This window comes from Arachis hypogaea, chromosome 16 (genome assembly GCF_003086295.3).
Source record: "Arachis hypogaea cultivar Tifrunner chromosome 16, arahy.Tifrunner.gnm2.J5K5, whole genome shotgun sequence".
In the NCBI taxonomy this organism is placed as follows: domain Eukaryota; kingdom Viridiplantae; phylum Streptophyta; class Magnoliopsida; order Fabales; family Fabaceae; genus Arachis; species Arachis hypogaea.
Genome location: NC_092051.1, coordinates 54,093,329 through 54,165,417, shown reverse-complemented (window position 1 = coordinate 54,165,417; position 72,089 = coordinate 54,093,329). Strand labels below are relative to the sequence as shown.

Here is a 72,089-nt window from a genome sequence, read left to right as displayed (position 1 = left end):
TATTTCTATATCAAACTCTTGCAGAAGCAATACCCATCTGATGAGCCTGGGTTTTGAATCCTGCTTTGTGACTAGATATTTAAGAGCAGCATGGTCAGTATACACAATCACTTTTGATCCTACTAAGTATGATCTGAACTTGTCAATGGCGTAAACCACTGCAAGTAGTTCTTTTTCTGTGGTTGTGTAATTTTTCTGGGCATCATTTAGAACGCGACTGGCATAATAAATGACATGCAGAAGCTTGTCATGCCTCTGTCCCAATACTGCACCAATGGCATGATCACTAGCATCACACATTAACTCAAATGGCAATGTCCAGTCTGGTGCAGAAATGACTGGTGCTGTGACCAGCTTAGCTTTCAGCGTTTCAAACGCCTGCAGGCATGCTGTGTCAAACACAAATGGCGTGTCAGCAGCTAGCAGATTGCTTAGAGGTTTTGCGATTTTTGAAAAATCCTTTATAAACCTCCTATAGAATCCTGCATGCCCCAGAAAGCTTCTGATTGCCTTAACATTGGCAGGTGGTGGTAATTTTTCAATTACCTCTATTTTTGCTTGATCCACCTCTATTCCCTTGTTTGAGATTTTATGCCCAAGAACAATTCCTTCAGTCACCATGAAGTGACACTTTTCCCAGTTTAAAACTAGGTTGGTTTCTTGGCATCTTTTCAGAACAAGTTTCAGGTGATCAAGACAGGAGCTGAATGAGTCTCCATATACTGAGAAGTCATCCATGAAGACTTCCAGAAATTTTTCCACCATATCAGAGAAAATTGAGAGCATGCATCTCTGGAAGGTTGCAGGTGCATTGTATAGCCCAAAGGGCATCCTTCTATAAGCAAACACTCCGGATGGACATGTGAATGCTGTTTTCTCTTGATCCTGGGGATCTACTGCAATCTGGTTATAGCCTGAGTAGCCATCCAAAAAGCAGTAATAATCATGACCTGCTAGTCTCTCTAGCATCTGGTCTATGAATGGTAAAGGAAAATGATCCTTTCTGGTGGCTGTATTGAGCCTTCTGTAGTCAATACACATGCGCCACCCTGTAACTGTTCTTGTAGGAACCAGTTCATTTTTTTCATTATGAATCACTGTCATGCCTCCCTTTTTTGGGACGACTTGAACAGGGCTCACCCAGGGGCTATCAGAAATGGGATAAATAATCCCAGCCTCTAGTAATTTGGTGACCTCTTTCTGCACCACTTCCTTCATGGCTAGATTTAGCCGCCTCTGTGTTTGAACCACTGGTTTGGCATTATCCTCCAGTAGGATTTTGTGCATGCATCTAGCTGGGCTTATGCCCTTAAGGTCACCTATGGACCACCCAAGAGCTGTCTTGTGTGTCCTTAGCACTTGAATAAGTGCTTCCTCTTCCTGTGAATTTAAAGCAGAGCTTATGATCACTGGAAAGGTGTCACCTTCTCCTAGAAATGCATATTTCAAGGATGGTGGTAGTGGCTTGAGCTCTAGTTTAGGAGGTTTTTCCTCTTTCAGAAGAAAGTTCAGAGGCTCTTTCATGTCCCCTGAATCCTCCAAATCAGGCTGAACATCTTTAAAGATGTCTTCCAACTCTGATTCGAGACTCTCAGCCATGTTGATCTTTTCTACCAAAGAGTCAATAAGGTCAACTTTCATGCAGTCTGTTGATGTGTCTGGATGCTGCATGGCTTTGACAGCGTTCAACTTGAACTCGTTATCGTTGACTCTCAGGGTTATTTCCCCCTGTTGGACGTCAATGAAGGATCGTCCAGTTGCTAGGAAGGGTCTTCCTAGAATGAGAGTGGCACTCTTGTGCTCCTCTATTTCCAGCACAACAAAGTCAGTGGGAAAGGCGAATGGCCCAACTCTGACAATCATGTCCTCAATCACGCCTGATGGGTATTTAGTGGAACCATCAGCAAGTTGGAGACATATCCGGGTTGGTTTAACTTCTTCAGTTAAGCCAAGCTTCCTGATAGTGGATGCAGGTATTAGGTTGATGCTTGCCCCAAGATCGCATAAAGCTGTCTTGGTGCAATCACCTTCTAATATGCATGGTATCAGAAAACTCCCAGGGTCTTTAAGCTTTTCAGGAAAGCTTTTCAGAATGACTGCACTGCATTCTTCAGTGAGGAGAACTCTTTCTGTTTCTCTCCACTCCTTTTTATGACTCAAGATCTCTTTCATGAACTTGGCATAAGAAGGTATTTGCTCAAGTGCCTATGCAAATGGAATCTTTATTTCAAGCGTCCTTAGATAATCTGCAAAGCGAGCAAATTGCTTATCCTGCTCCTCTTTCCGGAGTTTTTGAGGATAAGGTATCTTGGCTTTATATTCCTCAACCTTAGTGGTTAAAGAAGCCTTTTTAGAGGGGTTGTTGTCAGCACTTGTGTGTGTCTGATCCCTCACTGGCAATTGAATGCCAGAGTCAGAAGCTGGAGTGACGTTAGACGCCAGCTCACTGTCTGTTCCTGGCACCTGAACGCCAGAAATGTGCCCCTGTTGGGCGTTCAACGCTGGATTCTGCCCCATTTGGGCGTTCAACGCCAGATTCTTGCCCATTTCTGGCGTTGAACGCCAATCCTGCCTTGTTTCTGGCGCTGAACGCCAGTTTTGGGCATGGTCTGGGCGTTCAGCGCCAGCCTTCCACCCATTTTCTGGCGTTTTAGTGCCAGAATTATTTTTCCCTGGGCTCTTACTGTCCTCAGGGGAATCTTTGGTGGGTTGCTCATTTCTTGAATTTTTGATGCTTTGAGGTGGGGTATTTAATGTTTTCCCACTTCTTAATTGAACTGCTTGGCATTCTTCTACTATTTGCTTTGATAGCTGCTGCTTTGTTTGCTTAAACTGTTCTTCCATATGTATATTAGCTATCCTTGTCTCCTGTAACCTGTCTTTGAATTCAGTTAGCTGCTTTGTTAGAAAATCTAATTGCTGATTGAATTCAGCAGCTTGTTTTACAGTACTGAATTCAGCAGTTACTGTTTTAACCTCTTCATTCATGGAAGGGTTGCTGCTTAGATACAGATGCTGATTCCTGGCAACTGTATCAATGAGCTCTTGAGCTTCTTCAATTGTCTTTCTCATATGGATAGATCCACCAGCTGAGTTATCTAAAGACATCTGAGCTCCTTCTGCAAGCCCATAGTAGAAGATGTCTAATTGAACCCACTCTGAAAACATTTCAGAGGGGCATTTTCGTAGCATCTCTCTGTATCTCTCCCAGGCATCATAAAGAGATTCATTATCTCCTTGTTTAAAGCCTTGGATGTCCAGCCTTAGCTGTGTCATCCTTTTTGGAGAGAAATATTGATTCAGGAATTTTTCTGTCAGCTGTTTCCATGTTCTTATGCTGGCCTTAGGTTGGTTATTTAACCACCTCTTAGCTTGATCTTTTACAGCAAATGGAAATAGTAATAGTCTGTAGACATCCTGATCTATTTCCTTATCATGTACTGTGTCAGCAATTTGTAAAAATTGTGCCAGAAACTCTGTAGGTTCTTCCTGTGGAAGACCGGAATACTGGCAACTTTGCTGCACCATGATAATGAGCTGAGGATTCAACTCAAAGCTACTAACTCCAATGGAGGGTATGCATATGCTACTCCCATACGAAGCAGTAGAGGGGTTAGAATATGACCCCAAAGTCCTCCTGGACTGTCCATCTCCACTTATGTCCATGATGGATATATGGATATAACTTGGACTGATTTATCTTTTTATTTATTTTATTTTATAAGAAGTAAATACTTAAATAAAATAAAATAACTAAAAAGAATTTGAATTTTGAAATAAAAAAAATTTTTTTTTTCGTAAAAAAATTAAAAATAATTAGTTAAAAAAAAAGGAAATTTTTGAAAAAGAAGGAAGATATTTTCGAAAATTAGAGAGAGAGAGTTAGTTAGGTAGTTTTGAAAAAGTTAAGAAACAAACAAAAAGTTAGTTAGTTAGTTGAAACAAATTTTGAAAAGATAAGAAGTTAGGAAGTTAGAAGAGATATTTTGAAAAGATATTTTTGAATTTAGTGAGGAGAGAGAAAAACAATAAGATAGTACAAGATTTAAAATTTTTAGATCTAATGCCTCTTGTTTTTGAAAATTTTGGAGGGAAAACACCAAGGAACACCAAACTTAAAAATTTTAAGATCAAGACACAAGGAAACTCAAGAACACTTTGAAGACTCACAAGAACACAAGAACATGAAGGAAGAACACCAAACTTAAAATTTTTAGAAAACCAAACCAAAATTTTCGAAAATCAAAGGGAAATCAACAAGAAAACACCAAACTTAAAGTTTGGCACAAGATTTAATAGAAAAAAAAATATTTTTGAAAAAGAAGGTTTTGAAAAGAGTATAAAAGATTCTAACCCAATTACCAAGAACACAGATTAACGCTCTAGCCAAATGAGTTATGGGACCTTCAAAAATTTTAAGAAAGATTATTTTTGAAAACACCAAACTTAAAGTTTGGCACAGGATTTAATAGAAAAATTATTTTTGAAAAAGGTTTTTTTTTTAAAAAAAAATATGATAGCCAATTATCATGAACATAAACACCACGTTCTAAATAACTGAGCTATAAGTGTAAAGTATTTTAACGAGGGATAAATAATAAAAGACTCTAAACCAAAAAAAAAGAAAGATTTTTCCTAATCTAAGCAACAAAATAATCCGTCAGTTGTTCAAACACGAACAATCCCCGGCAAGTGCACGAATTGTGAATCACACTTTTCACAACTCGTACCACTAACCAGCAAGTGCACTGGGTCGTCCAAGTAATACCTTACGTGAGTAAGGGTCGAATCCCACGGAGATTGTTGGTTTGAAGTAATCTATGGTTATCTTGTAAATCTTAGTCAGGAAGTCAACTATGTTTATCAATTGAATTGTGAGTAACCAGTAGAGCATAAATTAAAAGTTACTTGTTGTGCAGTAATGGAGAATATGTTGGAGTTTTGGAGATGCTTTGTCTTCTGAATCTCTGCTTTCCTCTGTCTTCTTGTTCACGCACGCACGTCCCCCTATAGCAAGCTGTGTGTTGGTGGATCACCGTTGTCAATGGCTACCTTCCATCCTTCTAGTGAAAACTACGCTCACGTGCTCTGTCACAGCACGGCTAATCACCGGTTGGTTCTCGATCCGGTTGGAATAGGATTTACTATCCTTTTGCGTCTGTCACTAACGCCCAGCCTTCAGGAGTTTGAAGCTCGTCACAGTCATTCAATCCTTGAATCCTACTCGGAATACCACAGACAAGGTTTAGACTTTCTGGATTCTCATGAATGCTGCCATCAGTTCTAGCTTATACCACGAAGATTCTGATTAAGGAATCTAAGAGATACTCATTCAATCGTATATAGAACGGAGGTGGTTGTCAGGCACGCGTTCATGGTTTGAGGAAGGTGATGAATGTCACGGATCATCACCTCCATCACAGTTAAGCACGAATGAACATCTTAGATAGGAACAAGCGTGTTTGAATGGAAAACAGAAATACTTGCATTAATTCATCGAGACACAGCAGAGCTCCTCACCCCCAACAATGGGGTTTAGAGACTCATGCCGTCAGAGAATACAAAGTTTAGATCTGAAATGTCATGAGATACAAAATAAGTCTCTAAAAGTTGTTTAAATACTAAACCAGTAGCCTAGGGTTACAAAATATGAATGGACTATGATGGATGATGCAGAGATCCACTTCTGGGGCCCACTTGGTGTGCTGGGGCCCACTTGGTGTGTGCAGGGGCTGAGACTTTAAGCAATTCACGTGCAGAGGCCATTTGTGGAGTTGAACGCCAGTTTTTGTGCCAGTTTGGGCGTTCAACTCCAGTTTTTGATCCTTTTCTGGCGCTGGACGCCAGAATTGGGCAGAGGACTGGCGTTGAACGCCAGTTTACGTCGTCTATCCTTGTGCAAAGTATGGACTATTATATATTGCTGGAAAGCCCTGGATGTCTACTTTCCAATGCAATTGGAAGCATGCCATTTCGAGTTCTGTAGCTCCAGAAAATCCAATTTGAGTGCAGGGAGGTCAGAATCCAACAGCATTAGCAGTCCTTTTTCAGCCTGAATCAGATTTTTGCTCAGCTCCTTCAATTTCAGCCAGAAAAATACCTGAAATTACAGAAAAACACACAACTCATAGTAAAGTCCAGAAATATGAATTTTTCCTAAAAACTACTAGAAATAGACTAAAAACTAACTAAAACATACTCTAAACTATATGAAATTATCCCCAAAAAGCGTATAAAATATCCGCTCATCACCAGCATTACCAGCCGGATATGGCTTTCCTGTTGGCTATACCTCTGTGTACAGGAAATAATCCCTCTGCCACCACAGGGTCCCCTGCACGCAGGAAATAACACATCTGCCACTGCAGGGATGTATGCCGAAACACCTTCTGTATACAGGAAATAACCCCTCTGCCACTACAGAAATGGAACAGGTGGTCACGGTACTCTGTAGCAGGAAATAACCCCTCTGCCTTACAGAAATAAAATATGGATCTGTACCGCAGGAAAGCGTTTCTCAGTGGTTGCACCTTTATCTATCTGACTGCCTCAATGCAGCAGATGAACATATAGATATCTCTGAGGTTGCCTTAATGCAACAAATGACCTCTCAATAGGTCCTCTGCTCTTTATCATATTACTTTCTTCGCTTTGTCTCTTTATTCTGCTCTGTTTGTTCTTTTCTCTGCACTTCTTTACTTTATTCTGCTTTCTCTGTTTAACGTATGTATTTAAAGCTTATGTAAATTTCGGTATGATTAGTTAGCCTGCCCCAAGTATAGGTTCATTAAGTCTATACTGAAACAGTTTAACTTTTCATATAATACCTAACCCTATTCGCAATTCAAGGACTAACTATGTTGCCCTAGTTCGTTCACTAGTCTCTGTCTATTTTTCTGTCATTAAAACTTTACAGACTCTTTCTTCGATTTTTATCTTTTCTTCAACTTTTATCTTTTATTTATCTTTGCCTCACTAATATGTTTTTACCACTCCCTAAGTATTTTATGATGGTAATTATGAGATTCTGCGCTTAAAGTTGTCTTTCTAAAGCTTTTACAGAAAACTTCCTTTTCCGTATTATTTTATTATTTTTATTAAAATATTATTTTTAATTAAATATTATTATTTAATATTTTATTATTTTTTATTATTTTATCATTAAATTTTCGAAAATTAACTTACTTTTACTTTTAACCTTTAAAATTCACTTTTTACCACCCGTAACTTTTAATATTTCTACCTTTACCACCCTAACTTTCAGAAATTACCAAATAACCCCCAGACACCAAATTAATTACTTCCTTGCCCTTTTATGAATCAAAAAGGTGTTCTTCATTGTTCTTCATCACACTCAAAGTGTTCTTCATGTTCTTCATAAATTCTTCAGATTCCTTCTCTATTTTTACCCGTTTTTCAGTCTTTTCAGCAACCGATTTTTACTATAACTCATAATAAATTAGCAGCCACTAAAACCCCATCTTTTCTACATGAATTCAACACAAATTGGACCTCAATTTAAGCTTAGGGTTTCGTTTTTCCAGCTGCCCAAGAACATGAACTTTAAAGCTTGAATTTCATCAAATTTCATCAAAATTTCACCAAATTTTCACCAAGAATCAATCATAGATGCAACCAATTATTAGCACAGCCAAATAATACAACATTCACACAACTCAAACACAAATAATGAAGATTAATTTCGTGACACCCTACCTGGTTTTGCTGCTCCTAATTCGATTAAACTTTCAGGTGGTCCTTAAGCACTTTTTCTTCCTAAATCACATCAAGAAAACACATATTTAAGCATGTTTCCTTGAAACCGAATCAAAAGAGAGATGGTGCAGCCAACTCACCTTGATCCCAGCCTTGATAAGTCATATGATCACGTAGAGAAAGAAGAGAGGATCATTTTGGTCGGATTGGAATTTTGATTTGAGTTTTAGTTCAGCAGAAATCAAGCTTTGAAGATTTGGAACTAAGAACTTTTCTCTCTTTTTCTCTCTACCTATTTTCGGCCACAAAGTGAAAATGAGCCAGCCTTGGGGTTTTGGAGGGTGTAGGGTGAGTTGTGATTGGTTGGCTTGGAGGTGGATTAAAATAATATTAAAATATCTCAGGTGTATAACTACTAAAACTAGATGTATCGGAACACTTGCAAAAACATCTCTAAAAATTATTTTCTGAGCTACTAGCATAAATGACACTAGTAACATATTTATTATGAGAATAAAACATGTATGATGAGGCCTTAGCATTGCTAAAGTCATCAGAGAGTGCTGGTGTTAAGCTGCACCAGTAAACCGTAAATCCGATTAAACCGATTTTCTGTTTTTAACTAAAACAGACCAGGTAACCTTATAATATCATTCAAGCATCTTATAATAATAATTTAATGATAATATTATACTATTATCTCTCTTCTATCATGAATCGAGTCCGGTACGTCAAACTAAGACTATTTACGAAAAACTGAATCAAAACTCCTAACCGATACTAATCAAAAACTAGGTTCTTTGTGACCGCGTTATTGAGCTTGCCTTAACTAAGGTCCTGAGTTAAAGATAATATAATGACAATGAGGATTAAGATACTTGTTGATATAGAAGAGGTGTTCTCTTTACTGATCTTCTGGCGAAATCCTTGCCTTCGGAAAAGATCTCGCGTACTCGAAAATCAGGGTTGTTACATTGGGCGCAGTGACATTGTGCAAAAGGATAGAGAAATCCTATTCCGACGCTAGTGAGAACCGACAAATGATTAGCCGTACGGTAGCTGTACCTGGTATTTTTCATCCGAGACGAGAAATCTGATAGTTGATTAGCCGTGCAGAAATCGTACCTGGTATTTTTCATCCGAGAGGATCATATAGCTTTCCATAGAAGGGAGCACGCATGATAGGAAGAAGACAATAGGAAAGCAGAGGTTCAGAGGCAACAAAGCATCTCCAAACGCTTATCTAAAATTCCTACCAATGAATTACATAAGTATCTTTATCTTATTTTTTGTTTTATTTATCTTTTAATTATCAAAACCTCATAACCATTTGAATTCGCCTGACTAAGATTTACAGGATGACCATAGCTTGCTTCAAGCCGACAATCTCCGTGGGATCGACCCTTACTCATGTAAGATATTACTTGGACGACCTAGTGCACTTGCTGGTTAGTTTTGCGGAGTTGTGAAAAGTGTGATCACAGTTTCGTGCACCACTCATGAGAAGAGATGAAGAATGGTCCCTGATTATACCACACACTTTCCTAAATCCAAGTAGTGGGCAGATTAAATGTCACAATATCCAACTCAACACCCCGATTTATTCAAGTGTACGAAAGGAGTTCAAGTATGGTTTTATGATTCCTCTTCCAAGGTTCACATAAAACCCAAATACATTAATCTCTTTTCCAAGATAATTGAATGCTAGAATGAAGAACAAAATCCTTTCTAGTAAATCAAAGAGAGATGAAGAGAAGAAGAAGAAAAAAACAATCAATCCATCAAATAGCAATAGAGCTCTCTTTCCCAATGGAAAGAGTTAGTAATTCATAACAAAAAATATTTACAAGTAAGAAAATGGAAGAGGAGAAGAGAATGGTGGGAAGGAGGGTCCGAAGACTCACTCCCCCAAATGTGTCCAGAATGATAGATTATCCCCCCGGCATACCTAATTCCATGAGGGGGGGGAGGGGTGTATTCGGCCAAGAAGGGGAAGAGAGGGTTGTGTTGTGTGAAAATGAAGAAGAATGGAGGGCTTTATATAGGGAAGGGAGGGGGGGTAAGGTTCGGCCATAAGGGTGGGTTTTGGGTGGGAAATTGATTTTGAATTTTGAAGGTAGGTGGGGTGTATGAGGTAGGTTTATGGGGAAGAGTGGATGGATGTGAGTGATGAAGTGGTTATAGGGAAGAGAGATTGAGGTGATTGGTGAAGAGTTTTGGGGAAGATTGTTTATGGGATTGTGTGAAAAAGGGGTGAGAAGAAGTGAGTGGAGGTAGGTGGGGATCCTGTGGGGTCCACAGATAATAAGGTGATCCTGTGGGGTCCACAGATCCTGAGGTGTTCAAGGATTTACAACCTTGCACCAAATTAGGCATGCAAAATGCCCTTGCACACAACTCTGGGCGTTCAGCGCCAGATTGGTGCTTGTTCTGGGCATTGAACGCCCATTTGTTGCCCATTTCTGGCGTTGAACGCCAGAACCATGCTTGTTCTGGGCGTTCAGCGCCAGCTCTTCTCCAGGGTGCAATTCTGGCATTCAAACGCCCAGATGCTGCCCATTTTGGGCGTTCAGCGCCTGAACCATGCTCTGTTCTGGCGTTGAACGCCAGCCAGATGCTTCTTACTGGCGTTTAAACGCCAGTAAGGTCTTCCTCCAGGGTGTGATTTTTCTTTTGCTGTTTTTGATTCCGTTTTCAATTTTTATATTTATTTTGTGACTCCACATGATCATGAACCTAATAAAACATGAAAGAACAAGAAAAATAAAATTAGATAAATAAAATTGGGTTACCTCCCAACAAGCTCTTCTTTAATGTCAATAGCTTGACAGTGGGCTCTCATGGAGCCTCACAGATGTTCAGAGCATTGTTGAGACTTCCCAACACCAAACTTAGAGTTTGACTGTGGGGGCTCTGGTTGACTCTGTTTTGAGAGAAGTTTACTGTGCCTCTTTTCCATGTTTACAGAAGGGTAACCTTGAGTTGTAAACACAAGGGAGTCCTCATTCAATAGAAGGACTAATTCACCTATGTCAACATCAATCACAGCTCTTGCTGTGGCTAGGAAAGGTCTTCCAAGGATGATGGATTCATCCTGATCCTTCCCAGTATCAAGGATTATGAAATCAGCAAGGATGTAAAGGCCTTTAACCTTTACTAACACGTCCTCTACTTGTCCATAAGCCTGTTTTCTTGAATTGTCTGCCATCTCTAATGAGATTTTAGTAGCTTGCACCCCAAAGATTCCCAGTTTCTCTATTACAGAGAGGGGCATGAGGTTTATCCCTGAACCAAGGTCACACAAAGCCTTTTCAAAGATCATGTTGCCTATGGTACAAGGTATTACGAACTTTCCAGGATCCTGTTTCTTCTGAGACAATGTCAGTTGATCCAGATCACTTAGTTCATTAGTAAACAAGGGAGGTTCATCTTCCCAAGTCTCAATACCAAATAATTTGGCATTCAGCTTCATGATTGCACCAAGGTACTTGGTAACTTGCTCTTCAGTAACATCCTCATTCTCTTCAGAAGATGAATACTCGTCAGAGCTCATGAAGGGCATAAGGAGGTTCAATGGAATCTCTATGGTCTCTAGATGAGTCTCAGATTCCTTTGGTTCCTCAAAGGAAAACTCCTTATTGATCACTGGACGTCCCAGGAGGTCTTCCTCACTGGGATTTACGTCCTCCCCTTCCTCTCCAGGTTCGGCCGTGTTGACTATGTCAATGGCCTTGCACTCTCCTTTTGGATTTTCTTCTGTATTGCTTGGGAGAGTACTAGGAGGGATTTCAGTGATCCTTTTACTCAGCTGGCCCACTTGTGCCTCCAAATTTCTAATGGAGGACCTTGTTTCATTCATGAAACTTACAATGGCCTTAGATAGATCAGAGACTAAGTTTGATAAATTAGAGGTATTTTGTTCAGAGTTCTATGTCTGTTGCTGAGTGGATGATGGAAAAGGTTTACTATTGTTAAACCTATTTCTTCCACCATTATTAAAGCCTTGTTGAGGCTTTTGTTGATCCTTCCATGAGAGATTTGGGTGATTTCTCCATGAGGGGTTATAGGTGTTTCCATAAGGTTCACCCATGTAATTCACCTCTGCTATTGCAGGGTTTTCAGAATCATAAGCTTCTTCTTCAGAAGATGCCTCTTGAGTACTGTTGGATGCAGCTTGCATTCCATTCAGACTCTGAGAAATCATATTGACTTGCTGAGTCAATATTTTATTCTGAGCCAATATGGCATTCAGAGTATCAATTTCAAGAACTCCCTTCTTCTGAGGCATCCCATTGCTCACAGGATTCCTCTCAGAAGTGTACATGAACTGGTTATTAGCAACCATGTCAATGAGTTCTTGAGCTTCTGCAGGCGTTTTCTTTTGGTGAATGGATCCACCTGCAGAAGTATCCAATGACATCTTAGCTAATTCAGACAGACCATCATAGAATATATCCAGGATGGTCCATTCTGAAAGCATGTCAGAAGGACACTTTTTGGTCAGTCCTTTGTATCTCTCCCAAGCTTCATAGAGGGATTCACCTTCTTTCTGTCTGAAGGTCTGAACATCCACTCTAAGCTAACTCAGCTTTTGAGGAGGAAAGAACTTGGCTACGAAAGCCTTGACCAGCTTATCCCAAGAGTTCAGGCTATCTTTGGGTTGAGAGTCCAACCGTACTCTAGCTTTGTCTCTTACAGCAAAAGGGAAAAGCATGAGCCTGTAGACTTCAGGATCTACTCCATTAGTCTTAACAGTATCACATATCTGCAAGAATTCAGTTAAGAACTGAAAAGGATCTTCAGATGGAAGTCCATGAAACTTGCAGTTCTGCTGCATCAGAGAAACTAATTGAGGTTTCAGCTCAAAATTGTTTGCTCCAATGGAAGGAATGGAGATGCTTCTTCCATGTAAATTGGAATTTGGTGCAGTAAAGTCACCAAGCATCCTCCTTGCATTATTATTATTTTCGGCTGCCATATCCTCTTCTTGTTCGAAAATTTCTAAAAGGTGCTTGCTGGATTGTTGTAATTTAGCTTCTTTTAGTTTCCTCTTCAGAGTCCTTTCAGGTACTGGATCTGCTTCTACAAGAATGTTCTTGTCCTTGCTCTTGCTCATATGAAAAAGAGGGACAGAAAAATAATAATAATAGGGGTCCTTTTTACCACAGTATAGAGGTCCCTGTGTGAGTAGAAGAAAAGAAGAAGAAAAAATTCGAACACAGATGGGAAAGGGGGTTCGAATTTGGGTGAGATGAAGTGTTAGTAGATGAATAAATAAATAGAAGAAAATAAGAGAGAGAGAGAATTTTCGAAAATAATTTTTGAAAATAGATTTAGTGATTTTCGAAAATAGTTTTTGAAAAAGGTTAGTAATTTTCGAGAATTAAAATAAAAAATTAAAATAATTAGTTAATTAAAAAGAAATTTTGAAAAAGAGGGAAGATATTTTCGAAAATTAGAGAGAGAGAGAGAGAGTTAGTTAGGTAGTTTTGAAAAAGATAAGAAACAAACAAAAAGTTAGTTAGTTAGTTGAAACAAATTTTGAAAATCAATTTTTGAAAAGATAAGAAGATAAGAAGTTAGAAAAGATATTTTAAAATCAAATTTTTTAAAAAAGATAAGATAAGGAGATATTTTTGAAAAGATATGATTGAAATTAGTTTTGAAAAAGATTTGATTTTTAAAATCACAATTAATGACTTGATTCACAAGAAATCACAAGATATGATTCTAGAACTCAAAGTTTAAATCTTTCTTAACAAGCAAGTAACAAACTTGAAATTTTTGAATCAAAACATTAGTTAATGATGTTATTTTCGAAAATTAGGAGATAAAGATAAGAAAAATATTTTTGAAAAATATTTTTAAAATTTTGGAAAATAAATAAGAAAAATGAAAAAGATTTGATTTTTGAAAAAGATTTTGAAAAAGATAAGATTTTTAAATTGAAAATTTGATTTGACTCATAAAAACAACTAGATTTTAAAAATTTTTGAAAAAGTCAAATCTAATTTTCGAAATTTTAAGAGAGAAAAAGGGGAAGATATTTTTTTGATTTTTTGAATTTTTTTGATGAGAAAGAAAAACATGAAAATGATGCAATGCATGAATATTTTTAGATCAAAACAATGAATGCATGCAAGAATGCTATGAATGTTAAGATGAATACCAAGAACACTTTGAAGATCAAGATGAACATCAAGAACTTATTTTTGAAAAATTTTTAATGCAAAGAAAACATGCAAGACAACAAACTTAAAATTTTTTCATGTATAGACACTATGAATGCAAGAATGCATAAGAAAAGACACAAAACATGAAAATATCATGATCAAACAAGAAGACTTACCAAGAACAACTTGAAGATCATGAAGAACACTATGAATGCATGAATTTTTCGAAAAATGCAAGATGAATATGCAATTGACACCAAACTTTCAACTTGACTCAAGACTCAAACAAGAAACACAAAATTTTTTTGATTTTTATGATTTTCTAATTTTTTTGGATTTTTGTATATTTTTTTTCGAAAAAACATATAGGAAAAAGAAAATAAGGATTTTAAAATTTTTTAATATGAATTCCAGGAATCTTGTATTCTTAGTCTAAAGCTCCAATCCGAGGGTTAGGCATGGCTTAATAGCCAGCCAAGCTTTAGTATGTAACTCAGACATACCACGGCTGACATTCCAATTAACTTGTCTCTATGCTGATGGTTGGAAGCCCCTATCCAAAAGAATTAGACATGGCTTTACAGCCAGCCAGGCTTCAACATGCTTCATGAAACTCTAGAATTCATTCTTAAAAATTCTGAAGAAAAATATATTTTTGAAAAGATTTATTTTTTTTCGAAAACAGATGAGAAATTTTTGAAAGGTTTTTGAAAAATTTTTGAAAATAAAAAAAAAGAAAATTACCTAATCTGAGCAACAAGATGAACTGTCAGTTGTTCAAACTCGAACAATCCCCGGCAACGGCGCCAAAAACTTGGTGCACGAAATTGTGATCTCAAGCAACAACGCCAGAAAATCTGTACGCACGTCTTAATAAATCATTTTTCATTCACAACTTCAATACAACTAACCAGCAAGTGCACTGGGTCGTCCAAGTAATAAACCTTACGTGAGTAAGGGTCGATCCCATGGAGATTGTTGGTATGAACCAAGCTATGGTCAACTTGTAAATCTCAGTCAGGCGGATATAAAATAGTTATGGAGTTTTCGAACATAAATAATAAATAGATAGAAAATAAGGATAGAAAAACTTATGTAATTCATTGGTTAGAATTTCAGATAAGTGTATAGAGATGCATTCGTTCCTTTGAACCTCTGCTTTCCTGCTGTCTTCATCCAATCAGTCTTACTCCTTTCCATGGCTGGCTTTATATAAGGACATCACCGTTGTCAATGGCTACTTTTTATCCTCTCTGGAAAATGGTCCGATGCGCTGTCACTGCATGGCTAATCGTCTGGAGGCATCACCCTTGTCAATGGCTGCATCCCATCCTCTTGTGAAAATGGTCCAAATGCTCTGTCACAGCACGGCTAATCATATGAGGTTCTCGATCATACTGGAATAGGATTCACCCTCCTTTTGCGTCTGTCACTACGCCCAGCACTCGCGAGTTTGAAGTTCGTCACAGTCATTCAATCCCAGAGTCCTACTCGAAATACCACAGACAAGGTTTAGACTTTTCGGACTCTCATGAATGCCGCCATCAATCTAGCTTATACCACGAAGATTCTGATTAAGAGATCCAAGAGATACTCATTCAATCTAAGGTAGAACGGAAGTGGTTGTCAGGCACGCGTTCATAGGGAATGATGATGATTGTCACGTTCATCACATTCAGGTTGAAGTGCGAATGAATATCTTAGAAGCGGAATAAGTTGAATTGAATAGAAAAACAGTAGTACTTTGCATTAATCTTTGAGGAACAACAGAGCTCCACACCTTAATCTATGGAGTGTAGAAACTCTACCGTATGAAAATACATAAGTGATAATGGTTCAGGCATGGCCGAATGGCCAGCCCCCATGAAAGTCTAAGATAGCATAAAACTTATCAAAGATCTCTAATACAATAGTAAAAAGTCCTATTTATAATAAACTAGTTACTAGGGTTTACAAAAGTAAGTAATTGATGCATAAATCCACTTCCGGGGCCCACTTGGTGTGTGCATGGGCTGAGCTTGAATGTTACACGTGTAGAGGTCAATCTTGAAGTTGAACGCCAGTTTGTAACGTATTTCTGGCGTTCAACTCTGGCTTGTGACGTGTTTTTGGCGTTTAACTCCAGACAACAGCATAGAACTGGCGTTCAATGCCCTTTTACGTCATCTAAACTCGGCCAAAGTATGGACTATTATATATTGTTGGAAAGCCCTGGATGTCTAATTTCCAACGCAATTAGAAGCGTGCCATTTTGAGTTCTGTAGCTCCAGAAAATCCACTTTGAGTGCAGGGAGGTCAGAATCCAACAGCATCAGCAGTCCTTCTTCAACCTCTGAATCTGATTTTTGCTCAAGTCCCTCAATTTCAGCCAGAAAATACCTGAAATCATAAAAAAACACACAAACTCATAGTAAAGTCCATAAATGTGAATTTAACATAAAAACTAATGAAAATATCCCTAAAAGTAACTAGATTCTACTAAAAACATACTAAAAACAATGCCAAAAAGCGTATAAATTATCCGCTCATCACATATCAATATGCATTGTTAGAAATGGATGGTCAATTTAGAACTCTTTGTGTGTTAGAGAGTAAGAAAGGGTTGGATGTTGGTTGGCAATTTGAATCAAGGTGCATAGGAGATGGAAGTTCAAACATTGAAATCCAAAAGTGGAGTGAAGCTCAATTCTATGGAATTAGGATAAGGATTTGGAGTTCTAAGGAGAATTCAAGAAGTTTGTCACCTAAGTCACCCAATTGGAAGCATGAAGATCAAGAAGAAAGGGGGTTGACAAACAAAGTATGGGACCCTGGAATATACATAGATAATCATCAACTTTGGGGTCTTGGTACTTGCTTGAGTTCTCTTGGAAGCTTGACGCGCTTAGTTTGGGATCCCGGAGGACATTGGATATACAAACATTAGTGGGGATTCAAGGAAGAGTTCAAGCATAAGCCACTATAGCAAAGCCCCCACCAAATGTCCAACTTAAGGACTTTAAATAAAAGTGCTAGGTGGGAGACACCCCATGGTAAACTCTTTCCATTCTCTTGTATATATAATCAATGAATGAATTGAGTTGCCATTGTTAGGTAGTTTTCTTCTTTTCATACTTTTGCATATCTTGCTTTGATTGCTAAGTTGCTTGTTAGGCTCGTGCTTTGATTAGAATAGTTGTTTTTGAATTGCATTTTGCTTGAAGTGCAAGTTTTGTTTGTTTTGTCTTTGAAAATTTTTCAAAAAACTAAAAGAATTTTGTTAAATTTAAAATTTGGCTGCTTTAGAGTGTTTATAAGTTAAGAGAGTGCCCTGTTTCTGTTTTCTATGTTTAAAAAAAAAGGGTGCGCCACACGTGGGCGTGGCCAACGCGCATGCATCGTATGCTATGTTGGGACTCCTGGTACAAAAACTAGGGAGTTGCGCTGGAGTGGTGCTGCGTTTGTGCAAAGAGCACGATTAACGCCAACGCGTACGTGATAAACTACTATTTTATGGTTTATTTTGTGCTAAATTGAGTGGTTTTTATCAATTCTTTACATACTTCTTCATATAATTTTCATGGTTTTACAATTCCTTCCAATCTTGTTATATGATTGAAAACTTGCTTCCTAAGCTTTTAAATTTCCAATTTTTTATTCCCCTTTATACCATTCGATGCCGTGATCTGTGTGTTAAGTGTTTTCAGGATTTTTAGGGCAGGAATGGCTTAGAGGATGGAAAGGAAGCTTGCAAAAATGGAAGGAACACAAGAAACAAAGGAGATAACCAGCGAGGATAGATGCGCGCAGGTACATGACGCGTGCACGTGAATTGAAGCTTTGCACAGTGACGCGTGCGCGTACATGACGCGTACGCGTGACACGCGAAAAGGACCATCGATGCGTACGCGTGACATACGCCACGTGCAAAAATCGCAGAAGATGCTGGGGGCAATTTTGGGCTGAGTTTGGACCCAGTTTTCGGCCCAGAAACATAGACTAGAGCCAGGGGACAACAGAGACTCGACACACATTCACATTACGCACAGTTTTTAGTTTTTAGTTTTGAATCTTAGAGAGAAAATCACTACTTCCTCTAGGGTTCTTCACATTCATAGATTTCCAGTTTTATGCTTTTGATTTGGATATTGAGAAGAGTTACTACCTTAATTGAAGTCTTTATCATTCTAGTTTGTTTCCTTATTTCCTTACTCTTTTATCTTCTATTAACCCTATTCAGATGTTACATATGGATATCTTTAATTTTGGAATTTATTAATGCAAAGAAGTATTTTTACCTTTAATTAGTTTTCAGTTATTATTTTATTTAATCTATTATGTCTTCTTTTTATTCCCTTTATATGTCTGTGAACGTGGTATTCATGTCAATGGAGTAGACTCCTAACTTGATTTTGGAGTCGATTAATAGGAGAACCTTGAGTTGGAACACTCAGTGTTAATTTTAATTGGAAGTTGTTGGCTTGCTCTCTAGTCTCTAACTCTAATCCTTCCTTAAGGAGAGGATTAGGACTCGAGGTTCAGAGTTGGTTAGTTAGTTACTTGACTTTCCTTTATCAAGTAAGGGATGACTAAGTAGAACAACAACCTCTTACTATTACACTTGGGAAAATTCAACAATGATAGAACTTCCAATTAATCTTCTCTGGGTCAAGGCTTTTTATCTTGTTAATTTTCATTGCTATAATTTATAATTATTTATTTTTCTATTCTCCAACTCTAAAATTTCTCGGAAAACTCCTAACCAATAACTCGCACTATTTTGTCAACTCGTTGGGAGAAAACCTAGGATTTCTACTCCCAGTATTTTTATTCTCAATTTGTGATAATTCTTTCTAAATTAATAAGCAGAATTTTTGTCGGTTAAGAACTGTACTTGCAACGCTATTTCCACTATAAATTCTTGATCGGCAATTTTCTGCCACGTCAATTTTTGGCGCCGTTGCCGGGGAGTTGCAACAGTGTGCTAAATTATTGGTTAGTGTAAATATTTTTAATTTATATATTTACATATTTTATTTTATTTTATTACCATGAGCTGTATGTTTCTTTTATTAAATGACGCGTTCACTACCTGATCCGAGCTTAGCCGCGTTTGATCCTGAAATTGAAAGAACTATTTCACGTATTAGGCAAGCTCAGCGTCGGTTAGCCTCTGAGGATGGTGAAGTGGTTACTACCAATTTATGAGTCTTATCTGAGGACGAATCTGAAGAGCCATTTGAGGAAAAAACAAGCTCCTCTTCTACTAATTCGGTTGATTTACGTGCAGGTAACATGGCGGAGCCCAGAAGGATTACTCTCCAGGAAGCAGGAGCTCCAGACTTTACACTGCAACCGTATCAAGCGCATCACCCAAATCTGGCTACAGATTTTGAACTGAGGACTGCGCTAATCAACCTACTGCCCAAGTTTCATGGCTTACCTGCTCAAGAGCCTATCCAGCACTTTAGGGATTGTTAGATAGCCTGCTCAACTACTAGGCATCATGGTGCAGATGAAACTACTATTTGGCTGTATGCCTTCACATTTTCTCTTGAGGGAAAGGCAAGAGAGTAGTTCTACACTCAACCTAAAGCAGTCGTTACCAATTGGGATATGCTGAGAAGGGAGTTCCTAGACAAATATTTTCCAGCTGAAGTTACAGACAGACTGAGGAAAGATATTTCCTACATTATCCAAGGAGAATCAGAAACCCTTTACGAGTACTGGGAATGCTTTAGGAATCTCCTAGATTCATGTCTCCACCACAAGATTGACCAGTTGGTGTTGATAAGTTATTTCACACAAGGCATGAAGCCTCAGAACAAAACCACATTAGATGCTGCAAGTAATGGCTCTTTGAAGAAGTACACGACGGCGATAGAAGCGTGGCAGCAGATCGCCGATCTAGCTGAGTCTACTCAGAATTCTAGGCAGAGGACCAACCATCCCAAGGCTGTTGCGGAGGTTTCCTCTAGTAGTGAGACTGCTGCTCTCACACAGATTCTGGGAGAGATGACCAATATACTGAAGCAGCTACAGCTGAATCAACAACAACCTCAGCCTTCCCCACAACAACAGAATCAACATCTGGTTCCTCTGAGAGTGTGCGGAATATGTGCCTGTTATACTCATTAAACTGATGAGTGTCTGCAACTCCAACAAGAAGACAACACCTTGGCAGCTACTCATAACTTCTATGACTGACCGAATCAAGGATACTATCAACAAGGCGGCAATTATAATCAAGGTGGGAACTATAACCAAGGTTGGCAAGACAACTCCAACAAGGGTTGGAGAGATAACTCCAACCAAGGATGGAGGGACAACTATAATAGAGTAGGCAGAGACAACCAGGAAAATCAGAGGTGGAATAATAATAACAATCAGCAAAACTGATATCAACAGAATCCTCCCTATCAACAGTAGAACCAAAACCAGCCTTACAGAGCACCTCACCTAAGGCAGTCCCAAGTGCCTCAGAACAACCAACAGCAGACCCCTCAAATTACTTACCCCCCTTCCTCTTCTAATGACGAGATTCTCCGCTCTCTTGCACAGGGACAATAAGACATTCAGACTACACTTAACTCTACCATAAACAGTCTGAATACCACTTTAAAAGCTCTCGTCTCCCGGATGGATTCATTATTTACTCCCAACAATCAATTTTCAAGCTCTAGTGCAATTTCTTCTCAACCTTTAACCAATCCCAAAGGTGGAATTAATGCCATCACTTTGAGGTCTAGAACCACACTGGAAGAGAGGAGTCATGAGGACCCAAGCTCAAAGGAAAGCATTCAAGTTGAAGATATTGTTGAGGTATAAGATGTTAAAGAGGAGGAGGATGTATAGGACATGGTTGAAGAAGAAGCAGCTCAACCAAGGAATGGAGAACCAAAGGAAGCTGAAGCTACACGAGACACCATTCCTATCCCCTTTCCACACCTTGCAAGGAAGTCCAGAAAGCAGATGGAGCTCGACCCCAAGATGGTGGAGATCTTCAAAAAGGTTGAGGTAACCATTCCCCTTTTTGATGCCATTCGCCAGGTACCTAGATATGCAAAGTTTCTAAAAGATTTATGCATGCATAAAGATAAATTACATGATTTAGAAACTATTCCTCTATGTAGTTCCATTTCTGCTTTAATGGGTGATATACCGAAAAAATGTAGTGATCCGGGTCCATGCATGGTTACCTGTAACATTGAGGGTGTAACATTTTATGACTGCATGTGTGATTTAGGAGCGTGCGTGAGTATTATGCCATTGTCGATATATGATGCTTTGAGGCTCCCTCCCATAAAAAGGTTGGCAGCTCGTTTTGTTTTGGCAGATAAAAGCATAATCACGGTTGTTGGAATTGCTGAGGACGTGCTGGTGAGCATTAAGGGGCTCACATTTCCCATTGACTTCTACATCTTGGAGACCCGTAATGACTCAGGAAGATTGTCATCCATCCTTCTTGGAAGGTCATTTCTGAAGACTTCAAAGTTCAAGTTGGATGCCTTCTCATGAACTTACTCTTTTTGAGATAGATGGCCAAGCAGTGAGCTTCAACCTGGATGAAGCTATGAAGCACCCACCGGAAGATCACTCCATCTTCTAGTACGACATTATTGATGAGACTGTGGCTGAGGTCCACCAGGAAGGAGTAGAAGAGATGACCATGGAGCAAGGTACAAGTGTGGGGAAACCCTCTGAACCTACTGAAGATAACTTGCCCCTACCAATGGCTCCAGAAGATCAATTTCCTAGCCATGAGCAGAAAATAGAGCTGAAGCCCCTTCCACCCCACCTCAAGTATGCTTACCTTGAGGATAATCAGAAGCTCCCAGTTATCATTGCAAGGGAACTCACTTCCCAACAGGAGGAGCAGTTGATTAGTGTACTGAGAAGACACAAGAAGCTATTGGGTGGAGCTTGGCAGATATAGTAGGCATCAGCCCTCAAGTCTGTGAGCATCGTATATTTTTAGAAGAGGGAGCAAAGCCTGTCCGTCAACCCCAAAGGTGACTGAATCCCACCATCTTGAAAGTTGTCAAGAAGGAAGTGACCAGATTGCTTGAAGCAGATATCATCTATCCAATCTCGGATAGTGAATGGGTTAGCCCCATGCAAGTGGTGCCCAAGAAGTCTGGAGTCACAACAGTGAAGAATGAGCATGGGGAACTCATAGCAACTAGAGTGCAGAATTCCTGGAGGGTGTGCATTGATTACAGGCGCCTCAACCAGGCTACCCGCAAAGATCACTATCCATTGCCTTTCATCGATCAGATGCTTGATCTCTTGTCAGGTAAATCACACTACTGTTTCTTAGATGGTTACACTGGCTATTTTCAAATTCATATACCTCCTGAAGATCAGGAGAAAACTACTTTTACATGTCCCTTTAGAATGTATGCATACAAGAGGATGCCTTTTGGCTTATGTAATGCACCGGCTACGTTCCAAAGATGCATGATAAGCATTTTCTCATATCTTCTTGAAGACTGTATGGATATTTTCATGGATGATTTTAGTGTGCATGGTGATTCTTTCAACCTTTGCTTGGATAGTTTAGCTAGAGTATTAGATAGGTGTGTTAGTTCAAATCTTGTATTGAATTTTGAAAAATGTCATTTTATGGTTAAACAAGGTATTGTTCTAGGACATGTTGTTTCTACTACTGGTATTTCAAAGGTAGATGTCAGTTTCGGTTTACCTTATCCCTCCTCCATGAGAGAAGTCCATTCGTTTCTTGGTCACGCAGGTTTCTACCGGCGGTTTATCAAGGACTTCAGAAAGGTAGCACTGTCTTTATGCCGACTACTACAGAAGGATGTTGAGTTCGAGCTGAGTGAGGACTGCATGGAAGCATTTGATTAGCTGAAGATCGCCTTGACTCAAGCTCCAATTATGAGAGGGCCAGACTGGAGCCAGCCATTTGAGATTATGTGTGATGCCTCCAACTATGTGATGACTTGCATCATGTACCCTTTTTTCTTGCATAAAAAGGACTATAAAAGGGCATAATCTCATTAGATCATCGTAATTCATGCATTAATTGATGAACATAATAGTACATTGCTTTGAAATGCGTTTGTGCTGAATTTTAGGTGAAAAAGACATCAAAAAGGGGAAGAGAACAACAAACAAGATGGGCGTGTGAAACGGGCGTGCCACTTAAAGCAAACGCCACAAAATTGCACTGGCATGGCATGCCAGGAGCTGGGTGTGGCTCGCCAGTACTAAAGTCCAGAGAGGATCCCCCAAGCATATACATGGGCGTGGCACGCCAGTACAAATTTTCAGAGAGAAACAATAAAGGCCACCAAAGGGGGCGTGGCACGACAGGAGCTGGGCGTGGCACGCCAAACCCATCACTTGAACCATGGGCGTGCCACTTGGTATCGAAGGCGTGGCACGCCAGCTTTAAAATCACTTGGGCGTGCCACTTAAGGAACCTGGCGTGGCACGCCAAGCTAAAAAGGACACAAATGAATGGGCGTGCCACTTGAGCAGCTTGGCGTGGCACGCTGGTACAAAATTCCAGAGAGGAAGTTGAAGGCTAAAAAAGGGCTGGGCATGCCACTTGAGCAGTAAGGCGTGGCACGCCAAGCTTCCACCCTTACTTGGTGACGGCAAGAATTGTTGTCGGTAAGGATTTCTCTTATAGAAAGAAGAATTTCGTTGTAAGCATAGCTCCAAACCAACAAACAATTCTCACATCAAACTAAATCTTGGTTTTGTCACATGTACAAATTCCAATGAAAATTAACTGAAGTATTTAAACCTCAGGTCGTCTCACAAGGAATTGCAACGAAGTGGTCAATTATTGGCTACGAAGGAACAAGGGGTTTGATTTTTAATAGGACAAGAAAAGTAAATGGCAAGAAAAGTAAATCAAGCAAGTAAGAAGGCAATTAATAAAGAGAGACATTCATGGCAAGGGTTGAGATCATAGGCTTTCTATCCTAGTCATATAATGATTAATTCATCTCATTTAGTCAACTCCAACACATAGGGAGAAAGTCAAACAAGATTAATCAATCATATCACAATAATAAACAAGAATTTATCTTATTACGTCATCCCCGAAGATGGAAGAAAGTATCATGTTATCCTCATACTCGGAAAAAGTCTAATAAGACTAGCTAATCTCAATCCAAATGTACTAATCAACTCACTAATAGAATTAGCAAAAGATTAGAGTCAATAGAAAACATACTAGCTAACAACTCTAGGTCACCCACATAAGTTGGGTTTTCATGACTCAAGATTGCCTAATTACTCTTCCAAGCCAAGAATGCTCAAAATCTACTCTAAGGCCTAACCAAGCATTTTGTCAAACACTTGGTGGGTACAAATGGAAAGTATGGTAAATGACAAGAAATAGTAAAATCTAACAACTACAAATAGCAAGGAAAGTAAATTCACCACTCAATTCATCAATAAAAAGAACTTCAAACTTTAAATTGCATTAAAGAGATCCAAATCCAACATAGGTTCATGAACATAAAAGAAGCATAAAAGTAAAATTAACACTACAAATCATGAGAATGAAGGAGTAGAAGTAAGAAATCATAAAAGAAATAAGATGAAAACATGTAATTGAACCTAGATCTAAGATGAAATACACTCAGAAACAAGTTGGATTTGGGCCTGGGCAGCTCAGGGATGTGGGTCGTGTTCCTCTATTTGGGCCTTTACTGGGCTTTCCTGTTGATTTGGCCGACCCTTTTGAGAACAGGTCGGATAGCCTGACCTAAATAGGTTGGTCGCTTTATCATCGAACATCTCGGGTCGGACAGCTCGACCCAGGGTATGAACAGTGCCCCTGCTTGAGCTCGGTCTTCTTTTGTTTTGGGGGCGAGTCCTTGACTTCGGTCCTTCCCTAATGAAGCCGAACTCAAGCATTTCGTCGATTCCTTTGTAGCGACTTTTGAATGTAGAACGTTTTCCTCTAAAAGCGCATGCTTTTATATCAGCACTTTGGGAACGTGTGACGGTTTATTACTTTCATTAATTAGTATTAATTGCCCCGTTTTCCTTTGGCTCTTTATTTTGATTTTCAAAAACCCAGAAACAGTTTCTCTTCTTCGCTCTTTTCGCAATTTCTTCCTTTGTTCTCTCGCTCTCTGTCTTTCGCTCACATTTCTGCTTTTCTTGTGTTGCAGCGTCGCTAGGCGATTTTTCTGGGCAGCTTTCATTTTCACGTCTCCTTTTTTCCCTTGAAGCTTCTTCCCTTTCCAAGTTAGTTCCATTCGTATTTTCTTTTTCTTTTTGTTGTTTTGGCTTTGTGATGAGGTTTTGAATTTGCTTTAAAGAAAGTTTGGATCTTTCTGTTTTGTCACACCTAATTGTTGTTGAAATGTGTGTTCTAGGAGTTTCTTTATCTTCTGCATGATCCTTTTTGCTTTTCCTGTTGCTTGATGCTTTTTAGGGCTTTTTGCATATTTTGTTGTTTCTATCTGATACTAATACTCAGAAAATCTGCATCTTTTCTTCACTTTGTTTGAAGATTGCTTTTTTGTCTGATTCTGATAAAGGTTGCGCCTTTGATGGTTTTCGTTTGGCGTGTTTGATGTTGTCGAAGCTTTTTGCTGATAGACTGTAAAAAGATAGTGGTTTTGATGAATTTTTAAACTTTTATGCTTGCTGTTTGAAAATCTTCTTTTCTTGTTTGGGGGAAGCCAAGACGTAAGCTGTATATTTTTCCAGAAACCTTGCTTTGTTACTACCTCCAAAGGATGCCCCAGGACTTTGGGTCTTGGGGTTTTCCTTTTCTGTTTGTTCTTCTGTATCATATTGGTTAAGTTGTTTTGACCTTTGCCCGAGATGCTTTTTAGTAATCCAATCTTCTTTTCTTATTGTAGGATTAGTTGGCCTCATGTCTTCTCGCAATAACATTGTAGAGATGTCTTCCAGAGTTTCTGAGGGGATGTCCGATTGGCTGGACTCCCTTGTCTTGATGTGTGTTTCTGTTGTGGATGATGAATTTTGCATAGAGCTGAGGAAGCGTCATAGGATTTGTGGTAACAGTGCCTGGGAGAGGGATTATGAGCTTGTTACTCCAGATTCTGATGAGAGGGTTTATTTTCCGACTTCCATCGAGGGGGAGCGTCCCTTCTTCTATGCCTACGAATATTTCTTCAGTCAACTGGACATTATTTTTCCTTTTACTGCTTTTGAGACCGACTTGTTGTGGTCGTGTAATATTGCCCCGTCCCAGCTTCACCCGAATTCCTGGGGTCTTATCTGTATTTTTCAGCTACTTTGCCAAGAGTTAGGTGTAACACCTTCTCAGGCTCTCTTCCTTTACCTGTTTGTTTCCGCCAAAAGAAAGCTTCCTGGGTTTCCTTCAGGTCTGCCCAGGGCCATAAAGTGTTTGCTATGTATGATGAGTCCTTTAAGGATTTCAAGAATTACTATTTAAAGTTCGTGCTGTCGAGGGGGCCCGCCCCTTTTTTCTTGATGAAAATGATGAGCCTTCTTTCCCTCTAGAGTGGCAGAAGGAGGTGAGAGTGTCTCGCTATTCCTGGGATATGCTTGACGATGTTGAGCATGCCTTTGTTGTTGTTCTTGAGGATTTATGGGGAGCACCACCACATCTTGATACAAAAAGGTTTTTGAATGACCCATCCCTGGTCCGGGCTGTGTTGGGTATTTGCCTGACTTGTTTCTATACTTGTTTCTTAGTTTGGCTTCCTCATCTTGTGATTGTAACCCTTTATTGTGGCTGATTTTGTGTTTGCAGAGATGTCAAAAAACAACGAATCCATGAAGGCCTTCAAAAGGGCAAAGAAGGCGACTGCTGCTCAGAACATCTCGGCCAAGGCAGCCGGGGAGGGATCTTCCCAAGTGCAAGTAAAGCCACCTATGCCGAGTTCTCCTGGACCGAGGAAGGTGATCCCTACTCCTCGGGTTCGTCTGGCTGACCCTCCACCGACTTCTGCCTCTAGTTCTGGTGCTCTTCCCAACAAGAAACAAAAAACAGCTGAGCCTTTCAACCTTGATGCTCTTGACTTTAATGCAATTGAATTTGTGGATCAACAAATCGGTCCCTACGGTGCCCTTCTTATGGATGATGTGTCGCTCCTTCGCCATCTGGACTTTATAACTCGAAGTAGTGTTAGAATGGCGTATATGGGGCTGCCCTATACCGGACTGCTCAAAATCTTCCTATCCACGCCACCAAAGCCTTTATGGAGGAGGCTAAACAGGAGTTTGATCGGATGAAAGGCCTAAAGGAGGAGCTTGAAGTAAAGGTAGCCAAGTTGTAGAAGGATCTGGAGAACGAGAAGGCGAGTTCACTTTCTCTGGCAGCTTCTGTAAGGCTGGCCGAGGACACGGCACTTAGGCATAAAGACAGCTACGTTACATCCTATCGGGAAGGAATGCGTCTGAAGGCGGAGTTGGAGAACGCCCGAGCTGATTACTCCGAGCTCCAGGGTCATCTTGTTGGTAGCGTAACTGCTGCTTATGAGAACCTAAAAGAGCATGTTCGGATTATTGCTCCCGAGGCCGACCTTACTCTCTTCAGCTTGGATAGTGTTGTCAGGGATGGTAAGATTGTCCCTGATGACGAGGATGATGATGATGTCGATCCCCTCCCTGTGTCTTCTGCCAAGGTGTCAGCTCCTGCTGTTCTTCCTGCCGAGGTCGGCCCTCCCGCTTCTGATCCTGACTGCCAGATCTTAAATCGGGACGATGGTACTGTGGATGCTGTTCCTCTCCAGGCTCGCCCTCCTTCTCCTCAGACTGATGCTGCTGAAAAGTCTTCTAATCTTTAGCTGATTTATTTTGGATATTTGTGTAGTTGGCCCAGTTTGTAGGCTTTAAAACTCTTTATTTCGTGGTTGGTTTCTTTTGCTGACACTCTTTCTGGTTGCTTGTTTAGCAACCCATTATTTTGAAAAACACAACGAGTATCTTCTAAGCTTTTGGGTCTGACCCTGAAGCTTTGTTATTTTATGTCATGCTTGCTTTCGCCTGTCTTAGCTTTTATATGTTTCGAGAATGTTGAAGCCTTGTTGCTCAGCCTCTTTGAACTGCTTTGTACTTGGAGGTCGTAGATGCGTAGATCCAATTAGCAATCCATGACCGACTTCTTTGTCCTTTTCCAAGTAGTTGACCGACGTCGTCATGTCGATCTTTTCTCGGTTATTTTTAGTAATCTTCTTTTTTGGACCTTGGTCAGGTCTCTTTCAGAGATTACTTTTATAACTTGTTTGTTGTAGGAAACCGACTTCGTTACGTCGATCTCTTCTAAGTTATTTTTGTAATCCTCTTTCTTGGATCTTTGTCGGATCTCTTTCAGGGATTACTTTTATAACTTGTTTGTTGTAGGGGACCGACTTCATTATGTCGATCTCTTCTAAGTTATTTTTGTAATCCTCTTTCTTGGATATTTGTCAAATCTCTTTCAGGGATTACTTTTATAACTTGTTTTTTGTAGGAAACCGACTTCGTTACGTCGATCTCTTCTAAGTTATTTTTGTAATCCTCTTTCTTGGATCTTTGTCGGATCTCTTTCAGGGATTACTTTTATAACTTGTTTGTAGGAGGTCGACTTCTTTGCGTCGTCATCTTTCTAAGTTATTTTTGTAGTCCTCTTTTTTGGACATTTGTCAAGTCTCTTTCAGGGACTACTTTTATAACTTTTCATTTTGGGCTGACTTTGTCATGTCGGCCCCTTCTAAGTTAAAGTAATCCTCTTTAATAGGGTTGGCCAGACCTCTTTCCAGGGTTTACTTATAACTTGGGTTGACTTTGTCCGACTTCTTAACGTCGGCCAGTCTTTAAGTTATTATTTAGCAATCCATAAGACCTCGTCAGGTTCTTTTTCGGATCATGATGCCAGGGCATTTTGGCCAGTTTCACTGACCTATTCTTTATGGTTTTAAGGTAATTTCATGCATTTTCTTAGGAAATAAGCAAGTTTTGGGTAAATAATCACTTACATCTTGATTTAAGCAAACATTGTGAGTTTTACATGATTTCATGAGAATTATGCATGAATTAAAGGACAAATTGATTGATGCATGTCTCATAACTTGGATTAGAGCTTTGATGCACTTTATTGCTTGATTTCAGGACGAAGGAAGCAAGGAAGAACCACGTTAGTAGCCACGTTAGTCTAGCTAACGTGACCACTAACGTGGAATGAAGGCTAGCTTGCAACGTTAATGAGAAAAGTGATTGCCAATAACGCCTTCGTGAGCCATCATAGCCCACGTCAGTTGCCACGTTAACTATGTTAACGTGGAAGCTAACGTGGAAGAGAAGTAGAACTCCAACGTTAGTGGTAAAAGTAAGTGCCACTAACGTTCCAAAAAGGGCAATTGGCCACGTTAAGAGCCACGTTAACTTAGTTAACGTGAGCTCTAACGTGGAAGAAGAAGATGATGCCAACGTTAGTGACACTCACCTTTGTCACTAACGTTGGACTAAGCCCATATTGGCTATGTTAAAAGCCACGTTAACCTAGTTAATGTGGACTCTAACGTGGAGTGAGCAAGAATCACCAACGTTAGTGACACTCACCTTTGTCCCTAACGTTGGATTGAGCCACTATGAGCTAGGTTAGTTACCACGTTAATTACATTAACGTGGAAGCTAACGTGGAGAAGAGGGATGATGAGCCAACGTTAGTGACACTCACCTTTGTCACTAACGTTGGAGATGGCTATCAATACCACGTTAGAAGTCACGTTAACCTAGTTAACGTGAACTCTAACGTGGGAAGTAGGGGCGTTCTGAAGCGTTAGTGACAAAGGTAAGTGTCACTAATGCTCTCGAAGATTTGGCAAGCCTACATTAAAGGCCACATTAACTATTCTAATGTGAACTCTAACGTAGGGAGAAAGGGGTACTCCCAACGTTATTGAAAAAGGTAAACCCCAGTAACGTTTGCGAAGGGCCAAGGGTCAACATTAGTGGTCACGTTAGTGCCACTAACGTTGAAGTTAACGTGGACCACTTTAGGTTAGAAACGTTAGTGAAAAAGGTGATTGTCACTAACGTTCTCAACCCCGCATTTTCACTTAACGTTAACACCACTAACGCCCTAAGCTAGAGTCCCTGCCTACTTCACACTTTCTCTGCAAGTAAAGCTAAGCCCACTAAAGAAGATAGCTGCTTCAACTCAAGATCCAAAGGCCCATATCCAAGACTTGAAGAGCCAACTAGAAGATCAGAAGAATAGTATAAATAGGGAGAGCTTTGAACTATAAAGGAGCTTTTGGCATTATTAGAATTACTCTTTGTAATTTACTTTCTCTGCACTTTTAGTTTAACTTTCAGAATGTACTCTCCATCTTTTCTTTCCATTCCCAGAGCTATGAACAACTAAACCCCTTTCATTGGGTTAGGGAGCTCTGTTGTAATTTGATGGATCAATAATAGTTTTCATTATTCTTCTTCTTTCTTTTCTCTTGATTTCACTAGAAAGCTTTCAATCTTCATCTAATTAACTAGTTATCTTGGAAAAGAAGCTATTCATACTTGGATCTCTTCTGAACCTTGGAAAAGGGATGAAGAGATCATGCTAGAAATGCTTTCTCATGTTGGACCAAATTGGGGTTTGGGCGGATATGGTGACATATAATTCTCCCAATACTTTGATTTGGAAATACATGTGGTATAATCAGTGACCACACTTCATCTCTTCTCATGAGCAATTAGACCAAGGAATTGGCTATTGATATGATTTGAGAGATTGAATTACCAAGGAATTGGAATTCAATCACTTAAGATTGCCAAGGAGATCAATGAATGCATTGATTGAGGAAGAGATGAAAATGAACTTGATCCGGAGAATGCAACATCTCCTAAGCCCAATGAATTCCTGATGAGCGGATAATTTATACGCTTTTTGGCATTGTTTTTAGTATGTTTTTAGTAGAATCTAGTTACTTTTAGGGATGTTTTCATTAGTTTTTATGTTAAATTCATATTTCTGGACTTTCCTATGAGTTTTTGTGTTTTTCTATGATTTCAGGTATTTTCTGGCTGAAATTGAGGGACTTGAGCAAAAATCAGATTCAGAGGTTGAAGAAGGACTGCTGATGCTGTTGGATTCTGACCTCCCTGCACTCAAAGTAGATTTTCTTGAGCAAGATAACTCAAAATGGCGCGCTTCCAATTGCGTTGGAAAGTAGACATCCAGGGCTTTCCAGCAATGTATAATAGTCCATACTTTGACCGCCTTTAGACGACGTAAAAGGGCGTTGAACGCCAGTTCTACGCTGCTGTCTGGAGTTAAACGCCAGAAACACGTCACAAACCAGAGTTGAACGCCAGAAATATGTTACAACCTGGCGTTCAACTCCAGAAAGAGCCTCTGCACGTGTAACATTCAAGCTCAGCCCAAGCACACACCAAGTGGGCCCCGGAAGTGGATTTATGCATCAATTACTTACTTCTGTAAACCCTAGTAACTAGTATAGTATAAATAGGACTTTTTACTATTGTATTAGACATCTTTGGATTATCTTTTGATCTTTGGAACATCTTTGGATGCCTAGTTCTTAGATCATGGGGGATGGCCTCTCGGCCATGCCTGGACCTTTCACTTATGTATTTTTAACGGTAGAGTTTCTACACTCCATAGATTAAGGTGTGGAGCTCTGCTGTTCCTCATGAATTAATGCAAAGTACTACTGTTTTCTATTCAATTCAACTTATTCCACTTCTAAGATATTCATTCGCACTTCAACCTGAATGTGATGAACGTGACAATCATCATCATTCCCTATGAACGCGTGCCTGACAACCACTTTCGTTCTGCCTTAGATTGAATGAGTATCTCTTGGATCTCTTAATCAGAATCTTCGTGGTATAAGCTAGATTGATGGCGGCATTCATGAGAGTCTGGAAAGTCTAAACCTTGTCTGTGGTATTCCGAGTAGGACTCTGGGATTGAATGACTGTGACGAACTTCAAACTCGCGAGTGCTGGGCGTAGTGACAGACGCAAAAGGAGGGTGAATCCTATTCCAGTATGATCGACAACCTCAGATGATTAGCCGTGCTGTGACAGAGCATTTGGACCATTTTCACAAGAGGATGGGATGCAGCCATTGACAAGGGTGATGCCTCCAGACGATTAGCCATGCAGTGACAGCGCATCGGACCATTTTCCAGAGAGGATAAAAAGTAGCCATTGACAACGGTGATGTCCTTACATAAAGCCAGCCACGGAAAGGAATAAGACTGATTGGATGAAGACAGCGGGAAAGCAGAGGTTCAGAGGAACGAAAGCATCTCTATACACTTATCTGAAATTCTCACCAATGATATACATAAGTGTTTCTATCCTTATTTTTTGTTTACTTATTATTTAATTTCGAAAACTCCATAACCTTTTGATATCCGCCTGACTGAGATTTACAAGGTGACCATAGCTTGCTTCATACCAACAATCTCCATGGGATCGACCCTTACTCACGTAAGGTTTATTACTTGGACGACCCAGTGCACTTGCTGGTTAGTTGTATCGAAGTTGTGAATGAAAAACGATTTATTAAGACGTGCGTACAGAGTTTTTAGTGCCGTTGCCTGAGATCACAATTTCGTGCACCAAGTTTTTGGCGCCGTTGCCGGGGATTGTTCGAGTTTGAACAACTGACGGTTCATCTTGTTGCTCAGATTAGGTAATTTTCTTTTTGTTTTATTTTCAAAAATTTTTTTAAAAAAAATCTTTCAAAAATTTCTCCTTTGTTTTCGAAAAAAATTTTAAAATAAAAATTTTTTCAAAAATATATTTTTCTTCAGAATTTTTAAGTATAAATTCTAGTGTTTCATGAAGCATGTTGAAACCTGGCTGGCTGTAAAGCCATGTCTAATTCTTTTGGATAGGGAATGTTAGGCGTGTCATGTCTGAGTTACATACTAAAGCTTGGCTGGCTATTAAACCATGCCTAACCCTCGGATTGGAGCTTTAAACTAAGAATACAAGATTCCTGGAATTCATATTAAAAATTTTGGAATCCTTATTTCTCTTTTTCTAAATAATTTTCGAAAAATATAAAATAAAAATACAAAAAATCCAAAAAAATAAAAAAAATTATAAAAATAAAAAATATTTCATGTTTCTTGTTTGAGTCTTGAGTCAAGTTGAAAGTTTGGTGTCAATTGCATATTCATCTTGCATTTTTCTAAAAATTCATGCATTCATAGTGTTCTTCATGATCTTCAAGTTGTTCTTGGTAAGTCTTCTTGTTTGATCTTGATGTTTTCATGTTTTGTGTCTTTTCTTATTTTTCATTTGCATTCTTGCATTCATAGTGTCTATACATGAAAAATTTTTAAGTTTGGTGTCTTGCATGTTTTCTTTGCATAAAAAATTTTTCAAAAATAAGTTCTTGATGTTCATCTTGACATTCAAAGTGTTCTTGGTGTTCATCTTGACATTCATAGCATTCTTGCATGCATTCATTGTTTTGATCTAAAATTTTTGTGCATTGAGTCTTTTTCATGTTTTTCCCTCTCATCATTAAAAATTCAAAAATCAAAAAAATATCTTCCCCTTTTTCTCTCATAAATTTCGAAAATTTGGATTGACTTTTTCAAAAATTTTTAAAAATCTTATCTTTTTCAAAAATAAAATATTTTTTATTTTTCTTAGTTATTTTTGAAAATTTTAAAAATATTTTTCAAAAATCTTTTTCTTATCTTTATCTCCTAATTTTCGAAAATAACATCATCAATTAATGTTTTGATTCAAAAATTTCAATTTGTTACTTGCTTGTTAAGAAAGATTCAAACTTTGAGTTCTAGAATCATATCTTGTGATTTCTTGTGAATCAAGTCATTAATTGTGATTTTAAAAATCAAATATTTTTCAAAACTAATTTCAATCATATCTTTTCAAAAATATCTTTCTATCTTATCTTTTTCAAAAGCTTATCTTTTTCAAAAATTTGAATCTTTTCTAACTTCTTATCTTCTTATCTTTTCAAAATTGATTTTCAAATTTGTTTCAACTAACTAACTAACTTTTTGTTTGTTTCTTATCTTTTTCAAAACTCCCTAACTAACTCTCTCTCTCTAATTTTCGAAAATATCTCCCTCTTTTTCAAAATTTCTTTTTAATTAATTAATTATTTTAATTTTTTATTTTAATTTTCGAAAAATTACTAACCTTTTTCAAAAACTATTTTCGAAAATCACTAACTCTTTTTCAAAAATAATTTTTGAAAATTCTCCTTCTCTCTCATCTCCTTCTGTTTATTCATCTACTAACATCTCTTCCTCACATCACTCACCAAAAATCCGAACTCCCTCTCTCTCTGAGTTCAGATTTTCTCTTCTTCTTTTCTTCTTCTACTTACATAAGGGAACCTCTATACCTGGGTAAAAAGGACCCCTATTATTATTATTTTTCTATCCCTCTTTTTCATATGAGCAGGAGTAAGGACAAGAACATTCTTGTTGAAGCAGATCCAGAACCTGAAAGGACTCTGAAGAGGAAACTAAGAGAAGCTAAATTACAACAATCCAGCAAGCACCTTTCAGAAATTTTCGAACAAGAAGAGGAGATGGCAACCGAAAATAATAATAATTCAAGGAGGATGCTTGGTGACTTTACTACACCTAATTCCAATTTACATGGAAGAAGCATCTCCATTCCTGCCATTGGAGCAAACAATTTTGAGCTGAAACCTCAATTAGTTTCTCTGATGCAGCAGAACTGCAAGTTTCATGGACTTTCATCTGAAGATCCTTTTCAGTTCTTAACTGAATTCTTGCAGATATATGATACTGTTAAGACTAATGGAGTAGATCCTGAAGTCTACAGGCTCATGCTTTTCCCTTTTGCTGTGAGAGACAGAGCTAGAATATGGTTGGACTCTCAACCTAAGGATAGCCTGAACTCTCGCGATAAGCTGGTCAAGGCTTTCTTAGCCAAGTTCTTTCCTCCTCAAAAGCTGAGTAAGCTTAGAGTGGATGTTCAGACCTTCGGACAGAAAGAAGGTGAATCCCTCTATGAAGCTTGGGAGAGATACAAAGGACTGACCAAAAAGTGTCCTTCTGACATGCTTTCAGAATGGACCATCCTGGATATATTCTACGATGGTCTGTCTGAATTAGCTACGATGTCATTAGATACTTCGGCAGGTGGATCCATTCACCTAAAGAAAACGCCTGCAGAAGCTCAAGAACTCATTGACATGGTTGCTAATAACCAGTTTATGTACACTTCTGAGAGGAATCCTGTGAGTATGGGACGCCTCAGAAGAAGGGAGTTCTTGAAATTGATACTCTAAATGCCATATTGGCTCAGAATAAAATATTGACTCAGCAAGTCAATATGATTTCTCAGAGTTTGAATGGAATGCAAGCTGCATCCAACAGTACTCAAGAGGCATCTTCTGAAGAAGAAGCTTATGATCCTGAAAACCCTGCAATAGCAGAGGTGAATTACATGGGTGAACCTTATGGAAACACCTATAATTCATCATGGAGAAATCATCCAAATCTCTCATGGAAGGATCAACAAAAGCCTCAACAAGGCTTTAATAATGGTGGAAGATACAGGTTTAGCAATAGCAAGCCTTTTCCATCATCCACTCAGCAACAGACAGAGAATTTTGAACAAAATGCCTCTAATTTAGCAAACTTAGTCTCTGATCTATCTAAGGCCACTGTATGTTTCATGAATGAAACAAGGTCCTCCATTAGAAGTTTGGAAGCACAAGTGGGCCAGCTGAGTAAAAGGATCACTGAAATCCCTCCTAGTACTCTCCCAAGCAATACAGAAGAAAATCCAAAAGGAGAGTGCAAGGCCATTGATATAACCATCATGGCCGAATCCAAAGAGGAAGGGGAGGGCGTAAATCCTAGTGAGGAAGACTCCCTGGGACGTCCAGTGATCAATAAGGAGTTTCCCTCTGAGGAACCAAAGGAATATGAGGCTCATCTAGAGACCATAGAGATTCCATTGAACCTCCTTATGCCATTCATGAGCTCTGATGAGTATTCCTCTTCTGAAGAGAATGAGGATGTTACTGAAGAGCAAGCTGCCAAGTTTCTTGGTGCAATCATGAAGCTGAATGCCAAGTTATTTGGTATTGAGGCTTGGGAAGATGAACCTCCCTTGTTCACCAATGAACTAAGTGATCTGGATCAACGGACATTGCCTCAGAAGAAACAGGATCCTGGAAAGTTTGTAATACCTTGTACCATAGGCAACATGATCTTTGAAAAGGCTCTGTGTGACCTTGGTTCAGGGATAAACCTCATGCCCCTCTCTGTAATAGAGAGACTGGGAATCTATGGGGTGCAAGCTGCTAAAATCTCATTAGAAATGGCAGACAATTCAAGAAAACAGGCTTATGGACAAGTAGAGGACGTGTTAGTAAAGGTTGAAGGCCTTTACATCCCTGCTGATTTCATAATCCTTGATACTGGAAAGGATGAGGATGAATCCATCATCCTTGGAAGACCTTTCCTAGCCACAACAAGAGCTGTGATTGATGCTGACAGAGGTGAATTAGTCCTTCAATTGAATGAGGACTCCCTTGTGTTTACAACTCAAGGTTACCCTTCTGTAAACATGGAAAAGAGGCACAGTAAGCTTCTCTCAAAACAGAGTCAACCAGAGCCCCCACAGTCAAACTCTAAGTTTGGTGTTGGGAGGCCACAACTAAACTCTAAGTTTGGTGTTGAACTTCCATATCCAAACTCTAAGTTTGGTGTTGGAAAGTATCAACAATGCTCTGAACATCTGTGAGGCTCCATGAGAGCCCACTGTCAAGCTATTGACATTAAAGAAGCGTTGTTGGGAGGCAACCCAATTTTTATTTAATTATATTTTTCTTAGTTATATGTCTTTGTAGGTACATGATCATGTGGAGTCACAAAATAAATAAAAAAATTGAAAACGGAATCAAAAACAGAAGAAGAAAAATCACACCCTGGAGGAAGACCTTACTGGCGTTTAAACGCCAGTAAGAAGCATCTGGCTGGCGTTCAACGCCAGGACAGAGCATGGTTCTGGCGCTGAACGCCCAAAATGGGCAGCATCTGGGCGTTTGAATGCCAGAATTGCACCCTGGAGAGAGCTGGCGCTGAACGCCCAGAACAAGCATGGTTCTGGCGTTCAACGCCAGAAATGGGCAACAAATGGGCGTTCAACGCCCAGAACAAGCACCAATCTGGCGCTGAACGCCTAGAGTTGTGTGCAAGGGCATTTTGCATGCCTAATTTGGTGCAAGGTTGTAAATCCTTGAACACCTCAGGATCTGTGGACCCCACAGGATCCCCACTACCTCCACTCACTTCTTCTTACCCCTCTTTCACACAATCCCATAAACACTCTTCCCCAAAACTCTTCACCAATCACCTCAATCTCTCTTCCCTATCACCACTTCACCACTCACATCCATCCACTCTTCCCCATAAACCTACCTCATAAACACCACCTACCTTCAAAATTCAAAATCAATTTCCCACCCAATCCCACCCATATAGTCGAATACACACATCCCTCTATCTCCTCCATATCTTCTTCTTCTTCATCTATTCTTTCTTCTCTTGCTCGAGGGCGAGCAATATTCTAAGTTTGGTGTGGTAAAAGCATAAGCTTTTTGTTTTTCCATTACCATTAATGGCACCTAAGGCCAGAGAAACCTCAAGAAAGAGAAAAGAGAAGGCAATTGCTTCCACCTCTGAGCCATGGGAGATGGAAAGATTCATCTCACAAGCCCATCACTAAGAAAAGGATGGAGCAAGCAAAAGAGCCCATTCATGGATCTCAAGAGACGCATGAAGCTCATCACCATGAGATCCCGGAGATGCCTCAAATGCATTTTCCTCCACAAAACTATTGGGAGAAAATCAACACCTCCCTAGGAGAATTAAGTTCCAACATGGGACAACTAAGGGTGGAACATCAAGAGCACTCCATCATCCTTCATGAAATAAGAGAAGATCAAAAAGCAATGAGGGAGGAGCAACAAAGACAAGGAAGAGACATAGAAGAGCTCAAGGACATCATTGGTTCCTCAAGAAGGAAACGCCACCATCACTAAGGTGGACTCATTCCTTGTTCTTATTCTCTGTTTTTCGTTTTCTCTATGTTAAGTGCTTATCCATGTTTGTGTCTTCATTACATGATCATTAGTATTTAGTAACTTTGTCCTAAAGTTATGAATGTCCTATGAATCCATCACCTCTCTTAAATGAAAACTGTTTTAATTCAAAAGAACAAGAAGTACATGAGTTTCGAATTTATCCTTGAACTTAGTTTAATTATATTGATGTGGTGACAATACTTTTTATTTTTTGAATGAATGCTTGAACAGTGCATATGTCTTTTGAAGTTGTTGTTTAAGAATGTTAAATATGTTGGCTCTTGAAAGAATGATGACAAGGAGATATGTTATTTGATAATCTGAAAAATCATAAAAATGATTCTTGAAGCAAGAAAAAGCAGCAAAGAACAAAGCTTGCAGAAAAAAAATAGCGAAAAAAAATAAAAAAAAAAAAGAGAAAAAGCAAGCAGAAAAAGCCAAAGCTCTTAAAACCAAAAGGCAAGAGCAAAAAGCCAATAACCCTTAAAACCAAAAGGCAAGGGTAAATAAAAAGGATCCCAAGGCTTTGAGCATCAGTGGATAGGAGGGCCTAAAGGAATAAAATCATGGCCTAAGCGGCTAAACCAAGCTGTCCCTAACCATGTGCTTGTGGCGTGAAGGTGTCAAGTGAAAACTTGAGACTGAGCGGTTAAAGTCAAGGTCCAAAGCAAAAGAAGAGTGTGCTTAAGAACCCTGGACACCTCTAATTGGGGACTTTAGCAAAGCTGAGTCACAATCTGAAAAGGTTCACCCAATTATGTGTCTGTGGCATTTATGTATCCGGTGGTAATACTGGAAAACAAAGTGCTTAAGGCCACGGCCAAGACTCATAATATAGCTGTGTTCAAGAATCATCATACTGAACTAGGAGAATCAATAACACTATCTGAACTCTGAGTTCCTATAGATGCCAATCATTCTGAACTTAAATGGATAAAGTGAGATGCCAAAACTATTCAAGAGGCAAAAAGCTACAAGTCCCGCTCATCTGATTGGAGCTATGTTTCATTGATAGTTTGGAATTTATAGTATATTCTCTTCTTTTTATCCTAATTTATTTTTGGTTGCTTGGGGACAAGCAACAATTTAAGTTTGGTGTTGTGATGAGCGGATAATTTATACGCTTTTTGGCATTGATTTTAGTATGTTTTTAGTAGAATCTAGTTACTTTTAGGGATGTTTTCATTAGCTTTTATGTTAAATTCACATTTCTGGACTTTACTATGAGTTTGTGTGTTTTTCTGTGATTTCAGGTATTTTCTGGCTGAAATTGAGGGACTTGAGCAAAAATCAGATTCAGAGGTTGAAGAAGGACTACTGATGCTGTTGGATTCTGATTTCCCTGCACTCAAAGTAGATTTTCTGGAGCTACAGAACTCAAAATGGCACGCTTCCAATTGCGTTGGAAAGTAGACATCCAGGGATTTCCAGCAATGTATAATAGTTCATACTTTGACCGAGTTTAGACGACGTAAAAGGGCGTTGAACACCAGTTCTACGCTGCTGTCTAGAGTTAAACGCCAGAAACACGTCACAAACCAGAGTTGAACGCCAGAAATACGTTACAACCTGGCGTTCAACTCCAGAAAGAGCCTCTGTACGTGTAACATTCAAGCTCAGCCCAAGCACACACCAAGTGGGCCCCGGAAGGGGATTTATGCATCAATTACTTACTTCTGTAAACCCTAGTAACTAGTATAGTATAAATAGGACTTTTTACTATTGTATTAGACATCTTTGCATTATTTTTTGATCTTTGGAACATCTTTGGACGCCTAGTTCTTAGATCATGGGGGCTGGCCTCTCAGCCATGCCTGGACCTTTCACTTATGTTTTTTTAACGGTAGAGTTTCTACACTCTATAGATTAAGGTGTGGAGCTCTGCTGTTCCTCATGAATTAATGCAAAGTACTACTGTTTTCTATTCAATTCAACTTATTCCGCTTCTAAGATATTCATTCGCACTTCAACCTGAATGTGATGAACGTGACAATCATCATCATTCCCTATGAACGCGTGCCTGACAACCACTTTCGTTCTACCTTAGATTGAATGAGTATCTCTTGGATCTCTTAATCAGAATCTTCGTGGTATAAGCTAGATTGATGGCGGCGTTCATGAGAGTCCGGAAAGTCTAAACCTTGTCTGTGGTATTTCGAGCAGGACTCTGGGATTGAATGACTGTGACAAACTTCAAACTCGTGAGTGCTGGGCGTAGTGACAGACGCAAAAGGAGGGTGAATCCTATTCCAGTATGATCGAGAACCTCAGATGATTAGTCGTGCTGTGACAGAGCATTTGGACCATTTTCACAAGAGGATGGGATGCAGCCATTGACAAGGGTGATGCCTCCAGACGATTAGCCATGCAGTGACAGCGCATCGGACCATTTTCCAGAGAGGATAAAAAGTAGCCATTGACAACGGTGATGTCCTTACATAAAGCCAGCCATGGAAAGGAATAAGACTGATTGGATGAAGACAGCGGGAAAGCAGAGGTTCAGAGGAACGAAAGCATCTCTATACACTTATCTGAAATTCTCACCAATGTTATACATAAGTGTTTCTATCCTTATTTTATGTTTACTTATTATTTAATTTCAAAAACTCCATAACCTTTTGATATCCGCCTGACTGAGATTTACAAGGTGACCATAGCTTGCTTCATACCAACAATCTCCGTGGGATCGACCCTTACTCACGTAAGGTTTATTACTTGGACGACCCAGTGCACTTGCTGGTTAGTTGTATCGAAGTTGTGAATGAAAAACGATTTATTAAGATGTGCGTACAGAGTTTTTAGCGCTGTTGCCTGAGATCACAATTTCGTGCACCAATTCCCCATTTCTGATCTTACCCATTCTCTTTACTTTATGCCAATCACTTCTATGATCATCTTCCCCATTCCCATTTACAATTCTGCAATTTACTTTCCGTCATTTATTTTCAGCTCTTTATTTCCAGCATTTACATTTTCTGCTATTTACTTTCCCGCCATTTAATTTCCTGCAACTCTCAAACCACATTCTGCTTAGCTCAACTAGAACATTCCTCCAATTAAAGTTGCTTGACCAATCAATCCCTGTGGGATTCGAACTCACTCTTTTGTGAGTTATTACTTGATGACAATTCGGTATACTTGCCGAGGGAGATTTGTTAAGGGACAAGTTTTCGTGCATCAGATCACTTTCAATAAATTCTTACATTATTCTGTGTTCATCTTTGCCGATTTGTAGAAGGTGTTTGCTATCTTTAGATCGTCTTTTAGGTGAATCGCATTTTCACCTTTATCGGACGATTGTCTTTATCGTGACCGTGCAGTGAAATTGTTTTTCACTTTATGCCGATCTGTTGCTTTATAATCGGACGATGAATGCTTCAGATTAATGCATCTTGGAAGCTTGAAGAATATCTAAAATATATATTTTATTCAAAGAAAAGTGCAAATATATACATGTGGGAGTTTTTCATCCCTTTAAGTCGGATAGTGTCTGAGTCTCAACTTGGTGCCTCATTAAAAAACCCTTTCAGGAAAAAGAGTGCATCCAATAGTGAGATCTTTTACTTTTTCTAGCTGTAGTACCTTCTTAGGTTGCAGGCGTGCCATGATCTAGGAAGCTCTCATCCATCGAGTTCGGACAGTCTGTAGTAGCCCTTCCCAAGTACTTCTACAACTCGGTAGGGTCCTTTCCAGTTTGCTGCCAACTTTCCTTCTCCTGGTCGAGTTGTTCCAATATCATTTTGGATTAGGATGAGATCATTCTCTGTGAAACTTCTTGGCACTACCCTTTGATTATATCTAGAAACCATTCGACGTTTTAGTGCTTCTTCCCTGATCCAAGCTCTTTCTTGGATTTCAGGTAGTAGGTCGAGCTCTTCTCTCTGAAGTTGGGAGTTTGCTCCCTCATTGTAATGAACTACTCTGGGCGATCCTTCCTCAATCTCTACTGGAATCAACGCCTCTATTTCGTATGCTAACCGGAGGGGGGATTCCTTTGTGGTGGAGTGTGGCGTCGTTCGATATGCCCATAGAACTTGTGGAAGCTCTTCTGCCCAAGCTCCCTTTGCGTCTTGTAATCTCTGTTTTAACCCGGCCAATATGACTTTGTTGGCAGCTTCAGCCTGTCCATTGGCTTGCGGATGTTCCACGGAGGTGTATTGGTGCTTTATGTTCAAGTCGGCTACTAATTTTCTGAAGCCTGCATCTGTGAATTGAGTGCCATTGTCTGTGGTGATGGAGTGTGGAACCCCGAACCTTGTGACAATGTTTCTATATAGGAATTTTTGGCTTCTTTGATCAATGGCGTTGGCTAGGGGCTCTGCCTCGATCCAATTTGTGAAATAGTCTACCCCTACTATGAGGAATTTAACTTGTCCTGATCCCTGGGGGAAGGGTCCGAGAAGATCAAGTCCCCATTTTGCAAACGGCCAAGGCGAAGTTACGCTGATGAGCTCTTCTGGCGGGGCGATGTGAAAGTTGGCATGTTTCTGACATGGTGGACATGTCTTTACAAATTCTGTAGCTTCTTTCTGTAGAGTTGGCCAATCAAATCCCGCCCGGAGTACTTTTTTGGCGAGAGCTCATGCTCTGAGATGATTGCCGCAAATGCCGCCGTGTACTTCTTCTAGCACTTCCTTTGTGTTGTTGGTCGGCACACATTTTAGTAATGGTATTGAGATCCCTCTTTTGTACAGGATGTTGTTTATGATAGTGTAGTACTGTGCCTCCCTTTTTAACCTCTTTGCCTCCTTTTCTTCTGTGGGGAGTGTTTCTGCTTTGAGGTAATTAATTATAGGGGTCATCCATCCTTGGTCATGACTTGTTATGGCTAGGACTTTTTCCTCTTCCAAGATTGACGGGTTCTGTAGCATTTCCTGGATGAGGCTTCTATTGTTGCCCCCTGGTTTGGTGTTGGCTAGTTTCGAGAGTGCGTCAGCTCGGGCATTTTATTCGCGGGGTATGTGGTGGATCTCATATTCCCTGAGTTGTTCGAGCTGTTCCTTGGTTTTATCCAAATACATTTTCATGGTGGGATCTTTGGCTTGATAGTTCCCTGTTATCTGTGAGGTGACTACTTGTGAATCACTGTAAATGTTGAGTTTTTGAGCTCCAACCTCTTTAGCCAGCTTCAAACCAGCTAATAACGCTTCATATTCTGCCTGATTGTTTGAGGCTGGGAACCCAAATTTGAGGGAAAGCTCAACTTGGGTTCCTTGGTTGCTTTCTATTATCACACCTGCGCCGCTTCCAGTCTTATTTGAAGAACTGTCCACATAGAGATTCCATTCTGTGGGGATTTTCGGGGCGTCTATGAATTCTGCGATGAAGTCGGCCAGATACTATGATTTGATGGCCGTCCGAGCTTCATATTGGAGGTCAAACTCGGATAACTCGACTGCTCATTGTAAAATTCTGCCTGCTAAATCTGTTTTTTGCAATATTCCTATTATGGGCTGGTTAGTTCGAACCTTAATTGTGTGAGCCTGGAAGTACGGGCGAAGTCGTCGAGATGTTAGAACGAGAGTATAGGCAAACTTTTCTATTTTTTGGTAGTTCAACTCGGATCCCTGTAGTGCTTTACTAATGAAGTAGACGGGTTGTTGCCCACTTTCGTCTTCTCTGACTAGTGCTGAGGCTATTGCCCGTCTTCCTACTGTGAGATATAATATAAGCGGTTCTCCTTTTCGTGGCCAAGATAGGATAGGTGGCCGTCCTAAGAATTCCTTGAAGTCTTGGAAGGCTTGTTCACATTCTGTTGTCCATTCGAACTTCTTTCCTCTCCTTAAAGTAGCATAGAAGGGGAGAGATCTTATCGCTGATCCTGCTAAGAATCTGGATAGGGCAGCCAATCTCCCGTTGAGTTGCTGTACTTCTTTGACACAGGTTGGAATTTTCATGTTGAGTATGGCTTGACATTTATCTGGATTTGCTTCAATTCCTCTTTGTGTGAGCATGAAACCTAAAAATTTGCCCGCTTCTACTACAAAGGTGCATTTTGTGGGATTGAGTCGCATGTCATGCTTCCTTATAGTGTCAAACACTTGAGACAGGTCGGATAATAATGTCTCTTCACTTTGTGTCTTTATCAACATGTCGTCTACATAGACTTCCATGATTTTCCCGATGTGATCTGAGAAGACTTTATTCATTAGCCTTTGATAAGTAGCTCCCGCATTTTTGAGACCAAAAGGCATCACAATGTAGCAGTAATTTGCCTTTGGCGTCAAAAACGAGGTCTTTTCTTGATCTGGTGGATACATGGGGATTTGGCTGTATCTGGAATATGCATCCATGAATGAGAAGTATCTATATCCGGAGGAAGCATCTACCAGAGCGTCGATACTTGGGAGTGGCTAAGGATCTTTTGGGCAAGCTTTGTTGAGGTCGGTGTAGTCGGTGCACATTCGCCACTTCCCATTTGACTTTTTCACCAAGACGACGTTAGCTAGCCATAGTGGGTACTTGACTTCTCTTATGAATCTTGCCTCCAGTAGTGCTTGTACCTGTTCTTCCACAGCTTGGGATCTCTCTGGCCCAAGTTTTCTTCGTCTCTGCTGTACTGGCCGAGATCCTGGGTAGACCGCCAATTTGTGACACATTAACTTGGGTTCTATGCCTGGCATGTCTGCAGATTTCCATGCAAAGAGATCGACATTATCTCGCAAGAACTGTACTAGTAATTCCTTTCCATCTCCTTTCAGGATCGTGCCAATATTAGTCGTTTTGTCCGAGGTGTCTCCGATCTGAACTTTCTCTATTTCACCTTCGGGTTGTGGATGGAGTTCTTCTCGTCTCTGGACTCCACCAAGCTCAATTGTATGGAACTCTTCTCCTCTGCCTCTGAGGTTTAGACTTTCGTTATAACAGCGGCGTGCCATCTTTTGATCTGCTTTTATTGTGGCTATCCCCTCTGTAGTTGGGAATTTCTTGCATAGATGTGGAGTTGAGACTATTGCGCTGAGTTGATTTAGTGTTGTCCGATCTATTAGGACATTGTAGGCTGAACTCACGTCGACCACAATGTAGTCTATCTTGAGTGTTCTGGATTGGTTTCCTTTTTCGAAGGTTGTATGTAGTGACACGTATCCCAGTGGTTGTACCGGGGTATCTCCCAGTCCGAACAGACTGTTCGGGTATGCCCTAAGCTCCTTGTCTTCTAGGCCAAGCTTGTCAAAGGCAGTTTTGAATAAGATGTCGGCAGAGCTCCCTTGGTCTATTAATGTGCGGTGCAGATTGGCGTTTGCCAGTATGATGGTGATGACCATGGGGTCGTCGTGTCCCGAGATGATACCGGATGGGTCCTCTTTAGTGAATGTAATTGCAGGGATGTCGGGTGCTTCTTCCTTCCCCTCGACATGATATACTTCTTTGAGATATCTTCTGCGAGATGATTTGGAGATTCCTCCCCTTGCAAATTTGCCGTGTATCATGTGGAGGTGTCTTTCCGGTGTACGAGGTGATCGCGCGGTTCGTCCGATATCTTCGTCCCTTCGTCTCTTTCTTTGGTCGTCATCTCGGGTGGCTAGAAACCGATCTAGTTTTCCTTCCCTCACCAATTTTTCTATGATGTTCTTTAGTGATGCCAGGGCATTTTGGCCAGTTTCACTGACCTTTTCTTTACTGTTTTTAAGGTAGTTTCATGCATTTTCTTAGGAAATAATCTAGTTTTGGGTAGATATTCACTTACATCTTGATTCAAGCAAACATTGTGAACTTTGAATGATTTCATGAGAATTTTGCATGAATTATATGATAAATTGGATGATGCATGATCCCATGATTAAGAGCAAGACTTTGATGCACTTTGTTTGATTGATTTCAGGCCAAAAGAAGAAGAGAAGAAGCCACGTTAGTAGCTACGTTAGTTACACTAACGTGGGCACTAACGTGGAAGGAAGGAAAGCCCCAACGTTAGTGAGAAAAGTTAGTGGCATTAACTTTGAAGAAAGGAAATGGAGCCAACGTTAGTGACACTTAACATTATCACTAACGTTGGACCAAGCTCATAAGTGGGCACGTTAGTTGCCACGTTAACTAAGTTAACGTGGCAACTAACGTTAAGAAGAAAGGGGGGAAGCCAACGTTAGTGACATTCAACATTATCAGTAACGTTGGCCAAGTCACATTAAGCCACGTTAACTTCCACGTTAACCTAGTTAACGTGGAAGCTAATGTGAGGAAACAAAGTGGTCGACAACGTTAGTGACACCAAACATTGTCACTAACGTTGGGATGAACACACACTATCCCCAAGAAGCCACGTTAACTCCCACGTTAACCTAGTTAACGTGGAAGTTAACGTGACAACGTTAGTGACACCAAACATTGTCACTAACGTTGCCAACACAAGCCACAAAGAGCCACGTTAACTCCCACGTTAACTTAGTTAACGTGGTAGTTAACGTGGGCAAAAGTCCCACCTGGCAGCCTGACCATGCCTTCTTCAAACACACATAACTTGAGCCACAAAGCTCCAAATGAGGTGATTTCAGTGGCATTGGAAAGTAGGATTTCAGAGCTTTCCAAGAATATACGGCACTACATGGTTGACACTAAATTTGAGGGAGAAAACCTGCCCCGAAAATGCAATGATGAATATGGTATCAACCTGTATTAAGGCCACCTGACCTCTTCATCTTCCGAGAAGTGTAACTCGAGTTGTAGAACTCCAAATGATGGGCTTCTAAAGGCATTGGAAAGTAGACATCCAGGGCTTTCCAAACATGTATAATAGTATGGGGTGGACACTAAGTTTGAGCTTCAGAAACTGGCAATAATGAAGCCCTGATCGCTAGCGTTATTGGCAATCAACATTTCCAGTAACGTATGCCAGCGACCATGTCCACTTCAGAGGAGCATAACTTGAGCTACAGAGGTCCAATTGAGGTGATTCCAGTTGCGTTAGAAAGCTGACATTCAGAGCTTTCCAACGATATATAATACTATATAGTGGGCATGAAATTTGAGCACAAACAAGAGGCATCTTTTAAGCCCCAAAAACACCAACTCGGCAGCAAGTGCAACGTTAGCCACAATAACTTCAGCACTAACGCCACACTTGTAGTGTTAGTGTGACTAACTTTAGCACTAACTTTAGCACCTGGGCCTCAACTTAACTCACTTCTCTCTCAATTCCACTTCAAAGCTCAAGCAGGCAAGTCCACAATTGTCAACCAATCAAGACCACAAGAAGCATCTAGAATAGGAATTTTCATTTTATTGTAATTTGCTTTTATTTTCATTTTGTAATTTAGGAGAGCCTATATAAAGGCCTTAGTTTTTACATTCAAAGCATTCTGGAATTCTGGAGAATTGAAGGAAGGGGGAGAGAGTGAAGACCAATTCGAACTTCTGTGAATTGGCACACTCCAAGGGGAGTGGGTCTTCGGACCCCTCCCCTCAACCACTCTTCTTCCTTTTCTCTTCTTTTCTTCTTTAGGAGTAGTTTCATTTTAGTTGTAATTTTCATTTATGAATTTTGAAGTTTCAATTTTACTTTCAATCTTCATCTTTACTTTTTTGCACTTTCTTTCTTTTCTATTTTGGTAGAGCAATGATCAACTAACTCTTTTCATTGGGTTAGAGAGCTCTCTTGTGATTCAATGGATCAATTATAGTTCTTATTCTTCTTCTTCTTTCTTTTCTTTTGATTTTACTTGAAAGCTTTCGATCTTCATCCAATTGGGTAGTTATCTTGGAAAAGAAACTATTCATACTTGGATCTCTTCTGAACCTTGGAAGAGGAATGAAGAGATCAAGCTAGAAATGCTTTCTCATGCTGGACCAAATTGGGTTTGGATGGATATGTGACTATAATCCTCTCAATACCTGATTTGGGAAATGCATGCGGTATAATCAGTGACCATACTTCATATCTTCTCATGAGCAATTGACCAAGGAATTGGCTATTGATCAAGATTTGAGAGATTGAATTACAAGAAATTGTAATTCGATCACTTAAGATTGCCAAGGAGATCAATGAGTGCATTGATTGAGGAAGAGATGAGAATGAACTTGATCCGGAGGATTGCAATATCTCTTGATCCTAATGTTCATTTTATTTTTAGTTCTTACATTTACTTTTCTTGCCATTTTACTTTTCTGCACTTTATTGCTTTCTTTACTTTTCTGTCAATTTACATTTCCTTGTTGCTTATCACTCCAATCTGATTCGTCTAACTAGGATAATCAATTAACCATTGATTGCTTAATCCGTTAATCTCTGTGGGATTCGACCTCACTCTATTGTGAGTTTTACTTGACGACAATTCGGTATACTTGCCGAAGGGAAATTTGTTGCAAGACAAGTTTTCCGTGCATCAAGTTTATGGCGCCGTTGCCGGGGATTAATTGTGATTAACAAACTACCGGTTGGTTCATTACCTAGATTAGACATTTTCTTTTGTTTTGCTTTATTCATGTAATTGCTTTAGTTCTTTATTTTCTATGATCTCTAACTGTTTGTGTTAATGCCTCACCAAGAAGCCCCTGTTCGTGACAGCTTTGGCTCTTGGTGATTTTGTTATTAATACAACAGTTCTTTACTCAGCTTCTTTCCAAATAAAATTGGCATATGATCACATTCTAAGTTTGGTGTTGCCCTGCAACAATCTGTTTTCAATCTTTCTGGATACTTGCATCAATTCTAAGAGAAAGTGTCACACTAAGTTTGGTGTGCCACTTATTTTTCTATGCAATGTATCCAGCAACACCACTTGTTTGTATAATCATAATGCCTTTGCTTCTTAGGTTTGCAGTGTTATCCTTAATTCTTGCTTGCTTAACCACATACATCACTTACATTTCAGTATGTAAGACATTCATGACCCATCATAGACCCCACCACCACTGTTTTATTTGCTGCTTGAAGACAAACAATTAGTCTAAATTGGTGTGGGAAGGGAGAAAAGTAGGAAAAGAAGGGCAACAACAATAAAGATGAACTACAAGGTGGTAAAGTTCCTCTCTCCTCTTACTTATTTCCAGTACATTCAATTGCATGATTGTCTTCTAAGTTCTTTGTATGTATGTGTGCTTGTTCCCTGTAAATAAGCATGTCAATTCTGTCTTTTAAACTTTTTATTGATTAAGGCTGTGTTTTCTAGTCTGAATGTCATTATTGCATCCTTACTTTGCTTACTTGTATGCTTGTCCCTTTTGAATCAAATGAAAGGAGAATGAGTGTTTTTAAAAGACCAGAGTAGAGTTCATACTATGGAATGAGTTCATGAGTTTGTAGTGTGGTCATAAGTTAGCTAAGTTGGTTCAACCACAAGGGTGGGAAGACAACTATCTGTCATGAATACTATGCTTGAGACACACCCCATGAGACTAGCTAAATAAGAAGATCCTAATAAGAAAGAGGGAAAGAACAATGAAAGTGGAAGAATAAAAGAAAAAAAAGTAAGCAATAAGGCTAGGCACCAATGGTTTTAATCTTGAAGCATGTGTCTGTGGTGCTCCTATGTGAGGGATCTACTTGGATGAATAAGCTCTTTGGGGTGGTTTATCACTTGGTAACATGGGTTAACTAACCCGGGATTATCAGCTGAAAGTCCACTATCAAGAGTAACCCTCACTACAGAGCATTTAGTAACCCAAAGAGGTGCTGGACACCAAGGTCTCAAGAAAAGAAAATAAATAAACCATATGTCTGTGGTGTGTATGTATGGGGGAAAGACTTGAGCAAGTAAGTCCTTAGGGGTGCTTCAACACCTAGCACCTTGAACCAACTGGTTCGGGAGTGTTGGCTGAAAGCTTATTTTAAAGAGTTGCCCCCTTACAGAGCACTTAGCTTAAAGAACACAAATAAGCCCTGAAATGACAACAAAAGGATCAATGAATAAAAGTCTCATGGGATGCAATCACAGTAAGTATTCTAGGACATGATAAAGGTCTGAAAGCCAGGAATGAACCTAAGTTGCTATGCATGAAACCACCATAAAACCAGGGACATGACTTCCACAAAAATGACTCATTTCTCTTGGCATTCCATTCATCATTCACTTGTTCCAGTACTTGCTTAGGGACAAGCAAGCTTTAAGTTTGGTGTTGTGATGCCAGGGCATTTTGGCCAGTTTCACTGACCTTTTTTTTTTACTGTTTTTAAGGTAGTTTCATGCATTTTCTTAGGAAATAAGCTAGTTTTGGGTAGATATTCACTTACATCTTGATTCAAGCAAACATTGTGAACTTTGAGTGATTTCATGAGAATTTTGCATGAATTATATGATAAATTGGATGATGCATGATCCCATGATTAAGAGCAAGACTTTGATACACTTTGTTTGATTGATTTCAGGCCAAAAGAAGAAGAGAAGAAGCCACGTTAGTAGCTACGTTAGTTACACTAACGTGGAAGGAAGGAAAGCCCCAACGTTAGTGAGAAAAGTTAGTGGCATTAACTTTGAAGAAAGAAAATGGAGCCAACGTTAGTGACACTTAACATTATCACTAACGTTGGACCAAGCTCATAAGTGGGGACGTTAGTTGCCACATTAACTTAGTTAACGTGGCCTCTAACGTTAAGAAAAAAGGGGGGAAGCCAACGTTAGTGACATTCAACATTATCACTAACGTTGGCCAAGTCACATTAAACCACGTTAACTTCCACGTTAACCTAGTTAACGTGGAAGCTAACGTGAGGAAACAAAGTGGTCGACAACGTTAGTGACACCAAACATAGTCACTAACGTTGGGATGAACACACACTATCCCCAAGAAGCCACGTTAACTCCCACGTTAACCTAGTTAACGTGGAAGTTAACGTGAAGAAGAAGAAGTTGTCGACAACGTTAGTGACACCAAACATTGTCACTAACGTTGCTAACACAAGCCACAAAGAGCCACGTTAACTCCCACGTTAACTTAGTTAACGTGGGCAAAAGTCCCACCTGGCAGCCTGACCATGCCTTCTTCAAACACGCATAACTTGAGCCACAAAGCTCCAAATGAGGTGATTCCAGTGGCATTGGAAAGTAGGATTTCAGAGCTTTCCAAGAATATATGGCACTACATGGTTGACACTAAATTTGAGGGAGAAAACCTGCCCCGAAAATGCAATGATGAATATGGTATCAACCTGTATTAAGGCCACCTGACCTCTTCACCTTCCAAGAAGTGTAACTCGAGTTGTAGAACTCCAAATGATGGGCTTCTAAAGGCATTGGAAAGTAGACATCCAGGGCTTTCCAAACATGTATAATAGTATGGGGTGGACACTAAGTTTGATCTTCAGAAACTGGCAATAATGAAGCCCTGATCGCTAGCGTTATTGGCAATCAACATTTCCAGTAACGTATGCCAGCGACCATGTCCACTTCAGAGGAGCATAACTTGAGCTACAGAGGTCCAATTGAGGTGATTCCAGTTGCGTTAGAAAGCTGACATTCAGAGCTTTCCAACGATATATAATACTATATAGTGGGCATGAAATTTGAGCACAAACAAGAGGCATCTTTTAAGCCCCAAAAATACCAACTCGGCAGCAAGTGCAACGTTAGCCACAATAACTTCAGCACTAACGCCACACTTGTAGCGTTAGTGTGACTAACTTTAGCACTAACTTTAGCACCTGGGCCTCAACTTAACCCACTTCTCTCTCAATTCCACTTCAAAGCTCAAGCAGGCAAGCCCACAATTGTCAACCAATCAAGACCACAAGAAGCATCTAGAATAGGAATTTTCATTTTATTGTAATTTGCTTTTATTTTCATTTTGTAATTTAGGAGAGCCTATATAAAGGCCTTAGTTTTTACATTCAAAGCATTCTGGAATTCTGGAGAATTGAAGGAAGGGGGAGAGAGTGAAGACCAATTCGAACTTCTGTGAATTGGCACACTCCAAGGGGAGTGGGTCTTCGGACCCCTCCCCTCAACCACTCTTCTTCCTTTTCTCTTCTTTTCTTCCTTAGGAGTAGTTTCATTTTAGTTGTAATTTTCATTTATGAATTTTGAAGTTTCAATTTCAGTTTCAATCTTCATCTTTACTTTTCTGCACTTTCTTTCTTTTCTATTTTGGTAGAGCAATGATCAACTAACTCTTTTCATTGGGTTAGAGAGCTCTCTTGTGATTCAATGGATCAATTGTAGTTCTAATTCTTCTTCTCCTTTCTTTTCTCTTGATTTTACTTGAAAGCTTTCGATCTTCATCCAATTGGGTAGTTATCTTGGAAAAGAAACTATTCATACTTGGATCTCTTCTGGACCTTGGAAGAGGAATGAAGAGATCAAGCTAGAAATACTTTCTCATGCTGGACCAAATTGGGTTTGGATGGATATGTGACTATAATCCTCTCAATACCTGATTTGGGAAATGCATGTGGTATAATCAGTGACCATACTTCATCTCTTCTCATGAGCAATTGACCAAGGAATTGGCTATTGATCAAGATTTGAGAGATTGAATTACAAGAAATTGTAATTCGATCACTTAAGATTGCCAATGAGATCAATGAGTGTATTGATTGAGGAAGAGTTGAGAATGAACTTGATCCGGAGGATTGCAATATCTCTTGATCCCAATGTTCATTTTATTTTTAGTTCTTACATTTACTTTTCTTGCCATTTTACTTTTCTGCACTTTATTGCTTTCTTTACTTTTCTGTCAATTTACATTTCCTTGTTGCTTATCACTCCAATCTGATTCGTCTAACTAGGATATTCAATTAACCATTGATTGCTTAATCCATTAATCTCTGTGAGATTCGACCTCACTCTATTGTGAGTTTTACTTGACGACAATTCGGTATACTTGCCGAAGGGAAATTTGTTGCGAGACAAGTTTTCCGTGCATCATTTAGATCGAAGCACTCGTTGGTGGAGTGCCCTCGCACTCGATGATATTCGCAATATTCATTCCGGTTTCCTTCTCCTCTTTTGCCTTTGAGTGGCCGAGCTGGGGGTATTTTCTCCGTATGGCAGACTTCTTTGTATACGTCGACCAGGGATGCCCTGAGAGGGGTGTAATTGTGGTATTTTTTGATTTTCTCTCCTTGTCGATCTTCTTTCCTTTTGGATTCCTTGTCTTTATCTCGGCAGGGGACCCCGGATTTTGAGGTTTCTCCCAACCGAGCGTTTTCTTCCATGTTGATGTATTTTTCTGCTCGCTCCTGCACTTCTTCTAAGGAGGTAGGGTACTTCTTTGATATGGATTGGCTAAAAAGTCCTTCTCGTAGGCCATTGATGAGTCCCATGATGGCGGCCTCTGTTGGTATGGATTGTCCCATGCATGTTTTATTGAATCTTTCCATGTAGTTGCGGAGGCTCTCCCGATCTCCTTGCTTGGTCCCCAGTAAACTGGGGGCGTGCTTGGCCTTATCTTTCTGGATGGAGAATCTGGCTAGGAATTTTTTTTGGCCAGGTCATCAAAGTTTGAGATGGACTTTGGAGGTAGGTTGTCGAACCATCTGATTTCTGTCTTCGTGAGAGTTGTTGGAAAAGCTTTGCAGAGAATGGCATCTGAGGCGTCCGTGAGGTACATTCTGCTTCTAAAATTGCTGAGATGATGGTTGGGATCGATGGTACCATCATACAAAATCATATCCGGGAGTTTGAAGTCTTTTGGAATTTTGGTTTTCATGATTTTCCTGGTGAATGGATCTTGTTCTTTGTGTGAATTTTCCTCAGGAGTGGTCCGAGGAGCTTTTGATTTGAGATCGGCTTCTAATTGCAGTAGTTTATCTTCCAATTCTCGACGCCGCCGTACCTCTCTTTGTAGATCCTTCCCGACCTCTCGTTGTTGTTGGGTTTCTTTTTTAAGTTGCTTTAAGCTATATTGAAGTACTTCTATTACCCCCGGATTTGATGAGTTTTTGTCCCCGTTGGATTCCGGAGTATCCTTTAGCGTGGTATCCGCATTTTTGTGCGGTGTTCTGTTTTCCAGATCTGAATCGTGGTCGTTGTCAGGGCCGTCCGCCATGGTGTTGGGAGGACTTCCAGGTTCCCCGGCAACAGCGCCAATGTTCCGAGGGTTACCTGAAACTGTAGGTCGATCTCGGATGAGATCTTCTGTACTGGTCGAAGATGAGGTGTCCGGCTGGCTGGTGGCGGCCGGAGCTATTGTGTCCGACTTGTTGGACTGGCTGCACTTCTAATCCTTGGTCACCGGAGGGTGGGGGTACCTGCAAGAGACTCCGATGCTTAAGTTAGCATGGGTATTAAGCAGGTTTATTGTAGGATCAGAGTATGAGTTATACCTGGGTGCTCCAGTGTATTTATAGTAGTGTGGGCTGACCTTTCTGATAAGATAAGTTAGTTATCTTATCTTATCTTATCTTATCTTATCTTGAGTGAAGTCAGCTTATCTTTAAGGGAACCGCCTTTATCTCTATAGGCTTGGATTGCCTTTGGATGTGGGTCGTGTTCCTCTATTTGGGCCCTTTACTGGGCTTTCCTGTTGATTTGGCTGACCCCTTTGAGAACAGGTCGGATAGCCTGACCTAAATAGGTCGGTCGCTTTATCATCGAACATCTCGGGTCGGACAACTCGACCCAGGGTATGAACAGAAGGGTTAACTAGGTTTTAACAATCCAAAACATTTTTCCAATCACAATCAAAGCCAAGATGTAAAACATATATATATATATATATATATATAATAAAAGTGTGCAACTACCAAAATAAGGGTATCTACAATAGCAAATATGTACAGTAATCCCAAAATGATCTAAAAGATAAAGTGCAAAATAAAATAAAGTAGCAGAAACTAGAGTTAGATGTTTAAAAGTTCACAACATAAATGCAAACACCGGTCACGAACGATGACCTCCCCACACTTTAGAATTAAGCATCGTCCTCGATGCTACTGCTGAAGCTCGGGATGGGGGTCAACAATCGCGCTGGGCTGTGGCTGTGGCTGTGGCTGTGGAGTGTCCTGCTAAACCTCAGGAGGGTCCTGAACCTCAGTGGTAACCTATATCTCCGGAAGTGCATCCTGATGTGTCGGCTCCTCACTATGCTCCTCCTCCTGATCCTGCTCATCAGAGGCGGGAGAGTCTGGGAGTGGAGGTAACTCAATGCCCTATGAGGCAAACACCTGGTCAATGCGGTCGAGACATCGCCTGACATGACGCTCGAGGCTCTCCATGAAGCGAAGTAGGTGCTGCACCAACAGGTAAGTCGGCTCAGGTGCTGGTGGTGGTGGTAAGGATGCTGTTGCTGCTGAAGTAGAGGGGGGTCCTGCTGCTGCTGCTGATGACGAGGGCTGAGCTGCCTCCTCCACTGCTCTGGCTTGGGAACGGCGTTTGGGTAGGGGCTTCTCGTGCACCCACGCACCCCATGGAATGGTAACCTCCTTGTCGTCGTCATCTGGGGATGGTGGTGTCACGTCATCATCCAGCCATTGGACATCCGCCAGCTCAATCATGCTGGTGACCGTTGTAGGGAATGGCAGGAGGCCACGGATATACGCGCACAACATGCTCTGCCTGATTAGCCGAGGGAAGTTCACCTCCTTCCCCTCCATCACACACCCAATCAGAACTAGCATATCCATCGGAATCTCTGAGAAGTGAGTAGTGGGCAGGACATAATGGGCGAAGATATGCTGCCAGGTCTTAGCTTCCCTCGACAGCAAGGTGAAACGCATCCCCTTGGGTTTCTTGTTCCTAGAATCCATCACCCAAGGGGCATCAGTTGTGGCAATCACGCGCTTAAGCGCCTCATAGTCAAATGTCATACAGTGGATAGCCACCTCTGCCTGCTTATAGGCGCATTTGTCATCAGGACGAAGTTGGCAGAGCAGTGCATCCCCAATAGCAGCCTCAGTGATCATAATCTCTCTACCCCGCAGCTGAACTGAATCGAGATTGGCACGGAAGAAGTTGCCAAAAAATCTCCTCACCCATGAAGTGTTGATCCTCCCCAAATCTCTATTAACAAAATTCAGGCCCAATTCCAGAATGCGGGTGTTTAAAGCACGTCTCACATCATTGGGAAGGAGTAGTTTCTTCTCAATGTTTAGATTCTTCTTTTGGAAATTGGGAAAACGAAGTTCACAGTAAAAATTGGGGAATTTGATTGGGTCAGTGGAAGGCAGCAGCTGATTTTCCTTGTCCTCTTCATTCAGGGGATTCTTAGCATAGTTTGCATAAGGTGAAGGGGTAGAGGTTTTAGAGCGCTTCCTCTTCTTTGAAGTAGTGGCTATAGCTTTTCCTTTGTCTGTTTCACAGAGGAGGACACAGAGAGTTCTTTGCAGACATTTTCATCTTAGTGTTTTTGCATTCTCCATTAGTCACTATGAATTATTAATCTAAGTTTCCTTTTGTTTTAAGGCTTACATTGATATGTTTATGATTAAGTATTTCGTTCTTCATCCTTAAAGGATTAGTAGTATCGACAGGTGCGCTAATCCCATTTTGAATTCGTTTACTCACTCGACAGAGCTTATATCAGAATTGTGCTTGAAAACTCTTTCTATATTGACTAGACATAGCGTTTCCAATGCATGCGAGACGAACATGATTTTTATTACCCTAGTTTTGAACACGACATATAATTTGGATTAGAACGATTTTTGAAAATTGTATTCCTGCATAAGATTCAATTGGATAAGATTAGTGTAACGACCCAATTTTCAATATGTCTAGATCATACTGGAAACTGGGCGCTACCAATTTGTCTTCCTAATTATTATCTATTATTTATCATATGAGCCTGATTCGTTGTTAAACGCGTAGTTAATTTGCGTGGTGTTTTTTTTTTAAACCTTCGGATTAATAGACAGAATCTTTTATAATCAATTCACAAGTAATAATAGATAAAACAGTTATAAATAACCACACATAAATACATCACAAGTAGTTGACAACATTCGGTGATTCAGCCTTTATTAGAGTATAGAACTTTAGTTAGAACACCCCTAGATATAGCTAGATAATATCTATATACATGTATATACATACAACATCCCAGGTCCTGACCTGTTCAAGAGGTCTCTAAGCTGGCACCTAGGCTAGCCTAGACTCTATACTCACATAGTCCCTCTAAACTACTAAAGCGAGGGAAAGTACGTTCTAGATCTTCAAAAATCAAGTCAGGTGGAACGTCATCAAAAGATAGAACATCATCTGCTACTCCTCTGCACGATCAGACTTTTCCACAGGACGTCTGTCTGGTACCTCATGAAGTAGCCACACAATAGGAATCTCGTACACAGGATTTAGGTTAAAGTGTGCATACGAACAGGGTGCAGACGTTGGCTGGTCTCACAGTATATACATATAATCAGAGAACGATATTCACACTAGACTCAGAAGACTATCTAGAGCAGAATCCTCTTCTTGCGAACGGTCATCAGCGAACTATGGTAAGGTACTCTTACTTCCATCTGAAGGGGGAAGGGAGAGAGATGGGGTAAGAACTGGGGAGTTCTTAGTAGGGCCGGGGTTATTAGTTATGTTCATTTATTTGGGGTCAATTAAAAGACGAATAACATAATATAGCGAAGCAGTAAATAGAAGATAAAGATAGAAAGAGAAAGTAGAGACAACAGAAAGCAGAACACAAACAAAAGAATACAAGAAAATAAAGCACAGAAATAGCATACGAGCAGACAAACATAAAGAAGTAGATCACACACAGAAAGGAATGCAACAGAGAGTGATGCGCAGACAAGAATGATGCATGTCTAGCCCTAGCGCAGGCCATGAGCTCATGTGTCGGTTGGCTGCCCGCAATCCCGACATTTATCCGGTCACGAGTAATCCCGATTTTTCGGATACGATTTTCCGTTCCTAAATAAATGCGCATATGATAATAGCCGCTCATTTGAGACAGCCTCTGCTTACTGCAGGAAAATATATATATACTCTGCTCTGCTCTGGGGAAGCGAAAAATGGATGTAGGTAACTTAGTGTCCCTACAGAGGCTCTGGGTTGCATTAAGCAACTAATATATATTGAATATAGCTCTGGGTTACATTAAGCAACTAATATATATATAAATATAGCTCTGGGTTGCATCAAGCAACTAATATATATATATATATATATAAATATAGCTCTGGGTTGCATTAAGCAACTAATATATATATATATATATATCTCTTTATTATATTACTCTTCTCTTTATATCTCTTTACTCTGCTCTGGTTTCTCTTTTCTCTGTATTTCTTTACTCTGTTTTAATTACTCTGTTCTCTGTATCTCTTTTCTCTTCTCTGATTACTCTTTTCATCTATATCTATATTACTCTTTTTCTCTTTATCTCTTTACTTTACTCTGGTTACTCTGTTTTTTGTGTTTCTCTACTCTGCTCTGATTTCTCTGCTTAACGTATGTATTTAAAGTTTATGTAAATTTCGGTATGAATAGTTCGCCTGTCCCAAGTATAGGTTCATTAAGTCTATACTGAAACAGTTTAACTTTTCATATAATACCTAACCCTAGTCGCAACTCAAGGACTAACTATGTTGCCCTAGTTCGTTCACTAATTTCTGTCTGTTTTTCTGTTATTAAAACCTTACAGACTTTTCTTTAGTTTTTATCTTTTCTTCAACTTTTTATCTTTCTTTTATCTTTGCCTCACTAATACGTTCTTACTACTCCCTAAGTGTTTTAGGAAGGTAATTATGAGATTCTGTGCTTAAAGTTGTCTTTCTAAAGCTTTTACAAAAAACTGCCTTTTCCGTATTATTTTATTATTTTTATTAAAATATTATTTTTAATTAAATATTATTATTTAATATTTTACTATTATTTATTATTTTATTATTAAATTTTCGGAAATTAATTTTAATTTAACCTTTAACCTTTAAAATTCACTTTTTACCACCTGTAACTTTTAATATTTCTACTTTTACCATCCTAACTTTTGAAAATTACAAAATAACCCCCCACACACCAAAATATTTACTTCCTTGCCCTTTTATGGATCAAAAAGGTGTTCTTCATGTTCTTCGTAAATTCTTCATATTCTTTCTTTGTTTTTACCCGTTTTTCAATCTTTTCAGCAACCGATTTTTACCAAAATTCAAAATAAATTCCTAGCCACTAAAACCCCATCTTTTCTACATGATTTTAACACAAATTGAACCTCAATTTAAGGGTAAGGGTTTCGTTTTCCAGCAGCTCCAAGAACACACATTCATAGCTTGAATTTCATCAAATTCCATCAATTTTTCACCAAAATTTCAACAAGAATTACTTATACAAACAATCAATTTCAAGCACAGCCAAACCATATCATAATCACACAACTCAAACACAATCAATCAAGATTAAATTCGTCAATCCCTACCTGGTTTTGCTGCTCCTAATTCAGTTAAACTTTCAGGTGGTCCTTAAGCACTTTTTCCTCCTAAATCACATCAAGAACAACTTTAAATCCAAAAACTCTCAACTGAAAAAATCTTACTCAGTATGTTAGGAAGAGATATATCACCTTAGACTTGCTGGAAATTCATGTTTCTTGGCCCTCAAGTCAAGTTAAGCATGATTCCTAAGGAAGAACATCAAGAAAACACATGTTTTGCATGGTTTTCCTTGAAAACCGAATTGAAATGTGAGGGAGACAGCCATCTCACCTTATTTCCATCCTTGATAAGTTACATGGTTATGTAGAGGAAGAAGAGATGATCATTTTGGTGAAATCAGAGTTTTGATTTGAGTTTTAGTTCAGAAGAAATCAAGCTTTGAAGATTAAGTGTTCATGAAAGTTTCTCTCTTTTCTCTCTTGTTATTTTCGGCCAAAATGATGAAATGAGACAGCCTTGGAGGTCTTGGGGGTGTAAGGTGAGTTGTGATTGGTTGGCTTGGAGGTGGATTAAAATAATATTAAAATATCTCTGGTGTACAACTACTAAAACTAGGTGTACCGGAACACTCGTAAAAACATCTCTAAAAATTATTTTCTGAGCTACTAGCATAAATGACACTAGTAACATATTTATTATGAGAATAGAACATGTATAATGAGGCCTTAGCATTGCTAAATTCATCAGAGAGTGCTGGTGCTAAGCTGCACCAGTAAACCGTAAACCCGGTTAAACCGATTTTCGGTTTTTTAACAAAAACAGACCAGGTAACCTTATAATGTCATTCAAGCATTTTCTAATACTAATATAATGATAATATTATACTATTATCTCTCTCCTCTCATGAATCGAGTCTGGTTCATCAAATAGAGACTATTTACGAAAATCAGAATCAAAACTGCTAACCGATATGGTTCAAAAACTAGGTTCTTCGCGATTGCATTATCGAGCTTGCCTCAAAGAAGGTTCTAGCTTAAGGATGACATAATGATAATGAGGATTGAGATACTTGATGATATAGCAGAGGTGTTCTCTTTACTGATCTTCCGGAGAAATCCGTACTTTCAGAAAAGATCTCATGTACTCGAAAATCAGGGTTGTTACATTCTACCCTCCTAAAGAAAATTTTGCCCTCAAAATTTCAGTTACCTAGGAATAAATGCGGGTAATCAGCTTTCATCTTATCTTCCAGTTCCCAAGTGAGCTCTTCCTCTCCTCTTGGTTCCCATGCTACTTTGACTAAGCGAACAGTCTTGCCTTTTAGCTGCTTATCACTTCTTTCTACGATCTGAACCGGTGATGCTTGATATGTCAAATCATTTCATAACTGTACTGTCTCTGGTTGTAAAATGTGACTCTTGTCGGGAATATATTTCTTAAGTTGCGAGACATGAAAAACATCATGAAGGTTTGATAAATAAGGAGGAAGGACTATTTGATAAGCTACTAGACCGACTCTTTTAAGTATTTGGAAAGGTTCTATGTATCGTGGGTTAAGATTTTTAGTCTTAAGGGCTCTACCTATTCCAGTAATCGAGGTTACTTCTAGAAAGACACGGTTTCCGTCACTAAACTCTAAGGGTCTACGTCTATTATCGGCATAGCTCTTTTGACGGCCTTGTGCTGTCTGGATCTTCTGATGAATCTCCTTTATCTTCTCAGTAGTTTCTTACACTAAGTTTGGACCTAAGACACTAGCTTCCCCATCGTCATTCCAACACAATGGTGTCCGACATCTTCTTTCGTAGAGAGCTTCGTATGGTGCCATCCCGATACCTTATTGGCAACTGTTGTTGTAGACAAATTCGACCAACAGCAAATAGTTATCCTTGCTGCTTTGGTTGTCTATCATACATAATCGTAACATGTCTTCTAACGTTTGGATTGTCTGCTCTGATTGTCCATCTATCTGAGAATGGTATGCTATACTTGTGTGCAATTCTGTTTCCAACGCTTTCTGAAAAGCTCCCCAAAATCTAGTAGTAAACCTCGAAACTCGATCTGAGACAATTTACGAAGGTATCCTATGTAGTCGTACGATTTCTTGAATATATATATTCATTCCAGCCTTTCTAAAGTATAGTCAACTCAAATCGGAAGGAAGTGCGCTGACTTTGTCAACCTGTCCACAATTACCCAGATGGTATCGTGTCCTGTTGAGGTCCTTGGCAATCCCGTGACAAAATCCATAGTAATTTGCTCCCATTTCCATTGTGGTATTTCTAAGGGTTGCAGGGTTCCTGACAGCTTCTGATGTTCCACCTTTATCTTCTGGCAGGTTAAACATTTTGAGACATAATCATCTACTTCTTTCTTTAAGCCCGACCACCAGAACATTTGTTTCAAATCTCGATACATCTTTGTCAATCCAGGATGCATAGAAAATCTACTTTGGTGAGCTTCAGCAAGAATCTTTTGTCGCAATTCTCCAGAGTTAGGCACACAAATTCTGTTCTTGTACCTCCATAGGCCACTACGATCCTATCTCACAGCTTTCTTCAGCTCTGCAAGCAATGGTGACATCCAGTACAGTGCTATAGAAATCGGTCCGGCTCTAGGTACTAGATCAATACTGAATTCTATCTCTCGCTGAGGAGGAGACTCAGGTATGTCGTCTAAGAAAACATCAGGAAATTCCTTCATCATTCAGATTCGTTCTAAGCTTAATTCACTATCATTCGAGCTAGCCACTAATAGAACGTACCCCTCACAATCACTCCCGCCTAAGGTAACTCTTACAGAATTCAGATATAAGGTGTGGGACAGAAATGATTTAGTACATAGACTATCGGATAGAATAACAGCAGTTCTTTTAAAATAATCAAAGAAAACATGATACTTAGATAACCAATCTAATCCTAAAATAACTTCTAAACCATATAGAGGCAAACAGATTAGATAGTGTATAAAAGTCCTGTTCCTAATAGCGAATGGTACTTGCAGGCACACTAAACTGGTCAAAGCATTTTGGGATGTAGGTGTATGGACAATCAAGTAAAAATTCAATTTAAAGAAATATAATCCTAACTCGTGAGCAATAGTTAGAGAAATAAAGAATGCGATGCATCCGAATCATACAGTACAGTTAAAAATTGATTCTTGACATAACCTGACCTTGAATGAGGGCATCCGATTGCACAACATCGTCAATAGTGATAACAAACACTCGTCCTTGTTGTTGGGTTCTGATTGGATTTCGAGTAAATCCCTTCGGACAATCCTTGGCAACATGTCCAAGTTCTCCACAAGCATAGCAGTTAGGTGATCCAAACTGGCAAGACCTGTTACTATGCTCTTTTTCGCATTGCTTACATGCAGTGTTTATGTAAGCCTGACGGGCTCGTTTACCATTGCCTTGACTTACTTTACCTCGAGTGATAAATCCAAACTTTATAGTATTGCCAGCGGACTCATCTTCCATTCCTTTTCGACAGTTTCTTGCCCGATGTCCTTCCTTATTACAGTAGTAACATAAACCTGTTCTGAACCGGCAAAGCCTACTACCATGATGCTTTCCACAAGTTGGGCATACTACACCACTTTGAGCTTGGTGAGGTTGACTCTCATGTCCTTGTTCAATGTCACGGTTATTGTCACTACCATTATTGCAAGTTAGAAGGCTGACATCTCGGTGGTTTCAATTCCAACACTGGAATTGATCAATGGCTTTAAAGTTACGACCTTGAGGGGCTAAATTTTGAACAAAGTCTCTTTGTGAATCCTCCCTACGACTTGCTCGAGCTATCGCCACCTTCTTTGAATATTCTTCCACTAGTTTACTTTTATTCACTAGTTCAGCAAAATTTCGTATCTCTAGCGAAACAACAGAATTCATCAGTTCTTCTCGGAGTCCTCCTTCAAACTTTAAACACTTCCATTCCTCAAAGTCTTCTGGGTTCCCTTGACAAATCTTGGAGAAACGGCACAAGTCATCGAACTTACGGGCATACTCAGCAATAGTCATATCCCCTTGTTTCAACTACATAAACTCCATCTCCTCAGCCTCTCGTGCTGCTCCCAGAAAATACTTTTTATAAAATTTGTCCCTAAAGATATCCCAAGGAATGTCATTTTCATTCTGTTGTAGCAATTGCTGTATCCCCTACCACCAGTACTCAGCTTCTCCCTCGAGCATATAAGTAGCAAACTCCACGTCTTGTCCTTCCGGAATATGTTGCGCTTTTAGTGATCGTTCAATACCTCGAAACCAATTATCAGTGTCAGTCGCAACGAGTGTACCCTTGAACTTAGGCGGATTAACCTTCATAAATGTCGCAAGGGTCATAGGTCTTTCAGGATGCCCTAAGTTGTTCTCATCATTCCCATTATCTTCTCCGTATTTATTCTCGTTCCCATTTCTCACTCTGAGACGTTCAATAGCCCTAGCCGCTGCTACAGCAGCTTCACGCACTACTTCAGCCACGTTGTTCATGGTAGCCATAAACGTTTCCTGTTCCCTCTCATAGTTAACATTAGGAATTCCTTCCCGTATGCCTCGTCTCCGTGAACCTATTGTAGTCTTGTTCACACTAAACAATCATTGTTAAGGTGATTAGTCTTAACACTTCAAGTCAAGTGTGAACATTCCCAAAATGAAAACACAGAGACAATCATGCAACATATATCACTGGGATATCCTATACGCATGAGACACACAACAGAGTATGCAATGAAGCATAGTCAGTCCACTCCCCAGGCTCTACTGGGAACGAACTGCTCTGATACCAAATTGTAACGACCCAATTTTCAATATATCTAGATCATATCAGAAACTGGGCGCTACCAATTTGTCTTCCTAATTATTATCTATTATTTATCATATGAGCCTAATTCGTTGTTAAACGCGTAGTTAATTTGCGTGGTGTTTTTTTTTTAAAACATTTGGATTAATACACATAATCATTTATAATCAATTCACAAGTAATAACAGATAAAATAGTTATAAATAACCACACATAAATACATCACAAGTAGTTGACAACATTCGGTGATTCAGCCTTTATTAGAGTATAGACCTTTAGTTAGAACACCCCTAGATATAGCTAGATAATATCTATATACATGTATATACATACAACATCCCAGGTCCTGACCTATTCAAGAGGTCTCTAAGCTGGCACCTAGGCTAGCCTAGACTCTATACTCACATAGTCCCTCTAAACTACTAAAGCGAGGGAAAGTACGTTCTAGGTCTTCAAAACTCAAGTCAGGTGGAACGTCATCAAAAGATAGAACATCATCTGCTGCTCCTCTGCACGATCAGACTTTTCCACAGGACGTCTCTCTGGTACCTCATGAAGTAGCCACACAATAGGAATCTCGTACACAGGATTTAGGTTAAAGTGTGCATATGAACGGGGTGCAGACGTTGGCTGGTCTCACAGTATATACATATAATCAGAGAACGATATTCACCCTAGACTCAGAAGACTATCTAGAGCAGAATCCTCTTCTTGCGAACAGTCATAAGCGAACTATGGTAAGGTACTCTTACTTCCATCTGAAGGGGGAAGGGAGAGAGAAGGGGTAAGAACTGGGGAGTTCTTAGTAGGGCCGGGGTTATTAGTTACGTTCATTTATTTGGGGTCAATTAAAAGATGAATAACATAATATAGCGAAGCAGTAAATAGAATATAAAGATAGAAAGAGAAAGTAGAGACAACAGAAAGCAGAACACAAACAAAAGAATACAAGAAAATAAAGCACAGAAATAGCATACGAGCAGACAAACATAAAGAAGTAGATCACACACAGAAAGGAATGCAACAGAGAGTGATGCGCAGACAAGAATGATGCATGTCTAGCCCTAGCGCAGGCCATGAGCTCATGTGTCGGTTGGCTGCCCGCAATCCCGACATTTATCCGGTCACGAGTAATCCCGATTTTTCGGATACGATTTTCCGTTCCTAAATAAATGCGCATATGATAATAGCCGCTCATTTGAGACAGCCTCTGCTTACTGCAAAAATATATATATATACTCTGCTCAACTCTAGGGAAGCGGAAAATGGCTGTAGGTAACTTAGTGTCCCTACAGAGGCTCTGGGTTGCATTAAGCAACTAATATATATTGAATATAGCTCTGGCTTGCATCAAGCAACTAATATATATATATATATAAATATAGGTCTTTATTATATTACTCTTCTCTTTATATCTCTTTACTCTGCTCTGATTTCTCTTTTCTCTGTATTTCTTTACTCTGTTTTAATTACTCTGTTCTCTGTATCTCTTTTCTCTTCTCTGATTACTCTTTTCATCTGTATCTATATTACTCTTTTTCTCTTTATCTCTTTACTTTACTCTGGTTACTCTATTTTTGTGTTTCTCTACTCTGCTCTGATTTCTCTGCTTAACGTATGTATTTAAAGTTTATGTAAATTTCGGTATGAATAGTTCGCCTGTCCCAAGTATAGGTTCATTAAGTCTATACTGAAACAGTTTAACTTTTCATATAATACCTAACCCTAGTTGCAACTCAAGGACTAACTATGTTGCCCTAGTTCGTTCACTAATTTCTGTCTGTTTTTCTATTATTAAAACCTTACAGACTTTTCTTTAGTTTTTATCTTTTCTTCAACTTTTTATCTTTCTTTTATCTTTGCCTCACTAATACGTTCTTACCACTCCCTAAGTGTTTTATGAAGGTAATTATGAGATTCTGCGCTTAAAGTTGTCTTTCTAAAGCTTTTATAGAAAACTGCCTTTTCCGCATTATTTTATTATTTTTAATTAAATATTATTATTTAATATTTTATTATTATTTATTATTTTATTATTAAATTTTAGAAAATTAACTTTAATTTAACCTTTAACCTTTAAAATTCACTTTTTACTACTCGTAACTTTTAATATTTCTACTTTTACCACCCTAACTTTTGGAAAATACAAAATAACCCCCCAAACACCAAAATATTTACTTCCTTGCCCTTTTATGGATCAAAAAGGTGTTCTTCATATTCTTCGTAAATTCTTCAGATTCTTTCTTTGTTTTTACCCGTTTTTCAATCTTTTCAGCAACCGATTTTTACCAAAATTCAAAATAAATTCCCAGCCACTAAAACCCCATCTTTTCTACATGATTTTAACACAAATTGAACCTCAATTTAAGGGTTAGGGTTTTGTTTTCTAGCAGCTCCAAGAACACACATTCATAGCTTGAATTTCATCAAATTCCATCAAATTTTCACCAAAATTTCAACAAGAATTACTCATACAAACAATCAATTTCAAGCACAGCCAAACCATATCATAATCACACAACTCAAACACAATCAATCAAGATTAAATTTGTCAATTCCTACCTGGTTTTGCTGCTCCTAATTCGGTTAAACTTTTAGGTGGTCCTTAAGCACTTTTTCCTCCTAAATCACATCAAGAACAACTTTAAATCCAAAAACTCTCAACTGAAAAAATCTCACTCAGTATGTTAGGAAGAGATATATTACCTTAGACTTGCTAGAAATTCATGTTTCTTGGCCCTCATGTCAAGTTAAGCATGATTCCTAAGGAAGAACATCAAGAAAACACATGTTTTGCATGGTTTTCCTTGAAAACCGAATTGAAATGTGAGGGAGACAGCCATCTCACCTTATTTCCATCCTTGATAAGTTACATGGTTATGTAGAGGAAGAAGAGATGATCATTTTGGTGAAATCGGAGTTTTGATTTGAGTTTTAGTTTAGAAGAAATCAAGCTTTGAAGATTAAGTGTTCATGAAAGTTTCTCTCTTTTCTCTCTTGTTATTTTCGGCCAAAATGATGAAATGAGACAGCCTTGGAGGTCTTGGGGGTGTAAGGTGAGTTGTGATTTGTTGGCTTGGAGGTGGATTAAAATAATATTAAAATATCTCTGGTGTACAACTACTAAAACTAGGTGTACCGGAACACTCGTAAAAACATCTCTAAAAATTATTTTCTGAGCTACTAGCATAAATGACACTAGTAACATATTTATTATGAGAATAGAACATATATAATGAGGCCTTAGCATTGCTAAATTCATCAGAGAGTGCTGGTGCTAAGCTGCACCAATAAACCGTAAACCCGGCTAAATCGATTTTCTGTTTTTAACAAAAACAGATCAGGTAACCTTATAATGTCATTCAAGCATTTTCTAATACTAATATAATGATAATATTATACTATTATCTCTCTCCTCTCATGAATTGAGTCCGGTTCGTCAAACAGAGACTATTTACAAAAATCAGAATCAAAACTGCCAACCGATACGGTTCAAAAACTAGGTTCTTCGTGATTGCATTATCGAGCTTGCCTCAAAGAAGGTTATAGCTTAAGGATGACATAATGATAATAAGGATTGAGATACTTGATGATATAGCAGAGGTGTTCCCTTTACTGATCTTCCAGAGAAATCCGTACTTTCAGAAAAGATCTCATGTACTCGAAAATCAGGGTTGTTACAATTAGCTTGGATACGTGACATATAATCCAACCTGAGGACTACTTTTGAATCTTATATGGAATTGAATCGGTTTTTGCACGTAACCTCTTATAGTTAATCGATTGACCAAGACATTTGTTGTTGATTAATTAAGGAGAAACTGAGGAACGAAGACATTGGGAATCGGTTATTTAAGATTTGTCGTGAATGATCCTTGATTGCTTTGAATAGAGAAAACAAAGTTTAATTCTTCTAAAAACTTAAGCATCTCCAAAACCCTTGACTTCTCCATCATATATATTTTCCTCCAACAATCACACATACTGCCTTAAGCAATTCAAAACCCTAGCTTTCAAGTTTCTTCAAGCTTTTACTTTTTCAGCATGTCTTTAAGATTTCAGCACTCAACAAATCCAAGTTTTATTGATCTAATTAGTAGTTTAACTTGATATATGTGTGCTCAATCCATTAATCCTCGTGGAAATGATATCCACTCACTGTGGTATTACTTGGCGCCGTTACCGGGAATTAATTGAGATTCACATCATACTATGGGTAAAATTTCTAAATTAGATCCTAGTCTTATTTTGTTTTCGTTGTGTTTGTTTCCTTTTCATTATTAGGGTTTTTATTGATTTTGTTATTCTTTCTGCATTAGGGTTTGTCTATTTTACTTATTCATTCAAGCATTGTGTCTTCAAAATTAAGATTGGTGTGTCTGTTAGTATTATTAATTCATCATGTTTTGCTTTACCTTAAGCTTCTTCGCATTGGTGCGTTGATTTGTTTCTTTTGTGCATGTAGGGAAGCAATAATCCTAAAGAGTCTTTCCAATATAACTCCGAAATTGAAGGGAGTGATAATTCTAAAGACTCCTTTCAATACGATCTAGAAATTGACCAGACTCTATTCCGATTAAGAAAGAAAAAAAAAAGTCATGAAAGAATAAGAGAATAAAAGGTTGGTGGAGGGACAAAATAACACAATGAGAACTCTTACAGATTTTACCAATCTCACCACTAATAGTTGTGGTAGTAGCATAGTGAGACTTGCTGTAGAGGCTAATAACTTAGAGACGAAGCCTTCTCTCATTCAACTGGCACAGCAGGACCAATTCAGTGGCAACCTGCAAGAGGACCCAAATGTGCATATATCTAGTTTTTGTAAATATGTGACACGGTTAAGGGTAATGGAGTGTCTTCTGAGGCAAAAATATTGAGGTTGTTTCCCTTTTTTCTAAGGGATAGAACCAAGCAGTGGCTATAATCTCAACCCTTGGGGAGTATAACTACTTGGGATGACATGGTGAATATGTTTCTGACCAAGTACCTTTCCCCACAAAAGCTAGCAAGATTGAGGAATGACATTCACACGTTCACTCAAAAGGAGGGAGAATCACTCTATAAAGCATGGGACAGATACAAAGAGATGTTAAGGAAGTGCCCCCATCATGCCTTCTGTAAAACTCGGTCAAATCATAATCAATAAATTAGTTATGAGCAAAGAAGGTTAAGAAATTAGAATTTGTATTTTGGGGAGATAAAAATAATCAGGATACAAATTAAAACACTTATCTTAGAAAAATAAAATTAGGCCACACCCAGCCCAAGCCCACATATATTAACCCACACATAGCTTCATTTCAGCATCATTCTTCCCCGCATTTGTGTGTGAGCCATGGATTGATAGAGAGAAGAGAGAAGGGACAGAAAACCCTAACTTTCATCAACTTCAAATCACCATAACTTTTTCTCTAGAACTTCAATTGACGAGTTGTTTATGGCCACGCATTCTTCTTGGATCCTTCTTCAATTCTATCTAAGTATTGTAAGTAAGAAACCTCGAATTTGTTTCCTAGATCTCTGTTCCCTTTCAATTCATGTTTTTATGTTGAGTTGTTGAGGGAGTTCAATTTTTCAATATTTAGGAAAGGTTAAACCTTGAGTTTTGATGGAGTTTTAGCCCAAGGTTACGTGTGATATGGTAAGAAAGCTTAAAAGAATGGGAAACAAAACCCACTGTCCTAGCCGAGAGTAACAACCTGAGTGCTATAACGTATGATGAGCTAAGAGGAAAACTTCTTACTTATGAAACCACAAACGCAACTCAAGACTCAAAGAAAAAGGAAATAGCCCTAAATTCAAAAGTAGAACCAAATGAGAGTGAGTCTAATGATAGTTTTTTAGATGATAAACTTGTGTTTTTTGCTAGAAGGCTAAGAGGCTAATGAGGAACAAAGGTAAGTACAAGGGATCAAGCTCAAAATAATACAAGAAGGATTTGAGCAGAGTGATATGCCATAACTGCAAGGAGGCTGGACATTTTAAGAACAACTACCCAAAGCTCAAGAAAGAGGACAAAGAGAAGAAAGAAAAGAACAGAGTGCTCATGGCCTCTTAGGAAGATTTAGAGAACGATTCGGATAAGGAAAAGGACTCTGAATATGAAGCTCAAGTTTGTTTCATGGTTGGTGAAGATCAATTGGATGAGGTAAATTACTATGACCTCTTGATGCACGAAAACTTGTCTCTCGACAATTTTCCTACGGCAAGTATACCGAATTATCGTCAAGTAAAAACTCACAATAGAGTGAGGTTGAATCCCACAGGGATTGATTGGTCAAGCAACTTTAATTAGAGAAATGTTCTAGTTGAACTAAGCAGAATTGGATTTGAGATTTGCAGAAAATTAAATGGCGGGAAAGTAAATAGTAGAAACGTAAATGTTGGAAATAAAGAGCTGAATGTAAATAGCGGAAAGTAAATTGCAGAATCTTAAATGGGGAAGGGGAGTTTAGCATGAAAGTAAATAGCAGAAAGTAAAGAGAATGGGTAAGATCAGAAATGGGGAATTCATTGGGCTTAGGAGATGTTGCATTCTCCGGATCAAGTTCATTTTCATCTCTTCCTCAATCAATGCATTCATTGATCTCCTTGGCAATCTTAAGTGATCGAATTCCAATTTCTTGGTAATTCAATCTCTCAAATCTTGATCAATAGCCAATTTCTTGGTCAATTACTCATGAGAAGAGATGAAGTATGGTCACTGATTATACCACATGTATTTTTAAATCAAAGTGTTGGTAGGATTTTATGTCACTATATCCATCCAAACCCCAATTTAGTCCAACATGAGAAAGCATTTCTAGCATGATCTCTTCATTCCTCTTCCAAAGTTCCGAAGAGATCCAAGTATGAATAGCTTCTTTTCCAAGATAACTACCCAATTGAATGAAGATTGAAAGCTTTCTAGTAAAATCAAGAGAAAAGATAGAAGAAGAATAATGAAAACTAATATTGATCCATCAAATTACAACAGAGCTCCCTAACCCAATGAAAGGGGTTTAGTTGTTCATAGCTCTGGGAATGAAAAGCATAGATGGAAAGTACATTCTGAGAATTAAACTAAAAGCTGCAGAGAAAGTAAAATACAGAGAGTAGTTCTCAAATTTCCAACCCCCTTTCTAATTCAAAACTACCCCTATATATACTACTCTTCTGATCTTATAGCTGGTTCTTCAAATCTTGGATATGGGCCTTTGGATCTTGAGTTTAAAGCAGTTATCCTCTTCAGTGAGCTTAGCTTTACTTGCAGAGAGAAAGTATGAAGTGGGCAGGGACTTTTAGTTTAGGACGTAAGTGGCGTTAACGTTAAGTGAAAATGTGGGTTCGAGAACGTTAGTGGCAGTCGCCTTTTTCACTAACGTTCCTAACCCAAGGATGATCCACATTAACTTCAACGTTAGTGGCACCAACGTGACCACTAACATTGCCTCTTGGTCCTTCGCACACGTTATTGGGACTTACCTTTTCCAATAACGTTGAGAATCCTCCCTTCCCCCTACGTTAGAGTTCACGTTAGTGTGGCTAACGTGACCTTTAACGTAGGCTTGCCAAATCTTCGAAAACGTTAGTGACACTTACCTTTGTCACTAACGTTTCAAAACGCCCCTACTTCCCACGTTTGAGTTCACGTTAACTAGGTTAACGTGGCTTTTAATGTGGTAGTGATAGCCATCTCCAACGTTAGTGACAAAGGTGAGTGTCACTAATGTTGGCTCATCATTCTTCAATCCACGTTAGCTTTCACGTTAACTAAGTTAACGTGGGAGTTAACGTTGCTCATAGTGGCTCATTCCAACGTTAGTGACAAAGGTGAGTGTCACTAACGTTGGCGATTCTTGCTCCCTCCACGTTAGCTTCCACGTTAACTAAGTTAACATGGCAACTAACGTGGCTCAAAGTGGCTTAGTCCAACGTTAGTGACAAAGGTGAGTGTCACTAACGTTGGCCATTCTTTTGCTTCCCCATGTTAGAGTCCACGTTAACTGAGTTAACGTGCCTCTTAACGTGGCCAATATGAGCTTGGTCCAACATTACTGACAAAGGTGAGTGTCACTAACGTTGGCTTCATTTCCTTCTTCCACGTTAGAATTCACGTTAACTTAGTTAACGTGACTCTTAACGTGGGCTATGATGGCTTCGAGGACGTTATTGGTGATTAT

The 72,089-nt window shown here is 39.3% G+C and overlaps 2 non-coding genes and 1 pseudogene across 2 annotated transcripts; 1 reads left to right on the top strand and 2 right to left on the bottom strand.

The window, feature by feature from the left end:
- The first annotated feature begins 12,194 nt into the window (after nucleotides 1-12,194).
- Nucleotides 12,195-12,285, top strand: LOC112761259 (small nucleolar RNA R71; annotated as a pseudogene).
- Nucleotides 12,286-34,788: 22,503 nt separating this feature from the next.
- Nucleotides 34,789-34,896, bottom strand: LOC112760363 (small nucleolar RNA R71). Its single transcript, XR_003180807.1, has one exon. It is a non-coding gene; the product is annotated as a small nucleolar RNA R71 (small nucleolar RNA).
- A 34,039-nt stretch (nucleotides 34,897-68,935) lies between these two features.
- Nucleotides 68,936-69,042, bottom strand: LOC112760414 (small nucleolar RNA R71). The gene has a single exon (XR_003180856.1). It is a non-coding gene; the product is annotated as a small nucleolar RNA R71 (small nucleolar RNA).
- Between the last annotated feature and the right edge of the window lie 3,047 nt (nucleotides 69,043-72,089).